Raw genomic sequence first — 72,089 nt, forward strand, 5'->3', positions numbered from 1 at the left:
AAAACATGTAGCAGGCCCACCACTAATCTTGATGTTTTAGCTTCGCCATTTCTAATGTTACCATAGCCAGCTGCTGCTAGTTAACGGGAGAATTGGCGAACCGCCGCTCCGGCGATAATGCGGCTTCTCTGTGTGAAAAGGGCTAGCGACAGCTACAGCATCCACCACAGTAGAGCCACCACAGCACTCGGTAGCTTTTATTTTGGTACTTCCGGTGACAGGCAGTGTGAATTTGCATATTAGCTAAATATTTAGTTTCACCCGTGACATTTAGATTTAACATTTAGCATTTAGATTTAACATTTATATTTACATTTAGATTTAACATTTAGATTTAGATTTAGATTTAACATTTAGATTTAGATTTAACATTTAACATTTAGATTTAAATTTAACATTTATATTTATATTTAACATTTAGATTTAACATTTAGATTTAGATTTAACATTTAGATTTAATATTTAACATTTAGATTTAGATTTAGCATTTAGATTTAACATTGACATTATATTTTTACAAGAGAAGTAAATATCACAAAGTTCACAAATATTGCTGTAAGTCTGGTCAAAAGTAATATTAAAAAATTCACATACGTTTTTTTAATGGTGTTTGGTGCTAAATGTGTCGAAAATTGCTGTATATTTTAGCATGCGCAACTTTACAATCGGCGCCCCATACGTGTGAACATTTTTGGGATGAATGAGGAAACTATCATTAGAACATATCGCCTATCCAGCCTTGCCATTTTGGAGGTGTTGGAGGAACTCAGAGGGGATTGCACCTGCTCCTCAACGCTGGTCAGAGGCATCTCATCCACGGTGCCCCCGCCTGTTTTATTTGCAGACCTTTTATTATACGCCGATTTTTCTTTTGTCCTTCTTCTGACGTCTTGGTATCTCCTTTTCACTTCATCCACTGTTCGCCTGTTTTTTCCAACAGCATTAACTTTTTTACCGATTTTCTCCCACACGGCGTTCCTTTGCGCGACCGTCAGATTCCTTTGCTGCAGCTCATTGAAATGTTTATTTGCTTCCTCTACCAACACTTCTAATTCCAAAGGGTCGAATTTCACTTTGCGCTTTCGCTCTCTCAAACTTGCCATGCTGAAAACCATGAAACACGCTAAACCCTCATTTAAATAGGCGTCTCCAACACGTTTGCGCCTGTTTTCATTTACGCAATCACTCTTAGTAAATTGCCCGCAAACCGCGGTTCAACCCCACACGCAAATTTCTAGATTGCGCACGCAGATTAGTACAAGCAATTTGGGATATTAGTAGATCCGGCCCCAAGTCTATTTAATGTGTATTTTTCTCTTTATACTTTTTTCCAGGCCAGTGCTTTTTAAGCTGGTTCATAAGTTATCAGTTATTAATATTCTAATCCCCCATCTTCAAACATTGACTTTTGATCTGAGCTATACACCCAAGTTTGTGACTGCATCTTGCAGTTGTGATGCCATCGCGCTGACAAAAATCTATCCACAGACAGACAAACAGACGGACAGACAGACATATAAAAACCTGGCAAAGTACTAAAACTGCTTCTGTGGTAGGTTCTTCAACAATAGGTGTCTCCAGGACCACATTTTACCCTGATGACACACACACACACACACACACACACACACATCAAAATCAAATCAAATTTTATGTATACAGCCCAAAATCACAATCACATTGCCTCAATGGGCTTTACAGTCTGTACAGTGCACGACATCCTCTGCCCTTAGACCCTTGATTCGAGTGAGGAAAAACTTGCCATCTTGATGGAAAAAAGACCCTTTAACAGGGGAAAAAAAAAAGACGATGGAAGAAACCTCAGGAAGAGCCACAGAGGAGGGATCCCTCTTCCAGGACGGACAGTCATGCAATAGATGTCGCATGTACAGAAAGAACAGCAATCACAGTTTACAGGTTGCATTGACAGAAAATCTGATACAAATTATATATGTAAAGTATGTGTATCCGGGAGACGACTGAGCAGGACAAGGCATCGCCATGTGGTGCCCGAGCCACACGACCTCCTGTCCACCGCGGTGACCTGGAAGAGGGCAGGCCAAACAGGATAATTAGTAATAGATAGAGAGATCAGAATGAGGAGGCCTCAAAATTTACAGGAATACAGTTATAAGGAGATAGCGAAACAAAGAGAGGAATGATCCAACGGAGCCCGGGTGTGACAATCCAGATCCGACAGGATGTGGGGCTGTAGGAGCCAGGAGAGGTAGATGGTCCCTTGGGCCCGAGGTCATCAGAAGGGAGCCTGAATGAAAAGAGAGTAGGAGGAGGAGGGGGAGGAAGAGGGGGAGGAAGCTATAGAGAGTGAAAGTGACACAGCTTGCAGCTTGTGGGAACAGAAAGCAAAACAAAGTTATAGAAATGCAATGTTAATCAGAATAAGCAGATTATTACTCGTCGGCAGGACAATGTGGAGTCTAATACTATAGCTTACTCATTGAGACTGAGACCGACCCACCGAGGAAGCTAGCAGTCAATGTCAAGGACTAATTAAAGGCTAAGTCAAAAAAGTGAGTTTTGAGTTTAGATTTAAAGGCGTCAATAGAGCCAGATTGTCTAATATCAGCTGGGAGGTTATTCCAGAGGAAGGGGGCCCGATAGGAGAAAGCCCTGCAGCCAGCTGACTTCTTCTTAACCCTGGGAACCATCAGGAGCCCTGAATTTTGAGAGCGTAATGCACGAGTTGGAGTATATGGTATAATAAGATCTGATATGTATGACCGGGCAAGGCCGTATACAGTTTTGTATGTCATCAGCAGCACCTTAAAGTCTGATCTTATATGTATTGGGAGCCAGTGCAGTGAGGCTAGGATTGGTGTAATATGATCAAATTTCTTGTACATGTTAAGACTCTAGCTGCAGCATTTTGAACCATCTGAAGACTTTTAGTGCTTCCATGTGGAAGACCCAAAAATGAGGCATTGCAGTAATCCAGCCTAGACGAAACAAAGGCATGAATCAGGATCTCTGCGTCAGCCGTGGACAGGAAGGACCTAATTTTGGCTATATTGCGCAGGTGGTAAAAAGCGATCTTGGTAATTTCTTTTATGTGCTGATTGAAAGAGAGGCTAGAGTCAAAAGTAACACCTAAATTCTTAACAGTTGAACTTTGAGAAATAACACAATTGTCGAGAGTTACTGTCACATGATCAAAGTGGTGTCTCTGTCGAGGGGGAGCAATGACCAGCATCTCAGTTTTATCCAAATTTAGGAGCAGGAAGTTTTCTGACATCCAGTTCTTCACTGCACACAGGCAGGTCTCCAATTTCGTGATTTGAGATTTATCATCAGCTTTGATGGGCACATACAACTGAGTGTCGTCCACATAGCAGTGGAAATGTATTCCATAACTCTGAATAATTTGGCCGAGAGGTGAAATATATAAAGAGAAGCGCAAAGGGCCCAGAAAAGAGCCCTGGGGAATCAGTAAATATTGATGTAGTACTATTATAAGAAACACACTGTGTTCTTTCGGACAGGTAAGATTTTAGCCAGGCTAGAGCCAGAGATGCCAAATTGACTCAAGTCGGTCTAACAATATGCCATGATCTATGGTGTCAAATGCAGCGCTGAGATCTAGTAACAGAAGCACTGAGGTAGAGTTTGAGTCTAAAGTAAGTAGGATGTCATTTACCACTTTAGTAAGGGCAGTTTTGGTGGAGTGACAGGCTCTGAAAGCTGATTGAAAAGGTTCCAGGAGATTGTTATTAGTTAGGTAGCCTGAAAGTTGCTGGGACACAACTCTTTCTAAGATTTTGGAGAAGAAGGGAAGGTTGGATACTGGCCTATAATTATTTAGAGATCCTGGGTCAAGGTGTGGTTTCTTAAGTAGAGGCTTAACCACAGCAGACTTAAAACTAGCAGGGACAACACCTGTCATGAGTGATAAGTTAACAATATTTAACATTGTAGGTAGGGATGTCCCGATCAGGTTTTTTTGCCCCCGAGTCCGAGTCCGAGTCCTTTGATTTTGAGGACTTGCCGATACCGAGTCCCGATCCGATACTTTTATAAAACAATAAAAAATGAAGAAGAGAAAAGAAAATTGTGCAGGATGTCCCTTTTATTATATTTTAACACGTGTACTGTTGTAAACTGAGCACATAGGAGGTAGGCAGCTTGAACATTCTTAAGTCAGTACAAAAAAATATTCTTCACATTAGAAGTAGAACAACTACTAGTGCAACATTAGAACTTAGTGCAATCACAGACTCAATAGTCTAGTATATCACAGACTCAATATAGTCTAGTACAAATATAGCAGCTTAACTTAAAATGCCCACACAACAGACATGATAGCAGAGGGCTGCTTCAGCTTCAAAACAAACAGGCGTGCTCTGCGCGCATGCGGTGTTTCTGCGAGCTGTCTGTCTCTTGCAGAAAGGGCTCTGGCTGTGTGTCATGTGACACACACAGACAAGGTCTGATTCGGTGCGGTGCGGTGGTAGTAAATACTAATTTTATTCGAATTTATGTTTAATCACCAATAGCCAATATATTAAAAACTGATAAAAATAATGACTTTCAATTAGGGCTGAACGATTTTAGGAAAAGATCTAATTGCGATTTTTTTTGGCAGATATTGCGATTTCAATTTGATTCACGATTTCCTTCAAATCAAGCTTTCAGTGCAATATTCACATTGTACAGTAACATTAAAACATTAAATGCTATTACTCTAATGCAAGGATGAAAACTAAAGTTAAAAATTGCTTCCAAATGTATTTATTAACAAGAAACATGCACGGCTGATGGCTGCAGTTACCCTAACGGCCGCAACGGCCGTCGTGTCACTATTGAGTCTTATTTCTTGATCCTGCCCCAAGTTCCCAAGTTGGCAAAAGATGCTGTAATTGTAGTCTGTTTGCTACAGTGGGCCTGAGTATCATTTTCACCGGACTTTTTCGTTATGCACTCGTCATGCAAATGCCTGTGGTGATTTTTCAATTGCCGGTATAAATTGGTTGTGTTTCCGCTGGATGTTGCAACTTTAGTGCGACAGGTTTTGCACAGTACCTGGTGCACGTCTGCAGGCTCAAACCCGAAATACTCCCAAATGACCAACGTGCTGTTTTTCTTGGGGATTAAATCCCCTAACTCCGCTTCTGGTCCAGCTGGAGCCATTTCAGATAACGTTAAGGAGCAGGTTAATACTGATTGGTTAGCGTGACCTGTCCACGAGTAGGATGCCGCTTCTGATCGGTGAGCTTGGCAGGATGGTAGGGAGACGGCATGTATGTGTAAAATAGTTGACACAACAGATCCTGGGTCAGTCAGGAGCGCTGCAAAAACCGCAGCTTTGGCGATCACATGATCGCGTTGTCTGAAATCGCAATTTCGATCAGAAAACGATCAATCGTTCAGCCCTACTTTCAATATATATATGTATATATATATATCCGATCCCTGATCGGCTCATAACGTCCGAGTCCGGATCGAGTCTGCAATCACGTGATCGGCCCCGATTTCCGATCACGTGATCGGATCGGGACAACTCTAATTGTAGGTCCCAGTGCTGGCCATAGATCCTTAAACAGTTTTGCCGGAAGGGGGTCCAGGATGCAGGTAGTTGGCTTTGAGGATGAGACAATTTTAGACAATATCTCAAGGGAGATATTTTCAAATTTGTTAAGAGCTGAGGCTAACTGAGAATCAGCAGAAGGCTGTTTTATAATCAACTTTGACGAGGAAGCCAGAGATGATGAATTAATTTTGGCTCTAATATCATCAATTTTATTGCAAAAGAAATCTAAGAAATCATTTGCATTAAAGGATGTACAGCTCACAGACTGTGGTTTCTGAGTAAGTTTAGCCACAGTGTCGAAGAGAAATCTAGGATTGTGTTTATTATTGTTTATTAGGCCAGAGAAATATGCTGTTCTAGTAGCATTAAGAGCACGCTTGTAATTAAGTACACTATCACGCCATGCAAGATGAAAAACGACTAATTTAGATTTTCGCCATGCACGTTCCATTTTCCTGCAGGCCTGCTTGAGATCTCGGGTTTCATCAGTAAACCAGGAAGAAGATTTCTTTGGTCGTCTTGTCTTGTTAGAGACCGGTGCCACAGAATCGAGGAGAGAAACGAGTACTGAGTTAACTTCATTGGTGAATTTTTCCACAGGCTGTCACAATCGCAAAAGGGGCCAGGACCCGAGGCAATTTATCACTAAGTGTCGCTATGATTGCCGGGCTGATATGAAGAGAGGTAGAAACATTTGTGTCATTGATACAGGGACAGGCTAATGACGCTTCAAATGTAATAAGTCAGTGGTCTGACACAGCAGAGGAGACGGAAGCAACATTCAGGGCTGACACATCTAATCCATGGGAAAGGATCAAATCCAGAGTGTTACCATTGGAATGAGTAGGTTCATGAACGAGCTGAGTAAAGCTAGAAATATCGAGCAGACCCAAAAAAGCTTTACTTAGAGGGTCAGAAGGCTTATTTAAGTGGATATTGAAATCCCCAATAATTAGGATCTTATCTGAATGAGTTACAAGATCTGCAATAAATTCACCGAATTCTTCTAGGAATTGGGAGTAAGGCCCTGGAGGTCTGTAGATTACCACCAGGTGAAAACCTGCTCCCTGGACAAGGCCGTTACTACTTGATGGAGATGGTTTTAACCCTCTAGGCGCCAAAGTCGCATTATTGCGACAGGCAACATTGCTGAATAAAACAGCCCATATCTTTAAATCTACTGCCTTGTGCTGTTACTGCTTGCTACCACTAGATGGCCACTAGATTCAGCTTCAATCCTGACGTCATTTGTGGGTGTGTTTCTATGCAAAATATCTGAGAAAAAAAAGTTTGAAACCCGACACCAGCTGTCAGAGCGGCAGCGGCTGAGCGGCAGATTGGGAGAGGAGAGAGCATAGCGATTTTTGTAATAAAAAACAAAATGCCCAGAGGACTTTACAGTGCGGATGAGGTGCTTGCACAGATCTTTGCTGATCGCGATTCAGAAGGGGACGATTTGCCCTCTGATGATGAGCGCTCGTCAGAGACGAGTGACTCTGACGATGCTGCAGCTGCACACACTGTCACACAAGCAACACACACTGATCACGGCGAGAGTTTACTCCTATCAGATTCCTGTTAATTTACTCTGAGGATGAGAGGATGAAAAAAATCTATGAAAAAATGAAATGAAATGAAAAAAAATCTACTGTGTAAATATGTTCAGAATTCCGTTTTACTGAATTTTACCTGGTGATATACGAATCAGATTAGTAAATTTACTCCAATCAAACTCCTGTTCCTTTATTTTGAGGATGAGATGACAATATAAATATTTTTTTTTTCTGTGTAAATATGTTCAAAAATCAGTTTTACTGAAAGTTACGTAATCCAATATAGCTGCCACCTGGTGACGTCACAATATGCAAATTAGATGAGTAAATTTACTCCCATCACAAAATTTAGGTGATTATGAATATTTTTCTCATTTACACTATGGATTTATCTCTCACCACTTCCAAGCTACAGCCTTTTGAAATCTTAAAATCCAAACGGAATATTTTCCTAAATAAACTCTGGCGCCTAGAGGGTTAACACCAGAGCCTCAAAAGAAGTAAATTTAATTTCCTGGTTGGAGCTTAAACTGAAAATAGATTTGTAGATTAGAGCAACGCCTCCCCCTTGTTTAGAGGCCCGAGCAACATGGGTGTAGTTATAATCAGGAGGGGAGGCTTCATTTAATGGCAGAAAAGTATTAGGTTTCAGCCATGTTTCACATAAGCCAATCATATCCAGCTTATGATCAGTAATCAAATCATTAATCAGTAAGGCTTTGGTTGACAGTGATCTAATATTAATAAAGCCAACTTTGAGGGTTTTGTGCTCATTTGAGCTGCAGTTTTCAGTGATAGGCCTTTTAGTGGAGCTCATGGTAGATAATTTAGGAATTGGAACAAGGTACCTTTTAGTAGTTAGATTTGGCTGCCTATGCAGGTAGGGATGACGGGATGCCATTGTGATTAGCTTTGGTATTTTATTATGCAAGACTGTGTAAGGTGCTTGCTGAGACATTTCCCTACTGTCAGAGGTGGAGATCAAGATTAAGTTATCGCGGTTTACATATTTAGAGCATGATTCAATGAGAGAGTGGCGAGGGAAGGTGACAGTCTCAATGTTGCAAACTAGGGTATCAGTCTGGTACTCTGCACTATGTCCCTGACTAACCATGTTAACTAGGCCAGTAGACTCCACACCAGCATTGACTGTATCACTAGCAGGCTCTCTAGTCACCTGCGACCTGCCGAGTGCTACATCCCTGATGTCAAACCTGCTTTAAACACCTGTCTATATTGCTAGACAAAACAGCAGCGCCGACTCCAGTAGGATGAAGGCCGCCTGCTCTCAGCAGGTGGGGGCGACCCCAGAAAGAGGGCCAGTTATCTACGAACCTGTATCCCTGCTCCCTACAGTGACGCGCCAGCCAGCGGTTCATAGCTGTAAGCCTACTGTACGTCTCATCATTACCCCGCTGGGGTAAGGGACCAGAGACAATTAGTCGATGCCGACACATCTTTCTAGCAGCCTGAAAAGTCCTAGCTAGGCTATCTTTTGTGATCTCAGACTGTTTCTGACGAATATTGTTGGCGCCAGCATGAATTACAATGTTGCTGTAGCTTGTGGTGCTGTGTGCCTGAGTTCCCTGTTTCTCCCTGCGTGATGCCAGCACCCTAAGATTAGCCTCTATGTCGGAAGCTCTGGCCCCAGGTAAACAGTAAACAGTGGCTGACGTCGCTAACTTAACGTTGCGGGTAATAGAGTCTCCTATTACTAGCGTGTGGAGTTTAGGGCTGGGCTAGTGAGGACAGAAAACTGGTTAGCAGTCGGGAGGGGCGACTGCTGACCAGACCACACAACCGGTGGCTTGCTCCTGCGCCTTCCACGCCGCGACCGAGCAGGGACAAACTCCACAGCAGCTGCCGACGAGACTGAGCTAGTGCTAAGGCTAGCAGGCCTGCTATCAGGCCCGGGGCAAACACTATCTGCAGTGCCCGTGTTTCTAACTGAGAGAAGCTGCTCTAGCTCATGGACATGTCTCTCTAAGAGAGACACCCTATCTGCAACTGCAGAACAGTCAGCACAAGCCATCGTAACACTTGTTTATCGAGGCTGTGTTGACTGTGGTGAAAGGCAAAAAGCAGTGAGCTTGGCGGTTACATGCTGCCATTCCGACAGACCGCCATTCTGACATTGTACTAGTCAGACATGTCACCATTCCGACATACCACTATTCCGACATGCAAACGTCCCGCCATTCCGACAAAGTTTCGTCCTGGCATTCCGACAAGGCTAACCCTAACCCGCAACCCGTAACCCTAACCCTAACCCTTTTAAAAGATTTGTCGGAATGGCAACACGTTTAAAAAAGAAATAAATACCACCATTCTGACCTTAGGAGGCAAAAAATGTCGGAATGATGGGACGTTTAATTAAAGGTTTAAGTGTTGCCATTCCGACAATTAGGCGGTATGTCAGAATGGCGGTTGCCTCCCGAGCTAGGCTAAGTTGAGGAAGCTAACCGAGCAGTGACAGACTACCCAGTAACAGAAAAGCGGTTCGACAAAGTACGTACAAGTTATAAAGTCTAACGTTAGCTGCAATACAAAACCAGTGTGACTATGAAATACTCAGAAATCGAAGAAAAACAGCTAAGATGGATAGAGAAAGAGAGAGACACAGTAAACAACAGCTTTCGATCTCACGGAAGTCCCGGTATGCGTCACAGGCAGCGTCACACACACACGGTGAAAACGTTACCAGCCAACACTGTCACAACAGCACCTCTATTTGTTGATCAGAATGTACATTATAGGTTTTACAGAGTGTATTTTAGTTACAGTATAAAACGGTAAAGTAAGGCAACTGTTTTATTGTATTGTATTATGTTAAAGATTTTGCTGTTTTATATTCATGTTTTTTATGTCTTTTATTGAAACAGCAGCAATTCTGTGACTACATAATAAGGTCAGTATTATTTACATTCTCAGTTATGTGTGTGCTAGAGTTAACTGAACTTGATTGAAGCCATGTGTGTGCGTGTGTGTGTCTCTGTGTGTGTGTGTTTGAGGGCCTTGTTAACACACATGTTCATCAGGGCACTGTTTGTAATAATAGTGCTTTTTATCATTTTTGCCTTGTCTGTAGAGCAGCTCTCAGTGTTTCCCTGTGTTGATTGGAAAGCCTCCCCTGCAGTAAGCCCCGGGGCTGTATCCACAAAACCTTGTTAAAGCCTCTACAGAGACCCAGCTAGGGAAATATTAGCCTCTAAAAAATAGACTAATGCCAGTATCTATCACTCAGCCATAGAAGAACAGCCACACTGTTGTTACACACACAGCTAGTTTCTTTCTTTGTAATATTTCTGTGATTTGACACTAAAGATATTAGTTTTGTTGAGTTAAAATTTTGAGATGACCTTGATACTGTCGGAAATATACACAGGTGACAAATTAAAGAATAAAACCTGAATAAATAAGTTGAGAACACATCACAAATGCAGTTGATTTTATCCTGGTGCATTGCATTTAGCAATTAATATCCAGCCAGGCTCTGTGGCATGTATAAAAATGTTGAGCAGGCCCAGTTGACTCTGATTTTCCATCAAGATGGCAAGAGGAAAAGATTTAAGTGACTTTGAAAAAAGAGTTTATCATTGGGACACTGAAAGCAGATCAGATCAGTCATAGTATTAAAATGATGTGAATCATCAACATGCATGATCATATGCATAACAAATTGCAGTAGAGATTACAGCAATTTGCACATTTTCACTTTCGTATAATAATTTGACATGTTAACGTTAATGTATACATATGAACATACACACTCTTCAACATGTATATATTACTTCCACTTTCACTTTGATGAAAGTGGTCAAAACTGAGTCTCGCAAAAAGACCTGGCCGGATGTGTCCAACTTTAGTACACAAGCATACGGTGTGTGAGCAGGGAAACAGTTCCGCTAAATCATAATCTAACTCATAAAGTTAATTCTATGTAGCAACGTATGTTTTTATATGACTCTGAAAGAAACTCTTTTCACTTCGGCTGATGTTAAATATCAACAGCCCTTCTGTGAACAAAATTAAAACACCTAAAGTGAGATACATAACAATACTGTTTGACATTCATCAGTCAGTGAGTCGTGCAGTTTTTCATAATGTGTATTTGTTCAATCAGAGTCCTGCTTTGTGAGACATGACGCTGACTAAAATAAGTTTATTTACATTTTAAAGAACTAACGAAAAGACAAACGTAGTCTTTAACTGTTTCCATCTGTTGGAGGTGACATATTCATTTAGCTGCTGCAGAGCAGAACCAAGTAGTGAGAGCCTCTGCTGAAGGCACAATGTTCACACAAATGTGCAAATGATTAATCTTAAATTTTGACAGATATTCAGCTGAACATATGCATGAGGCAGTGTTACAACATCCATCCCAGAAAACACAGTTTGAACACCTGGCCCAACCTGTGAGTCAGCCCTCCACCTCTCACAATGAGAATGAGGAACAGCCAGAGTCAAGTAAACTATATGATAGTGTTGATGCGTACCTCTTTTTGAAGAACTTGTCTTTGTTTTATTTGAAGCTTCAGACTAGCCTTCTTTTAGCAGCATCAGTAATTCGGACTATCATTGAAGAGGTCTCTAGAAGTTCAAGATGTTCAATCTCATCTCTTTTTAAAACATAAAGAGAAAGTGTCCATGCTTGAGGTGCCTGACATGACTACAAATTAAATTGAGAAGCTCGCAAAGATGAAACATTTAAAAAGGGCAACATCTTACATACAGATCAGTGTCGCAAGTCAGTGTTTTCAACAGCTTGAATTATGTTGAATGTCTGCCTTTGTATTGAGGTACAAATGACTCAGGAAAAGAGTGCTTTGCACAGTTTCTACCAAGGAAACTCTAACTTCTCTCTTTGAATCTGAATCTGCTTCCAAAGAACAGTACGAAAAGACCCATTCTTGCCTCACCAGCCATGATGTGTTTGAGGATGTGTGGGATGGAGAAAATACTACTGACAATATCTTACTTTATACTGACACATCATCGTTATCCTCGATTCTTTATCAAGATGTTTTTGAGGTCATCAATCTGCTAGGATCAGGCTGAAAAAGCACAAGGTTCTGGCAGTGTGTGTGAGGCTTCAGGACATTAAGCCCTACAACAGATCAAATATTGAGCACATGCAGCTTGTTCTTCTCTGTAGAGAACAATACTTCATTTTTTTGGACAGAAAATGGTTTTTAGTCCCCTGATAACAACTTATCCCCTGATAAGATTTTTAATCTTGACTCTCATGGTATTGATGGCTTTGTGGAAAATTTCAGCATCAGTTACTTTTTTGTAGGTTTTGGGAGTTCATTGTCCTCTGGTTCAAAGATAATTAAACAGTCATATCAGCAGCATGTACATGAACTAAGAGCAAGAGACACAGATATAAAGTTTGGCTCCATATTCGACCAACTACATTACTTTCATGCCAACCTGGGCTTCTGCAATGTCTTGGACGTGACCTCTTAGAGGGCATTGTTTCTGTTGACTTGACATTGTGCATTAACCACTTGGTAAACCAGAAAAAAAATGTAGATTTGAATTTGAAGATTTGACGTATAAGCCAGTTTACCAACCTTGGACATGAAGCAGATGACAAACCTCCTGAGTTCAGCCCTGGTAGTGAGAAGTTGTCATGCCACACAGAACTGGTGCCTGTTAAGAGTAATGCTGCTAGGGGACAGGATCAAGAATCACGGTGAAAATTTTCCCAGCCACTGGTAGTCTCCCCCTCCTGGGTTTGTTTAAAATGTTTTCATCCTTTACCTGCTGCAGCCCTACAGTAATGAACACATTAATGCATCAATAGTTATAATTTGAGAATATACTATACGGATATTATTCTGAATAAATGAAGACCGTGTGGTGTCTGCTGTTAGATGCAGCATACTTATACCGTGTGTTTATTTACCGTATTTACGCACATAAAATCAGTCAATGAAGAACTTTCTCTTCTAACTGAAATGTCTTCTCCCATGGCACCCCAATGGCAGAACGTGTGACCCAGGTACAGAGACCCTGCAGAGGCCCTGAGACTCTGATCATGGACCGAGCATATTTAAAGATTATCTACCTTATCATGGGGTCATCAATATTATGCTTCAGCTTTTTGTTTTTCAACAGTACTGCATGGAAATGAAAGTAATATGGCTGGGGAATTAATGATTTAACAACACCTTATAGAATAAGAGCGGAAAAAAGTTGTTTTTTTCTTGTTTGTTATTGTAGTTATAAATGTAATTTCTCATGATGTTAGATTACCGTTAGACCACGGTGTCAGATGCGTGCAGAAATCCGAGAGCAAACTTTGTTTTGCCACAGTGAAAATGTTGTTTCTGTGATTAAACACATATTGAAGCAGAATATTTTGTTAGGTAAAAACATGTTGTGGATTTTGGAAATGATTACATCGATATTTTTTCCATACATTTCAGCTTTTGTAATTTTGAACACTATGAAGTTACTTCACATCAAGTCTGCAGATAGGTAGTAGCCTACCTAAATCTGTCTGTTTTTTTGTCTTTGTTTTGTTTTGCGTAGGATTGCTTCTGACTCATGTCATCCGAACATTTCTAATCATTTCGAGGCACTTGAAAACTCCAAAAGTCAAAATATATTGGAAAAAGGTCAATGTAATAATTTCAAAAATCCACAACATGTTTTTACCTAATGAAATATTCTGCTTCAATCCATATTTATTTGTGTTTAGCCTTTAAAAAATAATGTTTTCCCTGTGGCAAAAAAACATTTCCGCACGCACCTGATGGCGTGGTCTAGCAGTAATCTAACAGTATGATAAATTACATTTAATAACTACATTAACAAACAAGAAAATGGCTCTTATACTCTCGGTACTCCCGGTACCACTGCAGATAAAGTTAGCCGCTCAGACGAGTGCCGCACACGCAGTTTTTTCTTCCTGTGAAATCATACAGGGATAAATTAGGTATAGAGACCAAAATGTATTTTGCACCAAGCTGTAAACATATTTATTTCTGCTGTAAAGTTGGGCTTTTTAGAGCCAGCCTCAATTGGCCATCTGAAAAACTGCAGGTTTTGGTACTTCCACATTTGCCACAGTTTTCAAAAAATAGCAAGGATCCAAATGCAAAGGCATGCAGGTTGAAAACAAAAAACAAGCTTTAATAAGCAAATTCTTGAATCCAAAAAGCAAGCAACAAAACCAACAAAAACAGGCAGGGGTGAATCAACAAAAAAGAGAGAAATATAAAAACAAACAAACAAATGAAGTACAAATCACAGAAGCACTGGGAATATAGGCAGGAACACAAGGAATACAAGAGACACAGGACTGACGTGGAGAAACAGAACAGACAAACTGACAAAGGGAGATGGGAAGGCAAGGACTATTTGAACACAGGTGAGCATGGAAAAAGGATGAAAAAACAAATAGAGGGGGAAATCACACGTACTAAATACATAGGAGGCTAATCAGGACAATCACAAGGGAGGAAAAACAAGACAGAGGGTAGGAGGTACGGCAACATGACACATATTCACATGGATCACATAAGGATGAACCTTACAAAATAAAACAGGAAACAACTAACTCAAAAACTCAAACCATGACAGCATTGAGTCAGCTTGATGTGCACCAGCAATTACTGCCAATCAGTATGCCAATTTAAGTGTCCTCATTGAGCAATACATCCAATCCAGAGTGGAACTGTTTCAATAACATCCCCTTAAGCCAAAGCACCATTATCTCTGTCACTATCCTTAAATTAAGCATACTTTCTTCAAACATTGTGCCAGAAAATTGCATACAAACCTTTAAAAACCTCAACCAGAGCGACACCAGCTCCTTCAAGCATACTTAGACAGTGTTTTCCCTCCTGTCAACCAGGATGAAAAATGAAGTGAATTCTATGTTAGTGACTATAATGACAGCATTAAGGTAGCAAAAGCACCATTTAACTTCACACATGAAACTACTGATTTGTTCACCTACTGAAGGTACGTGTCCACAGTGGCATAATTTGACCCCTCCCAACGTTGCATGTCTGACCAAAACAGGCTACACCCTCCAACAACCCAGAAAACACTCACTAGCTGCAACTGATTGGACTAACGGCACTCATGGGCATTTCAAACCAGACCAACATGGCGGCTAATTTTGAAACTCTCATATATTACAAAAACAGCTCAGCAAAGTTGTTCAGCGAAATTGCCAGAATCAACCTAATTCAAACCCATCTCTCAAAACCAAACATGGCGACACCAGAATGTATTAGACAACTCTGTACGTGACAATAAATGGAAACGCGAAAACAACAAATCCTGTGGAGGGGTAGTGGGGTACAGGCTGAATGGCACAACAGTGATTATACAGTTATGGTCAAACTTTTACATACCTTGTAAAGAACGTGTATATCATGACAGTCTTGCGTTCCAATAATTTCTACAGCTCTCATTTTTCTGTGATGGAATGAGTGGATCATACATACTACTTTGTCACAAAAAACATTCATGAAATTTGTCTCAATAATGAATTTATTATAGGTCTTCTGAAAATGTGACCAAATCTGCTGGCTCAAAAATATACATACAACTTGAACGATCTATTTTGATGATTATAGAAAGTTGGTGAATCTGAATTTAGAGTTGTAGCCTCTTAATTTCTTCTGAGTGATTATGATTGATAACAGCTGGTGACCCGGCAGTGATAAACTAATTTACATACCACAAACACTCACACATGTATACGTAAATATATAAATAAGTACATATACACACACATATATATTAGGGGTGGAACGGTTCAAAAAAGTCACGGTTCGGTGTGTATCACGGTATGAGGTCTACGGTTTACGGTTTTGTACGTTTTTTTTTTTTTTTTTTTTTAACTTTTTATCTTGGGCCCATAATACACACCATTACACCAGTGGAACACTGTAATAATCACTGAAAAGATTTTACTACCACAGTACTACACAACTATGAAATTACAGTGCCTTGCCCTTTAGTAATATCCTTGGTCCTTGCCATTCTGGTAACAGCCAATTTATAACAGGGGTAAAGTCTCAAGTTAATTGCCATTTACCTTAACTAACCATATTTTAGGATACAGCAAAAGGGTATAAAATTATAGTTATAATGTAATAATAATGCAGAGGTTCAATTGCCTCTAAGCACACTCTTTTATTTCAGAAACTTAGTATTTTGATAGACCAAGAAGGAAGACATGGATGATTTCAACATGTTTTACATTTATTACTCAAAAAAGTGTCAGGAATGTTTGCTGCATCTGGTGGCATCTACAGGAACAGACGAAGTCTTTTGAACAGAAGAACACACAATTGCCTGAGAACATGAGGCTGTAAACATAATGAGCCCACCATCCAACCAGCTCAACAGAAAACAAAATCAACAACTCTAATCCCTGAGAGAGAATATGTGTATTGTTTCACTTGAAATTAAAGTGCAGTGCTTTGAAACATATGGCTTAAAAAAGAAACATATGGATTAAAAACAATAAAAAATCTAAACATAAAGTGCCACTCTTATATTTAAAAAAAATCTCAACTTAAATTGCCACTCTTATATTAAAACAATACAAAAAATACAGAAAGGTTCAATTAAATATTGCAATAAACCTTAACACTGCACTGTTAATAACAGCCCTCCCCCTTTCACTTAATTCTCATATTTTTTTGCAAGAAAATCAGTTTGTCTACATTTTCTGGCAAGAGACGAGACCTACTTGCCGTGACAATGTCCCCTGCTGTAGAAAAAACCCGCTCACTTGGCACAGATGTGCCTGGGACAGCCAGGTCACGTTGTGCCAACTTCGCCACATGGGGATACTTGTGTGCATTGCTCCTCCACCATGCGAGGGGATCTTCATCTACAGAGATGCAGCCAGCTTGCTTGTAGGATGTGACCCCCTCATTTATGACATCTGACAAAGGTTTTGCACTTGTTGTTGCCTCTGTTGTAAAAAAGTCTGCAAAAACTGTTGCCATGGCCGATTTTTTGGAGGGAGGAGAGGTCTCTGGCGGGCCGGATTCTGCTCCTGAGGATGAAGTGCTTGCCTGGGCCTCAATGGCTTGTTGAGCCTAACAAGAATCAGACGATAGACATTTGGGAAATGTTAATGGCATGAAGCAGGTGACAGTAACAGTTACAGTAACTCCCACAGGGCAGTGGGAATATACATCTATTATATATCTATTATAATAGCAAAAAAAAGATTAAATGCAGTTTATAAATGATGAATAACATTTAAGCTAGGCCTATTTTATATGTACAGAACATCAGAATAGCCTACCTGCTTTTCGAGGTTCACAAGTTCTATTGTGAGGTCACCCCAGATTTTGTCAACACAGGCTTCATCTAGATGAGGCAGGGACTTGAACCTTGGGTCTAGTGCTGTGGCTCTGTGTAGATAGTCCTGAAGGCTAGGATCACTGTATCTGCTTTGGATATCCTTGCTGATGGCTGCCTTGGCGTCTTTGATGGCAGAACTGTCATCTGCACTTTGTTGTGCCATTGCTTTCAGCACCATGCGCTGCAGTGGCATGATCATTGAGACGGAGGGGGATGTTTCTGTACTCATGAGGGTGGTGACATTCTTCAGCGGTTTAAGCACTTCTATGAGGCCTTCTGCCAGCTTTGTCTCACCGTCATTCAACAGGATAATGTCCTTGTTTTTTTTTTTCATGTCTTTGTCAGTCACGGCGGAATATATGGCCGCCTGTTGCTCCACATAGCGCTCCAACATGTCGTATGTCGAGTTCCAGCGAGTTTGCACGTCGTGAATTAACTTGTGATCTGGCAATGTCAGCAAGTCCTGTTTCGTTTTCAAGACGAATGCGGCAGTAGTGCTACGGTGGAAAAAAGTAACCACCTTTCTGACTCTCGCCAACAGTCGTGCGATTTGGGCATTGGATATTGCGCTTTTGGCTGCCAGGTTGACGGTGTGCGCAAAGCAGGAAATCTGTGGCCCAAGTCCCTCCGTCAAACCTACGGCATTCACAATGTTTTTGGCATTGTCCGTTGTAACAGGAATACTGCCGCTGCCCCTCTCCAACTTCCACTCCTCCACCACCTCTCTCAGCTTTTGGGACAGAAATTCGCTGGTATGGCTCTCGTATATCGGGCGCGTTTGTAACACGCAGCTTCTTAACTCCCACTGGGGCGTAATGTGATGGGCTGTCACTGTCAGGTAACTTTCCGTGGACCTGGAAGTCCATCCATCCGTCGTCAGCGCTACCTGGCATGCCTCCGATAGCTCTTTAACTATGTCCTGTCTTGTGTCTTCATATAAGTTTGGAATGACATTCGTGCCAAAGTATCTCCGAGTGGGTATGACATATCGCGGCTCCAACACCTTCACCATGTTTCTGAAGCCTTCACCTTCCATCACGCTATAGGGCTGCATGTCCTTCGCAATGAATAAACCAATGGCTTTTGAAATTGATTTGGCCTTGGCGGTGTCCGCAGCCAGAGGTTGTTTAAATGCCGCGCTGATGGTAAAGGGCTTTTTGGCAGGCGCTCCTCTCCTCCCCTCCACTAACACACTTGGGTGATATCTGCGCAAATGGCTGGCCATGTTCGAAGTGTTTCCATCAGCGTACGGAACATGCATTCTGCAATGCTTGCATATCGTGGCCGTTCGATCCACGCTTTTTTTGCCAGCATCATCATAAGTGACGCGGAATCCGAAATGGTCCCACACACCTGACTTAAATGACGATGGTGCATCCTCTATGTCCGGCCTAGGCGGCCCGCCTTCCTCACTTCCACTTGCCATGTTTGTACACGCCGCTCCTCCTTGCTTTGGTTGATAACCACGTGGTAACATACGGGCTACAATGCGCACGTCGAACGTCTGGTCACCAAAAAAACTTAAACCATGGACACCGTACGGTCTACACATGCCCCGTGCCGTGAGAAGCAAACCGTACGGTTCGGTTTGCCCACATAAACCGTACCATGCCTAATATATATATATATGTATATACACACAGTATATACACCGATCAGCCACAACATTAAAACCACTGACAGGTGACGTGAATAAGGAAGGAAGGAAGGAAGGAAGGAAGAAAACTTTATTTATCCCCAAAGGGCAATTCAGTTTCTACAGTGGTTGACACCGTCATAAAAAACATTCATACGACATAAATCATACATACATAGACATATTATAATAAATGAAACAGAACACTATTTCATTGCCCAAATTCCCGGCTCAGTTCTCTGCATTTAGCAGCCGAATAGATGAAGGAACAAATGACTTGGAATACCGACAGGTCTTCCCAAGAGGCTGCTTATATCACCGTCCTGATGGCATCAGCGCAAATTCTTTATGAAGAGCGTGTTCCTGGTTAATAATGCCTTTTGCCTTTTTACGGACACATCTCTCCCAGAGAGAGTTTAGATCTGTCATTTGTATACCTATAATTTTAGAGCAGACATTTACAATTTTATTTAGACAGTTCCTGTCCTTCACTGTCAGGCTGTTAAACCAGCAGATGAAGGAAAAAGTAAGGAGGCTCTCAATGTAGGACAGATACACAGAACACAGAATGGGTTTTGAGACGCCAAAGGAGCTGATCCTCCGCAACAAGTGGATTCTCTGTTGGGACCGTCTGACTACTGACTCAGTATTGTAGTCAAACTTAAGCTGGGAGTCAAACACGGTGCCCAGGTATTTATAAGAGTTCACAATCTCAACATCCTCATCATGAATCCTACTGACTGTGGTGTTTGCCTTGTTTTTCCTAAAATCTATGACGAGTTCCTTCATTTTAGAGACGTTTAGGTCCAGGAAGCTATCGTCACACCACTTGACAAAGTCAGGGAGTGCCTGTCCGTGGTCTGACTCTGTGCCCTGAAGGAGTGAGAGCAAAGCTGTATCGTCTGAAAATTTAACAAAGTAACTGTCCTCTTTAAGAGACCTACAGCTGTCGGTGTATAAAATAAAAAGCAATGGAGAAAGAACACACCCTTGTGGAGAACCTGTGTTCGAGACCAGGGTTTTAGACAAGACACCATTGACTAAAACCTGCTGTGTCCTGTCCGTTAGGAAGTTTAAAAACAACATAAGAAGCTGATCAGGCAAATTAAAATAAGAGGCTAACCTCTCAATTAAAATGTGAGGTTGCATTTTATTAAAAGCTGAAGAAAAATCGGCAAATAAGAGTCTGATGTGGGATTTGGGTTTCTCTAGGTGTTTGTAAATATTATCAAGAATAAAAAGTTTGGCATCATCCACTCATTTGTGGCTTTGATAGGCAAACTGGAGTGGATCAAGTTTGCCCTCGACCAGAGTGAGAACCTCGTCCTTCAGGATTTTCTCGAGGTTTTTCACGACTATAGAAGTTAGTACCACGGGTCTAAAATCTTGTAGCTCCCTCTGGTTTTTAGCCTTAGGAATGGGAATAATAATGGAAGATTTCCAAATAGTAGGGAGCTTACAGCTGTCAACACACATTTGAAAAAGATGGGTAAAAACACCACTGAGTTGCTCAGCACAGGACACCTCCTCCGCGACTCTTCCCCGTCACGTCACGAGAGCGGTCCAGCCTGATGGGGCAGCCGAATCCTGTGAGCGCCATCTCGTCGTCCAGGTCACTCTCTGTCAGCCATGTCTCGGTTATTCCAAGCAGGCAGCATTCCTTAATTTCGCGTCTGTATTTTGCCAGGCTCTCCAGCTCATCTATTTTGCGCCTCAGGGACTGCGTGTTTGACAGAAAGACTGAAGGCAGGGGGGGCAACCGGCGTCGGTCGTCAAGGCAAAACTTTTTCACTCTGCGCTTAATGCCTCCTCTCCTGCCTCTTTTCCTCTGCGGGGGTAGCCTTGGGAGATTTGAGTCCTGGTGGAAGGGGACAAAAATCTCCGCAGTTATAGAGGTCGGAATCTCCCCCTCCGTGGAGGATCGTAATGAAAGGAGAAGCTTCCTGTTGACAACAATGCAGTCCCCATATCGAGGAGCACTCCTCTCCCCTTGGCAGAAGCTACAGACAAGCTCCAAGATAAAAACAAGTGCAAAAAATTGCATAATCCATCCCGAGGTCCACATCTTGATCCCCGAAAGTAGTTGCACACTAACCCGACGCTGACAGACAACTTCACAACATATACGTGACGTAAAAACGGATAAAAACACTTAAAAGACGGTGCACGCTGTAGAGGGTCGCACGCAATGGAGCGCCCCGGAAGTAGGAAGAAGAGCATTGATAACATTGATCATCTCATCACAATGCGATGTTCTGCTGGGAAACCTTGGGTGCTGGCATTCATGTGAATGCCACTTGACACGCACCACCCATCCAAACACTGTTGTGGACCAAGTACACCCCCTCATCACAACAACAGCACCCGATGGCAGTGGCCCCCCAGCAGGACAATGTGCCCTGATACACCGCAAACACTGCTCAGGAACAGCTTGAGGAACACAGTAAAGGGCCCAAGGTGTTGACCGGGCCTCCAAATTCCCCAGATCCCAATCTGATCGAGCATCTGTAAGACGTGCTGGAGCAGGTCTGATCCATGGAGACCCCACCTCCCAACATACAGGACCCAGAGGATCCACTATAAAACGCCCTGGTGCCAGACACCACAGGACACCCTCAGAGGTCTTAAGTCCATGTCTTGACAGGTCAGAGCTGTTTGGGCTGCACAAGGGGAACCTTCACAATATTAGGCAGGTGGTCATAATGTTATGCCTGATCGGTGTATATATATATATACAGCTCTGGAAAAAATTAAGAGACCACCGCAAAATTATCAGTTTCTCTGATTTTACTATTTATAGGTATGTGTTTGAGTAAAATGAACAGTTTTGTTTTATTCCATCAACTACTGACAACATTTCTCCCAAATTCCAAATAAAAATATTGTCATTTGGAGCATTTATTTGCAGAAAATGACAAATGGTCAAAATAACAGAAAAGATGCAGTGTTTTCAGAACTCAAATATTCATTTATAAACAACACAATACTAATGTTTTAACTTGGGAAGAGTTCAGAAATCAATATTTGGTGGAATAACCCTGATTGTCAATCACAGCTTTCATGCGTCTTGGCATGCTCTCCATCAGTCGTTCACACCGCTGTTGGGTGACTTTATGCCACTCCGGGCGCAAAAATTCAAGCAGCTCAGCTTTGTTTGATGGCTTGTGACCATCCATCTTCCTCTTGATCACATTCCAGAGGTTTTCAATGGGGTTCAGGTCTGGAGATTGGGCTGGCCATGACAGGGTCTCGATCTGGTGGTCCTTCACTCACACCTTGATTGACTTAGCTGTGTGGCATGGAGCATTGTCCTGCTGGAAAAACCAATCCTCAGAGTTGGGGAACATTGTCAGAGCAGAAAGAAGCAGATTTTCTTCCAGGATAACCTTGTACGTGGCTTGATTCACGCATCCTTCGCAAACACAAATCTGCCTGATTCCAGCCTTGCTGAAGCTGAAGCACCCCAGATCATCACTGATCCTCCACCAAATTTCACAGTGGGTGCAAGACACTGTGGCTTGTAGGCCTCTCCAGGTCTCCGTCTAACCATTAGACGACCAGGTGTTGGGCAAAGCTGAAAATTGGACTCATCAGAGAAGATGACCTTACTCCAGTCCTCTATGGTCCAATCCTTATGGTCTTCTGCAAACCTCAGCCTGGCTCTTTGCTTCTCATTGATGAAGGGCTTATTTCTAGCTTTACATGACTTTAGCCCCTCGGAGCCTGTTTCGAACCGTTCTCGCCGTGCACTTCACCCAAGCTGCCATTTGCCATTCTTTTTGTAGGTCACTTGATGTCATCCTACGGTTGCTGAGTGACATTCGAATGAGTTGACGGTCATCCTGGTCAGTGGAGGGTCGTTTTCGCCCTCTGCCGGTCTGTAGCTTTGTTGTCCCCAATGTCTGCTGCTTGACCTTGTTCTTATGAACCACCGTCTTAGAAATTTTAAGGATGGACGCAACCTGACGCTCACTGTATCCCTCTGCCAGTAAAGCCAGAATTGAACCCTTCTTTTCCTCACTCAAAACTTTTCTTTTCAACTCGTTTGGCATGGTCAATAAGTAGAATGAGGTATGCTTGTGTTGGAATTCAACACTGGAATGGAATGGCTGTCATACATGTAGAGATGCTGATTTCAGAAAAATTTGCAGTGGTCTCTTAATGTTTTCCAGAGCTGTACATACATATATTTATATATATATATATATATATATATATATTTTTATATATATATATATATATATATATATATATATATATATATATACACAGAAACAAATACACACACATGTGTGCATGTGCACCCATGCCCACAGACAGACTACAGGAAATTGAAAATGTGTTTGCTGATGACTGAACTCATACGCATCTCCCTCCCAGGACCTCACATGTGACTGAAGTTCACAGACAAAACTAGAGACCATTTTGCAATGGGATCACACCAATCGGGGCCTGTCAACATGTTGCCGTTCCGACTCATCACTACTCACTACCCAAATCAAAGCAAAATTGAAGATGAGATCTCCTTTATGTCACATTCACACTCTCCCGCAGCAAAGCTCAGGGAGAGAGACAGTCCACCGTCCACTGCTCCGCAGCTTGAAGCAGCCTGAAGCGGCTTAGGGCGTCGGGCCCGCTCCGTCTACTGCTCCGCGGCTTGAAGCAGCCTGGGGCTGCTCGGGGCCTACTCCATCCACAGCGCTGCAGCCTGAAGCGGCCTGAAGCGGCCTCCATCCGCGGCCTCCATCCACAGCGCTGCAGCCTGAAGCAGCCTGAAGCGGCCTGAAGCGGCTTAGGGCGTCGGGCCCGCTCCGTCTACTGCTCCGCGGCTTGAAGCAGCCTGGGGCTGCTCGGGGCCTACTCCATCCACAGCGCTGCAGCCTGAAGCGGCTTGGGGCGTCGGGCCCGCTCCGTCCACTGCTCCGCGGCTTGAAGCAGCCTGGGGCTGCTCGGGGCCTACTCCATCAACTGCTCTGCGCACTGCGTTGCTGTTTGAAATGCCAAATAAGACCAGTGACCAGGCAGCCTCAGTTAAGCCTCCATCTGAAAATCTGAGGTCTCGTAAGCCTTTAACAGCTAATGCAGGTATGGCTACTTTGGAAGTAAATGCAGCAATATTTGAATCAATTAATGCCAGATTAAGCAAATTGGATATTCTTGAGTCTTTACAAATGGAGATCCGTGATCTGAAAATAAGCTTGGAATTTAGCCAAAATCAGATTGAAGAGTTGAGGAAGGAAAACATCGCTCTCAAAGAAGCAATGAATAAGGTCCAACAATCTTCAAGCTCTCTCATGCAGGACAATAAGCGCACGAAAGAGACATTGTTGGATATTCAGTGCAGAAATATGAGAGACGATCTAATCATTGCTGGCATTCAAGAGGACAATGCTGAGCCTGAAACTACGGTGAGAGAATTCATGTCCAAACACCTCAAATTTTCTTCTGAGGTTGTTAAGGACATTGCACTTTCCAGAGTTCATAGACTGGGCAAACCAAGTGAGGGTAAGAACCGGCCAATTATACTTCGTTTTGAACACTACAAGCAGAAAGAAATGGTCAAGAGTCATGGAAGGGAACTGAGGGGGACCTCCTTCTGGCTAAATGACCACTTCCCTGCAGAGATCAATGCCAGGAGAAAAGTTCTGTTGCCTATCATGAAAGAAAAAAGGGCTCAAAAATGTAAAGTGGCACTGACTGTTGACAAGCTTTATATTAATGGTCAGCTATTTCGAGACTCAAAAATAACTCCCTGGCTCTTTTAACATGGTTTAGCATGGTTTTTTCTTGTTTTTACTAGTCCATATGACTCATTCTTTCAATGTTATTCCTGACACTAAACTGGGTCTTGAAAAGGGGCTAGTCTTAGCTCATGTTAATGTATGCAGCTTGCGTAATAAGGTTGAGGAATTACAAGGTATTGTTAGCAGTAATAGCATTAATATTCTTGCCATCTCTGAGACACATCTGTATGATTCTTTGACTGACATAGATGTAAATATTGAGGGGTTCTCTATTTTTAGGAAAGATAGGAATCAATTTGGAGGAGGTGTGGCCATTTATGTACAGAATATTTTTCCTGCCAAAGTACGTGATGATTTAATGAAAGATGGAATTGAAGCTCTTTGTGTACAAGTCTATCTACCTCATCTTAAGCCCATTTTAGTATGCGGCTTCTATCGTCCTCCTAGTGCTGATGCTCTATATCTTAATGATCTGTGTAATATATTTGATACGTTATCTGACATGAATAATAAAATCTACTTACTAGGTGATATGAACATAGATTGGTTGGGTAGACCTGGCACAAACAAGAACAAGGTCCTTTCTATTTTGAATGCTTGTAACCTGTATCAGATTGTCACTCTACCCACAAGAAATAGTATGGATAGTGATGGTATCACCTTGAATACATGTATCAATCACATTTATACTAATGTTCCTAACCTATGTTCTAAAGTTGTCTCTGTGCCATTTGGTTTTAGTGACCATAACATAATTGCTGTTACCAGAAAGACTAAGCTTCAGAAAGTCAGAGCAAATGTTATTTACACTCGTTCATATAAAAAATTTCATACAGAATGCTTTATCGAAGATATATCAAGTATAAATTGGAGTGATGTATATAGCGAGGAGGACCCGGAGGCTGCACTTAGTTTATTTATGTCCAAATACATGAAGGTTGTAGACGAGCATGCTCCTTTAAAAAAGTTTACAGTCAAGCACAAAAGAGCCCTATGGATTGATAACACTTTATTGAATTTAATGACAGAGAGAAACGCTGCTAAAAAGGTTGCTATAATGTCTGGATTAATTGAAGACAGACGCAAGTATTGCTCTTTGCGTAATCAAGTTACAAAATTAAACAAATTGAAAAAGAAGGATTACTATAAACAAAGATTAAATACTGCTAAACATGATGGAAAAAATCTCTGGAGTGTTTTTAATGAAATGATGGGTCGCAAAACTACGGTTTGTCCTCCCTTTGTTGAATCAAATGGTTTTGCTCTCACTAAGCCGAACGATATTACTAACCATTTCAACAATTTTTTTTATAAAAAAGGTATCTCAACTCAGAGAAAGCATGAATACCCCAGACAACCATAAATCAAAAGATATAATCACGAATATTATAATGAGTGACAAAGTATGTACTTTTGAATTTCACCAGGTTGAAGTCAAAGAGGTGGAAAGGCTTCTCTGTGCTCTTCCTGACAATAAATTAGCTGGTGTAGATAATCTGGACAGTAAACTGTTAAGGATTACTGCCAGCTGTATTTCATCTCCAGTTAGTTATATTATTAATAGATGTTTATGTCTCAGCAAAACTCCCTTGTTGTGGAAGACAGCTAAAATTGTCCCCATACCCAAAGATAAGAAAATAATCTTTAATGCGAGCAACTCCAGACCAATTAGCATTATTCCAGTCTTGAGTAAAATAATGGAAAAAGTTGTATATATACAAATTTATGATTATTTTTTCTCGAATAATTTGATAACTATGAGTCAGCATGCCTATAGAACAAGCCAGTCCACGTCCACCGCCTTGATAAAAATGACTGACGACTGGTTTAGAGCTATTGACAATTCTTTAATGGTGGGGGCTGTGCTGTTAGATTTAACTGCTGCTTTTGATTTGCTTGATCACTCTCTCTTGATAAAAAAACTTGAATGTTATGGTTTTGGTCCACTGGCATTAACATGGATTACTAACTATCTGTCCTCCAGATCACAACAGGTGCATTTAAATGGTGGTATATCAAATAGAGGGGATCTAGTATGTGGTGTGCCTCAGGGCAGTTGCCTTGGACCGTTACTGTTCACTGTGTTTATTAATGATCTTGCTTGGGCTACTGAAAGAGCAAAAATTTTGTTTTATGCCGATGACTCTACCTTGTATTATGCTGCGCCTTCATACAGTGAGTTGAATGATGTCCTTAATAAGGAACTGCAAACTCTACATGACTGGATTTCTTGTAATAAGTTAGTCCTTAATGTTCTTAAAACAAAAAGTATTTTAATAGGTTCAAGACATAAGTTATCTGGTAGACCAAGGTTAGAATTAAAGTTAAATAATGTAACTGTGGAACAAGTAGAAACTGTTAAACTTCTGGGTGTAATGTTGGATTCCAGGCTTTCCTTCAGTAATCACATTAATCAAATTATCTTAAAAATGGGAAGAGCTGTTGGTATCTCAAGGAAATGTGCTTCCTTTGTTGCGCGACCCTTAATGTGTCAGATTGTACAGAGTTTGGTGTTGTGCCACCTAGATTATTGTTCTGTGGTCTGGGCATCTGCTGCCAAAACTGATCTCAAAAAGCTGCAGATTGCCCAAAATAAAGCTGCACGGTTGGTATTGGGCTGCTCTACTCGATCAAATGTTAACCGCATGCATGATTCTCTCTCATGGATGACGGTTGATAATAGGTTAGCATCAAGCACTGCCGCAATGTTTCAGTCAGTCTTGATCAGTAAAGCGCCTGACTTTTTATTTACTCAAATTGTTTTTAGAAACACTGTGCACAATTATAGCACTAGAGGGTCCAGAAATGGTCAGCTAGAAGTGCCTCACTCGAGAACTAAGGCCTCATCACAATCTTTTATATATAGAGCAATAACTTTGTGGAACAATTTGCCTCATTACCTATGTTGTACCGAGAGTAAACAGGTATTTAAAAAGAAATTGAAATCTTATTTTTCACGAGCTGTACATGAGTATGAGTGACTCCATTTTGCTGTCTAAGATAAATTCTGTTTAAGACTTGCAAATATCTTCAAACTTCTTCTTTCTTCTATCTTTCTATCTATCTTCTATCTTCTATCTTCTTTAACTTTTTAACATTAGATATATTATAACAGATTGTACTTGTAAATGTATGATATGTTGAGTATGTGACGTTTTTGTGTATATTCTGTGTTGTTCCCTGTGGACCCCAGGAAGACTAGCTGGTTACTAAGGTACCAGCTAATGGGGATCCTTAATAAACAATAAACAATAAACATTTACATCTCCTAGATATAAATGAGCACTAATCGAGACCAAAGTGGTTTTCTCATTCTTTTCAAATGTCTCTCCTGAGAAATAAGTCTCACTGAGCACTGTGCGAGTTCTCTAAATTCTCTCACAGCTGTCTCTTTTCCTGATCTCAGCTAAGAGAAAAATGAGACATATTGTGCCGCTTTCAAATATGTCTCAATTTGATATCCTTACTTGGAAGCACTATCTCAGTTATCTCTCAGTGAGAAATATACATGGTTCTGTCTCTCACTGCTCACTATTTGAGTTCTCAGATTCTCTTACAGTTGTCTCTTTTCTAGCGTCTCAGCAAAAAGAAAAATGAGAATAGTGCAAGCTCTCAAATGAGTCTCAATATGACACATGATTTAATATTATACCTCAATCATATCTCAGTTTATCTCATGCCAAAATTTGAGAAAATGAGTAATCAATTCAGAGATTATGAGATATATGGTTTATTTACATAAGACACCTTTTTGAGACTTTTTAAAATGTGTGAACTTTCTAAATGTTAACACTGTGCTCAATTTAATTAACTTGTTTTCTGACAGTAGTGTAGATGATATGTAGATGAATACACAGTTGTTTTTTTGACAGAATTCAGAGCAAAGCTGTATAGAGCAGTAAAAGAGAGTCTTGGGAAGTGTATGACATAATAGAGCACATACTGTTTTAATAATCATTCGAGTCACCCTGATAATACAGTAGAGGCAATTCATCTTGCCACCACACACTGTAGGCCCTTTGTTGCATCCAATATAGGTTCATGATAAATCGAGGCTGATTCTAAAGACGCTTTCTAATTCTACAAAGCATTCATGACAAGTGGTCAGATGGGTGGGCTGTGTGCATTTTCAGAGCATGTTATTTCAATGATCAATCATTCGATTTATGGCTTCTTAGGCCAGTTCAGGTCTTAATGGGTTAAAACTTTTCAAGTGTGTTTGGGAAATGAGCTGCAAACACAATGCTAGGCATAGATGTCAAGTCAAGGAAAACAACTTTACCCAATATATGATCCAAGGAAACTACTGTATTGGCAGAGGTTTCCAATAGGGGAACAACATGATTGCATGTACCATTTGTTACACTATCTTGCAGCAAAGAAAAACCTGCACCTGTGAATTCATGAACAAGGGCCCATTTGGCACATGATTGTTCTGAGGTAAAGAAGAACTCAATCTGTCCATACTTTGTTTGTCCTTCACTAGAAAAAACAACTGTAAAATTGTTTCTTCTATTGCCTTTCCCATAGTGTTTTGATGTGAGATAATTTCTCTTAACATGTGCCCTGTGAAAGATCCTTACTGTTTTAGAATTGATGCAGCATGTCTTTCCAATGTAGAGAGGTGAACTGTGTCCAGTTGAAGTTCACTAGAGGCTCCATATAGTTTAGTCCTAGACAAATCATTGTTTTCCTGACAGAAACTATCATCTTTAGTCATCCGTGTGTAAAATTCAGCTATGGCATTCCCTGGCTTTATGGTTTGTGAAATAACAGGAATAGACTGCACAAGTTTGACTGCATGGACCATCTGCATAGGTATATTTTGAGTGCCATGTATGAGCCTTAACAAATAGCCATTCTTGTCTTCAAAATGGAAACACAGTCACAGTGGACACTGTCTGCTAGGTGCACAAGAAGGTGTACATTTGCAGTTTCGTACCGCTCACCATAGAGATTAGCCATTTGAGAGGAAAAGTTCCACAGTAGTTTGTCTGCATGATCAATCTGTTCAACTGATATGGATTCCATCAACAAAATGAAAATGGCTCCACTAGTAGAAGGAAGTGATTGTAGTACAGTGTTGCAAGAATTCCACAAAAAACAACAGGTCCATAGAAGATCAAAAGATCCTGATATTCTGATGCTTTAAAAAACATTCTGTGAGATGCCACTGATCGAGGATATCGAATTGAGGATGGAGGAGAGATAAACTGAAATTGCCTGTCAATTTCTTGGGCATTTTTTGTCATGCTGAAGGGCTGACGAGAAAACTGTAGAAAACCACAGAACCATCAAAAGGCGCATTACTCCAAGAAGGACTGAGTGCATGTAATCTATGGCAGTGCCTTTGATAAGGTTATAACTTTAAGTTTGCTAAGCCAACAGGGACCCTTCGCCCCTTTAACAGTGGTTTTGGTCTCATTTGCGATTTTCATATCAAGAGCAAACTTTTCATTTGTGTGCAGTGGCCCTCTTGGATCTCTATGTTGGTATAGAAATGCATGGACATGTCCCCTTTCCCCTGTCCTCACAGTCTCTCCTGGCTGCTCACATTTATGACATCCAAATTTCCCATTGTATTGCACTGAATTAAGGACTAATGCTTTAGCAGGCAAGTTGCATGTTCCAGCAATGGTGAGCACTTTACACACAAAAGATTCAGATGTCAACTCTGCAGGTTGCACAAGAATTCCATTGTCTGCAAATATCATATTCTCTCTTTTTGTGCATTCCATGAAGCCCAATTCATTGATGATACAATAAAAAGGCCACAATGAAAATTTGGACGATTTGAAAATAGGTACCCCATCTGTGCTCCAAGTAGGTGAGATGTTTTTAGGGTCACTAAGAGGACCACCCCGATCTACAAGCTGTTTGTAAACTTCGGCATTATATATCTTCAGTGTTAGGATCTGTCTTCATCCTGCTTAATCTAAAGTTAAGCTTCTCCTGAAAACCTGGCTTGAGAAACAATGACCTTATTTGAGCCTCAATTGGAACCTCTATGAAGGATGAGGATCTTTCTTCTGACACACTGGTCCCACAAGACAGACATTCTAATTGTTCACCTTCTAATGACCCAAAACAATTACTGCAATATTTATGCAATACAATAGGGGATGATGCAGAGTGGGAGAAAAAAAGTCTTTGAACTTCTGTACACTGTTTAAGCAGTCTGTATTCAGACTATCGGGACAAAGCAACTTGAACATTTTAAGCAAATCACTAAGAACCTTATCAGTTACTTTATGACAGTTTACGTAAGCCTTGATGATCAAAAGGCACTCTGCCACAGTTATTGATGCATTGTCATATAATGGTTTGTCTGTTGTGTCCTTGAAATTTGACTCTTCTCTTCTGCACACTCCGCACTCAAACCCTCTTCAAATCCCTCACTGAACATATGTCCATCATCATACGTCCAATCCCCCACATCAGGGAGAGCTTCCTCAAATGATTGAAATGGATCATACTCAGCATTGCCATGTAGTTCAGTTGTTAGGCCATCAGGAGGATCTCTGAAGGCTGATCTGGAAGATGGTTCTTCATTGTCTTCAATAGAGTCAACAGTTAAAATACTCTCTTGTGCCACGCATCCTTGTGCTGGTAATAAAATAGAATATAAATCATTAAGGGTAAAAAAACATCTTGTCACAATGCAAAACCTATATTGTCTCAGCCTGTATATTACTTTCTTACACTCAAATGATTTAGTCATATTTTAGCAGCATCTGCTCAGTGACAAAATATACTGTAAATCATTAGACAGACAGAGGGTGTGTGTACCTGGCAGGTGGTGGGAGGCTTGATGTTCCAGAGTGAGTGTGGTACATCCTGCATGGACACCCGGAGGTTGGACGTGTTCCCCTTGAAGTGCAGCGTTTTGGGCTCCTACAGGAGGCACCCGCCGCTGTGTTCCCCTACTGCTACCTCCTGACACAGAGAAGAGGACACACATGGATCAGGACCCTCTTGAAAATACTGAAAGAGTCGCATTTTGCTTAAATTACATTTTTCATCAATTAGCAAAGAACAGATTTCTTGTGAGAAACTTTCTTGCAAGAAACTCTAGAGATAAAAAAAGAAAAAGGAAAAAGAGAAAACATGTAAAACACAAGAGGCAAGTTGACATAAATAGAACACATTATAAAAATACAGCTAATGGGATGCATATTCTTTTTTCCCCACATCTTGATCACATTGTAGCAGTTTATGTTTACAATTCTTTCTGTGTTTGTGATAACACGTAATCCACAGTATTGAATGTAACTCATCACAACACAACACACACATAACAATGAGAAGTTGTGGGACCTCAGGTGAATGAGTAGCTGGGCAGGGTTTGGAAGGATATATATGATACAGGCTGACAGTGACAGACAATGCCAATAATGAGCAGAATGCGACAGCAGCAAACCAAACATGAGGCTGCAGCCACATGGTGACCTATATGAAAGGATCATGGCCTTAACTTAAAGATGAAAGGTTCAAAGAACATTAATTATACATGCTGAGATAACTCACATTTCACGTTTCATTCTTCATACGTGCTACTGTAATAAGGATAAGAGAAAGCAATATTGCCATGCTTGGTTTGACTAACTATGGACTGCATTCTATCTATCAGTCTATCTATCTACAGGGCCTGTGATTCTCAATCAGAACTAATTGTGTTCAGGATATCTCTCTCCTCTGCACTTGGGACTGGGTGTGGCTAAAACAGGTCAGATAGCAGAGAAGAAGGCTTTTGAACATAAAACACACACACACACACTAGGGCTGCTCGATTATGGCAAAAATCATAATCACGATTATTTTGATTGATATTGTAATCACGATTATTAAAGACGATTATTCATTGATTTGAGAACAATCATTTATTGAACTTTTAACTCTGGTATTTCTTTTAACACGATAAGTTTGAACTGAAAAATGCAAATAAATAAGAAAAATATTTTAATAAAATGAATTAAATAATATGTAATGTAAAAATAAAAAAACACAGGTCCGTTGTGGTGGCAAAATATAATGCTGTTGACACTTCTCTTGCAACTTTTCCGCGACATTCGTCATAAAGGGCAGGCAGCGCAATTCTGCTGAAATGGTGACGTGATGGTAACACATACTACCGCTTGTTCAATGTGTTAATCAGTTAATTGAACCCCGGCTCGCTAACGGTGTTGATAGGGCTCATGTCTTTGGCAATCATGTATGTGACGGCATCCGTTATTTCTTCATGCCTGCGGGAGCCGGGTGGATATGCCTATCTTGCACAATATCTTCGTTTGTTCCGAGTCAGACTCCTCGAAACCGAAGTGTTTCCACACCACAGAATTCGCTTTATCTTTCTTCCCGACCAAAGGCTCCTTTCTGCCATCTTCTACCGTCTTCTTCTACACGTTTTTTCCAAATACGCACCGGCGTGGCTGAAAGCGAAACTGTTCAGGCGGGGGCGGGGCGGAGCGGAGTGCACAGGTGGAGATGGAAGGGTTCGCTGCATTTACCACACAAGACACGGCGTGCGGCAGAATGATCGTTTTATTACGATTATCTTGTTTTCATGATCGAGGGAAGCCAAAATCGAAATCGAAATTGAAATTCAATTAATCGCCCAGCCCTAACACACACACGCATACATACATACACGCATTTCATAACTTACCTAAATATTGCTGATCAGTCTCCACATGAACATTGGTGGCTGCAGGGAGGGATGACTGCAGGGAGGAAAATAAGGTATTAAATCATATCTGCTGCAAGTTTGCTAGAACACGGCTATGCCAGGCTACTCACCAATTGTGCAGTCCTTCTTGGTCGTTTATTTGGGTCTTCTTCATTACCAGTCCTTCTCCATCGTTTTCCGTCTGGTCATTTTGACACTCCAATACTATATAAATACAGACACAAGTTGCTGGAATATACAGTGGAACTTTTTGTAAAAGTAAAACTCTATATTATGATGAAGCATCAAGTGTTTGTTCAGTAATAGGGGTTTCCATCTAATCAGCTCTTTAGTAAACAGAAATACATTTTCTAGCAAGCGTCAAATTTTATATTGTTCCACTTCCAATTTTCTCTGTTCATTTCTTTGTACCATTTTGATTTCCCTCTGGGATAGATAAAGTGTCTCTTATCTTATCATTTCCAATTTCACTTGTTTATTCTTTATCCTGCACAAATTCTCTCTCCTAATTGGATAAAATTGATATCCCGACCTGAAAATGCATTTTCTGTTTACTAAAGAGCAGGGGGAAACAGGTCATTTAACAATTATAACAATGACTGGTATCAGAAATAATATACAGCCGTTAATTAATACTAGGCTACTGCACTGTTAAGTACCACAATTTTAAAATCTTAAGTCAAACTACAAAATAATTAACATCATATTCTTAAAGTAGCATAAGTATTGATCATTGATGATCAATTTGATCACTTTAATGTAAATGTAATGTAAGCTCATTTGTATTACTAACTCATAAAAATATCATGATGTATAATTTACATAAATAATCCAATAATTAACTATGTAGTAGCATGAAATATAAATTATCAAGAACAAATACAGCTAGGCTTAGGTGCTTAAATTTAATTTATCACCACTGAATAAATACCAGAGTTTCAATGTGGTTACAAAGACGTGTGTTTTGTGCCAAACAATTTCACAAAAATTCTTTGACACGCACATGTATTTCCCCAATGTTTTAAACCTTTCTGAAGAGTCAAAACATACGCTTCGCGTCGGGGTTCCATTCAACCTGTCGGGGTTTATTTCTCCATAACAACCTCCGAACTATACATTAACCCTTACATAGCAAGTTGTAATTATTTTAATAAAGAATAGACGTTCTGCCTCAGTAGACATACATGTATTAGCTAGGTGTAGCTAGGTATCATAGCTAGGTGGTCGCGCCGTTGAATGCGGCATTTATATCACTATGTTTCATAACACGGTGACATTACTGTAGTTGAAAGAATCCTACCTCATGTGTGTTAACAGAGTCCGTTAATTCGCAAAACACAAACAATTTACGCTATTACTTACTTTTAGTCGTTATTCTTTACAGAGACGCTGTGCTGTTTCTTCCAAACGTAATCAAGTCAGTTCTGCCCCCGAAATGAGCATGCGTGCAATGATAACGCATGTTTTCCAGGAAGACAGAATATCATTGGACAAATCTTCTTGAATGTTGCACCCAGAGATATTCGCGGGCGTTCACGGGAAGATAAGAGACGTGTCCGTTGGCCGCTGCTGCTGCAAGTTTTGCCCCGGCCACGCCGAGACTTGGAGAGGTAAGAATTGTAATCTATATTAGTTGGTCAACTACATAACATTGTGAAGAGCTGAATAAAGAAATTCTTTTGACATAAGGTGAAATATTTAATTGTTGTGACGACAGAGTGGTCCGTTGGAAGGTGGAATTAGGTAACGTTAATGGCGTCTGTTTTTATTTTAGTCTTAGCCAGGAAAATGCTTACAAAACACAAAAACACAGAAACATGATTAACTTCAGAAGCCATATGATTAACGCTGATGCTGTGTCATCATGAGTTTGTTAATGTCAACGTAATGTAATGTTTGCTAACTTAATGGAGAGTGTCTTATGCTAACGTTAACTTTATCCGATTATTAATGAATATTAAGATGTATGGCTTAGGTGTAGAGTTGTTCCGATTCCGATACCAGTATCGGAAATGCCTCCGAAAATGCAGGTGTTAGCGCCGTTAGCTCTGTTAGCGCCGTTAGCTCAGTTAGCTCCGTTAGTGCGGCTACAGTCGAAATGGAGTGGTCTGTTTATTAGATGAAATGAGCAGCGCTACAAATAACCAGCGCACCTGTGTACAGCGTACGTGTGTCTCTGTTGTTAAAGATTAGCATTACTTTAGAGACTCATTTGTACAATCTGGACTCATGTAAACATGACGTCACACGCGTCTTGTTCCAGTCAGTCGTCATGGAAACATGACGCTCTGTGTGTACGTGTGTAACAGGTGAAAAATGAAACCACGTGTCACTGTATACACCAGCATGTGTGGAAACACCCACTGTGGCTGCACTTAGGCAGTTTTTAAATCAATTATTTATTCCTAGATTTATATTTGTTGTTTTTCAGTTGTGTCTGACTGTCAAACTAGACAATAAAATAAAGTTAAATGTCTTTCTTTTGCTGTATTGCTGCATGTTTTACAAAGGGTTTAACCTGCAGGCCTGACAACAATAATAATCACATCACCATGCAGGTGTAGCAGTATATACTACACACACACACACACACACACACACACACACACAGTAGGCCTACATATATTTATAAATTGTATTTATATATTTATTTTTTACCACACTGTAATCGGTATTATACATAATGATCCAAAATGTATTTTTTCATTAACAGGATGGACAAAAAGAAAATACCGTTAAAAAAGAGAGTACAGGTTCCCACCCAGAAAATGAAGGAACTGCAGAGCTCCCCTCCCCCAAATGAGCAATCCTGTAAGTATTGAGGTAATAATAATAATAATAATAATAATAATACATTTATTTTGTATAGCGCTTTTCAAGGAACACAAAGACACTTTACAGGTTAAAAAGCAGAATAATAAAAACAACACAATAAAAATACAAAAAGAGATGAGTTATACATTAAAAACAGTTCTGAAAAGGTGAGTTTTGGTGAGTGTTTTGAAGGTAGTGAGGTCTGTACAGTCTCTGAGTTGTGTGGGGAGGGAGTTCCAAAGGGAGGGGGCAGCTACTGAGAAAGCTCTGTCGCCCCAGGTTCGGTGTGTGGTCCTGTGTGGTGGAGTGAGGAGAGCTGCGCCGGAGGAGCGGAGGGTGCGGGATGAGTTGTGGCGGTGGAGCAGGTCGGTGAGGTAGGATGGGGCCTGGTTGTGGAGGGCTTTGTGAGTGAGCAGGAGTATTTTGAATTGAATCCGTTGTGGGACAGGGAGCCGGTGGAGTTTCTGGAGGACAGGGGTGATGTGGTTACGGGTGCGGGGGTGGGTGAGCAGGCGAGCAGCAGAGTTCTGGACGTATTGGAGTTTATTTAGGAGTTTGGATGGTGTGCCATAGAGGATGCTATTGCAGTAGTCAAGTCTGGAGGTGATGAAGGCGTGAATCAGGGTTTCTGCCGCAGAGAAGGAGAGTGATGGGCGGAGACAGGCTTTGTTTTTGAGGTGGAAGAAGGCGGTTTTGGTGATTTGATTTATGTGCTTTTGAAAGGAGAGGTTGTTGTCAAAGATGACTCCAAGGTTGCGACTGTGTGGGGAGGGAGAGAGGGTGGAGTTGTCCAGGGTGAGGCAGAAGTTGTGAACGGTTTGATGATGATGATCATGTCCGATTTGACGAAATTTAGTTGGAGGAAGTTTGTTTGCATCCAGGATTTGATTTCAGTGAGGCAGTTGGTGAGTGTGGAGTGGGTGGCGGTGGTGATGGATTTTGTGGAGATGTAGATTTGGACGTCGTCAGCGTAGCAGTGGAAACGGAGACCATGATGGTGTATGATGTTGCCAAGGGGGAGCATGTATAGGATAAAGAGGAGTGGACTGAGCACTGAACCCTGGAGGACACCTTGGGACAGAGGAGCAGTGGAGGAGGTGCAGTTGTTGATGTGGATGAACTGTTGTCTGTTTGTGAGATATGATTTTAACCAGGAGAGGCCAGTGCCGTTGATGTTGAGGGAGGATTCGAGGCGGGAGAGAAGAATGGAGTGGTCGATGGTGTCAAAAGCTGCAGTGAGGTCCAGGAGGATGAGAATGCTGAGGTGGCCGGAGTCTGCAGAGAGGAGGAGGTCGTTAGTGACTTTAAGGAGGGCTGTCTCGGTACTGTGTTGAGAGCGGAAGCCAGATTGAAAAGGTTCAAAGAGGTCGGTGGAGATGAGGTGGGTTTTGAGTTGAATGGCGATGGTGCGTTCCAGTATTTTTGATAAAAAAGGGAGGTTGGAGATGGGCTGGAAATCTGTCATAATCTCTGGGTTGAGTCCAGGTTTTTTGAGAATGGGGGTGACAGCTGCCAGTTTGAGTGATTGAGGGACTGAGCCAGAACTGAGGGAGGAGTTGATTATTTTTGTGATGAGGGAGGAGATGGCTGGGAGACAGTTCTTGACCAGGGAGGATGGGATGGGGTCCAGGGCACAGGTGGAGCTTGTCATTTCTGCCATGATGGTGGACAGGTCCCTTGGAGACACAGGGGAAAACTGAGACAGGAGTTGAGAGGTGAGGGGGGGGAGGGGTGGGTGATGGAGTGGGCGGGGTAGGGGTAGAGGAGGTGGACAAGTTGCTATAGATGTTATCGATTTTTGTTTGGAAAAATGAAAGGAAGGAGTTGCATTTATCGGTTGTGAAGGAATTGAAGGTGTTGTCAATGGGTTTGAGAAGTTTGTTTATGGTGGAGAAGAGAGCTTTGGGGTTGGTGGAGCCAGAGTGAATGAGGTGGGAGTAGTAGGTAGAGCAGGTTTTGGTGAGAGCATCCTTGTATTGCTGCAGATAGTCAGTATGTGCTAGGAGATGGACAGTTAAACCAGTTTTCTTGGCAAGTCTTTCAAGCTGACGTTTGTGGGATTTCATCTGATGGAGTTCAGGAGTGTACCAGGGAGCAGAGTGAGTAAATAAGACTATTTTGGTTTTGATGGGAGCCAGTTGGTCAAGGTTGGAGGAGGGCATTTCATTGTAGTAGTTGACGAGGTCGGAGGGGTTGTTGGACAGCGGGGGGGAGAGGCAGATATTTGACTGTCAAGAGAGGCTGAGGGGGAGATGGATTTGAGGTTTCTGTAGGATATTTTGCGTTTGTCTTTTGGGGTGGGGAGAGGGATGACGATGTCCATGGTAATTGCCAGGTGGTCGGAGATGTTGAGGTTGAGACTGGAGAGTTTATGTATCGTGAGACCAGTGGAGCAGACCAGATCCAGGATGTGGCCATGGCTGTGGGTGGGAAAGTTGACGTGTTGGGTGAAGTCGAAGCAGTGTATTAAGTCCAGAAAGTCAGTGGCAGATTTGCAGTCTGTGTCCAAGTGGATGTTAAAATTGCCCAGGAGGAGAATTGAAGGAGAGATGGCAGACAGGTGGGTCAGAAAATCTGAGAAGTCGGAGATAAAGGAGGGATTTGACTTGGGTAGATGATGGCAGTGACCAGAGGAGTGGGACCAGAGAGTTTGAAGGCGATGTGTTCAAAAGAATGGGGGAAAGGAATGGGGCTTGTGGATGTTTTAATGTCCTTTCTGTGGATGGCAGCAATACCACCTCCCCGCCCCTCAGGTCGAGGTTTGTCAATGTAAGTGAAAGAGGTGGGTGTGGTCTGATTAAGGGAGAAGTAGTCCAGGGGTTTGTGCCAGGTTTCAGTCATGCCGAATATGTCTGGGTTTTTGTCAGTGATGAATTCATACAGAATGTGGCTTTTATTGCTGAGTGAGCGGGTGTTGAGCAAAGCCAGTTTCAGGTGACGTTGCTTTGCTTTGAGGTAATATTGTGAACTGGTATAGTTTCTGTTATGTACGCTTTATGTTGCAAATAGAGAGTGGGGGGGTTAATAATTATAACATTATGGTCCAAATGAGGTCTAAAAATACCTAAATATCTAAATTGTTGTGCCCAAATAGAAATTGTTAAACATTCTCTCTCTCTCTCTCAGGGTGTTTTGCATCCATCAGATGGGAGGATGGTTATACCGGCAAAATCTTTACAGGATCTGACATTTTGGCAAGAGATGAGGCTCCTGTGCAGCTGCAAGATCTTAGATCAGGAGATCCTGTTTTAGCAAAGTGGTCAGATGGTAAATGTTATAGGGCCACTGTTGAATATATTTCAGGGAAAGATTAGGCTAAGCCGCCAAAAGGCCGCCCAACTCCACAGGAGTCCTTTTTAAATATGTTAAAAGGCGATGAGCCATCAGACTCAACGTCAGGGTCTGACACCATTATAATAGATAGGAGCCCACTGTCTGAACATGGCAAGAAAATCCCAGCGTTGAATCCATCACCTGACGGGGGACATGCAACAGGCCACAATGCCGCTGGCCCACCACCCTATGGGTAGGCTTGTCATAATTATTACATAATCGCCTGGGCCCACGAGTTCAAAACTTTTAATCATTATCCAATCAGATTTGGCGAAGTTCAAAACCAAAAAAACAGCATTAGGATAACTTTGTTATCCAATCTGTGATCATGGAATTATTTCAGTAAATAGTATATGAATGACAAATACAAGTTTTACTTAAAACATATTTTTATGACCTAAAATCAACATCTGTATCCACTTGGATTTAGGGATTAAAAGTTTTGAACTCGTGGGTCCTGATGAAAATTTTTTGCCGTTATTTTGTCATTATTTTTGCATAATGGTCAGAATCGTTTACATTCATCTGTTTATATTAATCTGTTGAAAAATGTTTATAGATTTTCAAATCTTTTCACAAAGAATGGAAATAGCCACTCTACAAGCTCTCCACTATTGAAATGTTTTATGTTTTAAAGTATAAAATGATTATAAATATGGCAGATTTTGGTCATAGTACATTTATTTTCATTATTGGTACCGGCCATCATATATATAAAAAGATTAGACGCCGCTTTGGCCGCTGTAGTTAATTGGAGCGATGCGTTAATCACGGCCGCCAACATATTTTGGAGATTAGTGATGCACAGATCGATCAACCAGAAATCGGAATCGGCCGTATCGGCCCTTTCACTCGCAATCGGAATCGGCCATGCAAATTTGAGATCGGTGCATCCCTATTGGAGATACCACGCCTCCATGCGTGAGTCAGCCAATGGGAGCGGTCAGGCTGCGGCCATATTGTGGAGGTAGCCGTGCGTGAGTGAGTCAGCCAGTGGAAATGGTTGGGGCACTCGGGTCGGTGTTTTGATTCCAGGGGCAGGGTTTGTCTTTACCTCCAGGCTTCACCTCCAAAACATTGTGGCCCTCATAGGTGACGTACAGCCCCAGCTGTCAAGGCAGCGTCTACCCTTCTCTTATGTCTATGCCAGTCATTTCAGTCAGTTCTTTGTAGTTATTTGTCATATATATTCTGGGCAATTTGTGTTTACATTAATGTCATTTATGGTTCAATGTAATTTTATGATAGCTCTACCAAAGGGGGCACCATTGGTCCATCACCCTACGGAGGCAATACAGCCAGCCCATCACCGTATGGCCTCAGCACCTCTGGTCCATCTCCCTACGGAGGCCATACACTCAGTCCTTCACCGTATGGCCTCAACACCTCTGGTCCTTCACCCAGCGAAGGCCATGCAGCTGGCCCGCCAGCTAGTGGGGTCAATCCACCTGACAGCGGAAAAGCAGCTCACCTGACGGACCTGACAGGAGAGATGCAGGCAGCTCATCTGACGAGGGCAACATCCCATATGGACAGCAGGCGGAAAATGCATGGACACCATGCGATGGATGTAAGGGGGAGGTCAAAAGAACCCTACGCGAAAAGAGAAGGATCGATGAAGTCATCTCGAGAATAGGCAAGTAATTTCTGCTAATTCATTCATGATGTAATTGTTTTGTTTACCTATATTAGTGATTGGGCCTTGAACACATAAATATACTGTTTGAACTATCCTAGATAAGACAATAAATATAAATAACACTTAACATGTAAAATTATAGTATGAACATAATTTAACAGCACAACAAGTCATTATATTAGTTATTATTGTGATATTTTAATGATAAAGTGTATGGGCTAAAGGTGATTAAATTAATCTGAACTAGTACAATTAAGTAAAATCCATTTTCACTCCTTTTTCCTCAACTATATGAATGTTTTAATAGAAAAAATTAAGTGCAGCAGTGATAGGACTATAACACAATGGCTCAGACTGTAAACTTAGTTACATGTCCAGTTATACATTTAACAGAAGTGCAACAAAGATTATTTGTGTAGCTACAAATTACAGATGTTCCCTAATTTAAACTTACACTAGTTCTACTTAAGCACTAGCACATAGCTCTCTCCGTCTTTTAGCGACTTCTACTCACTGCAGTTTTTTTTAGCTGCTTATTGTGCCACGTTAATTGGCATCTAAGTTACTGTTAGCTAGCGGGTTAGCCGCTAATGTTCATATTAGCGTTACACACATTTACCGGAATAAGAGAAACCTGGCACTACTGTGTTTGTCCAGCGTGATGATGGAGACACTGTGAAATGTGAGTTTGTTTATCTGCTGTGTCGCATGTAGTTTTGAATGAGGAAATCATCAGCTCCACTGCCGTTACTGGAACGGAAACGGACTGCCATAATTCCACCTGTTCGGTCCATCTCTGCTCCGGCAGCGGAGCCGATATGTTTCTAGTCAGTGTTCCGTAGCACCCTGTCGCAGATCATGGATGTATAAAGAGAATATGTCGCAGATATGCAAGGCTTTGCCGGATCGAGCAGGATAGGAAGTTGGACACAGAAACAACAATAAACATCCGGTTAATTTTCAGAATAAAACACTTTGTGTCGACACCACTGTATTTCACATCCAAACAGAGTTTTTTTTTTTTTTCATTTGAGTTTCATCTTCTTGGGCGGGCCGCCCAAGTTAAGCCTATGTAGGGGAAACACTGGTTAATGGTAGGCTACTTAGTCTTGGGACATATTAAAACATGCCAACATGTTTGGCCTCACATAGGCATTCCTCAGGCCAAGTAGAAAGACATGACACCACACGAACAAGCTATATGCATCTATTGGTCCCATAAGTACAGTAACCATCAGCTCTGGAAAAGGGGAAGACTCGGGTATACATCTTTGGGAGATAGATGTATAGAATGAACACATGAGGTCAGCTGTAATTAATATAATCAAGGCTTGACAAAAAATGACAAGAACAAAAATAGAAATGTTTTCTTGTGACAATAAAAAAAATTTTTGTCTTTTATTTGTCAAGCCTTGATTTTATTAATGATCAATGACGTCAAGTGTTCATTCTATATACCTCCCACAGACGTATACCTAAGCATTCCCCTTTTATACAGCTAATGAGATATCTATCTATCTATATCTGTGGATGTGTATATATATACATATATATACATATATATATATACAGTGGTGGCTAAAATTATTAGAACACGTGGCATATTTAAGAGGTTTCAGTTGTTTTTGTTGAATTGGCCATTAAAATACCCATAAAACGAATTAAATATCTACAAAGTCATCATTATGCTCTATAAACCATAGAATAGTGCCATCATAAGGTGATTTAGGTCATTTTCCTTACAAAAAACAAGCTAGGCCTATTTCACTGTCAATGTCACACAATCATGTTCCTTCACAGAAGAAGCCAAATTGCTTGTGTAATCATTGTTAGGTGTGATTGTGGTTAAATTGATGGTGATGCAAGAGTCTTAGGACACAGCTGTGTGATTCTTTTGAATGTACAAGGCCTATCCTGCTCATTAAGTGATTGGTAACATCAGGGTTTTGTCACTGAGGCCACACCACCAATTGGTATATATTCAAAGCCTCTAGAAGTAGTCTTGAAGCACATGTTGCTCTTTGAACATGGCTAAGGTGAAGAAGGAGCTAACGAGTGAGCAACGGGTTCGAAAAAAGGCCCTTTTTGATGCTGGCTGGAGTTACCAACACATAGCCAAGGACTTGAGATGCAGTCCAAGCACTGTAAAGTACACTTTAGACCGTCATGATGCCACCGATTCACACCAGAACCGAAAGGGGAGAGGTAGAAAAAAAAAAAATTCAGACAGACAAGTGAAGCATCTCAAAATTCTCAGTCTTAAGGACCAAGAAAGACCTCACAAGAACTGCTTGATGAGATCAACACCACAATGACTAATGGTGCAACAGTGTCTTCAAGAACTGTGCATCGAAAACTGGGAGAAGAAGGACTTGATGGCAGAATAGCAGCAAAGAAGCCATTATTGAAAGAGAAAAATAGAGTGAAACGCCTGAAATTTGCAAAAGAACACAAGAAATGGACAAAGGAAGATTGTTATAAAGTGTTGTGGACTGATGAGTCCAAGTTTGAACAGTTTGGCAAGAGTGTATGTTCGACGGAGGGAGGGGGAGAGGTATAAAATGAATGTTTCTTGCCAACAGTTACACCACTGTGTATATATATATATATATATATATGTATATATATATATATATATATATATATATATATATATGTATATATATATATATATATATGTATATATTATTTATTTTTTATTATTTTTTTGTGGTGCAGAACGAGCAGAAACAAATCATGTCGACATGAAAAGTAATCTACAGCAATATGTATTCAGTAAAAACCCAGCACACACGGATTTCAGTAAGTTACTTCGATGTTTTTTTTATAACCGAAACTGTCGTGAATATTGCTAAATGGACAGTAAACCACGTAAGACAACATTTAGCTGTGAGAGCACAGAAACGTTAACATAATTATGAGGACAAAAACAAAACTGATAAGACTGCCAGGCCACTTCATAAAGGTATTTTCTGCTACTTTTTAATAAAACAAAGCCAACCAGTAACGTTAGCCCTAGCATCGGAAACAAGCTAACGTTAGCCCGACTACAACACTGCATATGCACTACACCGTAGAGAGGAAGAGGAAACGGCTTCCTCTTTTTACTAGTCTTTGCCGTGTATGCTGTTGTTGGTAACGGAGGTATCGGTAGTTTTTTCCTCGCTGGTGGTTGTTGCTGTGCCATTACTTTCTCTAAGTAGGCGGTGGGCCAAGGGGAGATTACGTGTATTTAGACGATCCCCACCGAGGGAGGACCTAATTTTTTGTGGACAACATCATAATTTTTCAACAAATTAACCCTCTAGGCGCCAAAGTCGCATTATTGCGACAGGCAACATTGCTGAATAAAACAGCCCATATCTTTAAATCTACTGCCTTGTGCTGTTACTGCTTGCTACCACTAGATGGCCAATAGATTCAGCTTCAATCCTGACGTCATTTGGGGGTGTGTTTCTATGCAAAATATCTGAGAAAAAAAAGTTTGAAACCCGACACCAGCTGTCGGAGCGGCAGCGGCTAAACAGCAGAGTGGGAGAGGAGAGAGCCGCGGAGCGGTGGCAGAAGTGTGCTGGACAGATCGAGAGACAGATAGCGATTTTTGTAATAAAAAACAAAATGCCCAAAAGACTTTACAGTGCGGATGAGGTGCTTGCACAGATCTTTGCTGATCGCGATTCAGAAGGAGACGATTTGCCCTCTGATGATGATCGCTCGTCAGAGACGAGTGACTGACGATGCTGCAGCTGCACACACTGTCACTCAAGCAACACACACTGATCACTGAGAGTTTTCTTTTCTGTTTACAAGTTAGATTAGGAAATTTACTCCTATCAGATTCCTGTTCATTTACTCTGAGGATGAGAGGATGAAAAAAATCTATGAAAAAATGAAATGAAATAAAAAAAAATCTACTGTGTAAATATGTTCAGAATTCCGTTTTACTGAATTTTACCTGGTGATATACAAATCAGATTAGTAAATTTACTCCAATCAAACTCCTGTTCCTTTATTTTGAGGATGAGATGACAATATATATATTTTTTTCTGTGTAAATATGTTCAAAAATCAGTTTCACTGAAAGTTACTTTCAGTTACCTGGTGACGTCACGATATGCAAATTAGATGATTAAATTTACTCCCATCACAAACTTTAGGTCATTATGAATATTTTTCTCATTTACACTATGGATTTATCTCTCACCACTTCCAAGCTACAGCCTTTTGAAATCTTAAAATCCAAACGGAATATTTTCCTAAATAAACTCTGGCGCCTAGAGGGTTAAACAAAAATTGTTGGCACTCTTACCTCTTGCAAATTTTTTGTTTATCGGTAACTTTGTCTGTGTTACTGGTTCCAGCAAACCGAGCGGGCAGCTATGCTCGGGGTCCGACATGTATGACGTCATTGTAGTTATTGTCCAATGACACGCCTCGAAATTTCCCGGGGTTTAACTTTTTTTTTCCTTTGTTTGCCGGTTACCATGGATCTATTGTTTAACTCTGCCGCTGCGGTTAAGCTACCGGCATCAGAGTACAGTACATCAACACTTCACACACACATTGCTAATATAACACAAATTTTGCGTATCAATCACTTTAAATTAAAAAAAATTAATCAAATTAACAGTCTATAAAGTTCGTTATTAAGCTTGATGAAAGGAGGAAAATGTATAATGTCCTGTCATCCCTTCTTTTGAAAACTTCAGTCTTCTGTAACATTAATGATGTCCTCAAAATGTCATTGTGAATTTTGCACATAATAAATATTACCAATTTCCAACATCTGAGGTCCAGTGAGTTGTTTTCTTTCCACCTGTCAATCCTCTGACAAAAATGATGAGCATAATGTCACAAAAATTAGCCACATACACTACACCTCTCTTGTTGAAACTACGTTTGCGAGCAAACACCACAACAATGGAGTGCTGTATGCATGTTTTTGAAAAAGATGGTCCTGTAACCCCGTTTACAGACACAGGATGGAAGAAATTTATTACTGCTGTGTTTCTGTGGAAAGACCTTGGTACCAGAGAGAGTACTGTGGCAAAAGAGGCAGTGCTGAGATTTAACCTTACAACCCAGGTTTGCTGTCATACTATATAGTGGTTGTGTTATGTGGATGGCTTTAGCTTGCCAAGATTCTGAAAATGGAAATTAGCTTTGACTATATATATATATATATGTATGTGTGTGTGCGTTCATTAATTGTCCTTTTAAATAAGTTAACTGTGAACCTCAAACTTCAGGAACCTGCTGCTATTCCAGCTAACTGTGGCTACCACAGAGACTGCTACAGCCACTTCACCAACGTCACAAACATAAAACGAGCCCAGAGAAGATTTGAAAAGGCACCATTATTTCAGAAAGAGGCTGAAAAAGAGGGTAGGTGTCAAATAAGAAAAGAATACTCATGTCAATGTGAATCTTGAACTTCAGCTGTGAATCTGTGAAGAAAAAGAATAGAAATTAGCATGAAAACACAATGACATTATGCACATTACATTTGAGAACCAAACTTTGTCTTTAACTCATATGCCATAAGTTTATTACATTGATTCTTAGAATTATGTGGGGGAAAAAAAATCAGATATAACAACTTTCTCGCTGGATGTTCCTGGTGTTTCCCCCTGAGCCCCCTGCAGCACATAAATGCACTAGCCCCATGACAATATGAATGAGATTCCTTCAGTTTAAGTTACAATGTCTGGTGCCACACACACACACACACACACACACACACAGGAAATCAATGGGACAAAAATGTCCACTAACTATAAATTAAGGAGATAAAGTGAAAATCTGACACTACAAAATAACTAATGCATCAAAATAAGTTTTGTTACCAATCTTTGACATATCCAAGGCTGTGATAACACATACAAAAGACTTCCCACCTCAGATCATTTACTATATTGAAAATCGGTCATTTTGTGTCTTTTTTTTTTTTTTTTGCCAAAATCTACGGTGGCCCAGAGGTGTCAGGCCAAATACAAAAGCCACAACACAAATACAAAAGCCACAACACAAATGCAAAAGTCACAACACAAATACAAAAGCCACAACACAAATACAAAAGCCACAACGGAAGTGAACTACAACGGAAGTGACCCACAACGGAAGTGACCTAAAACGGGTCCGTGCATGAAGTATAATGAATCTGCATTGTTTACGTTGTATAATGAAACATCCCATTTTGGGGGTATTTCCTATTTCATTCCTTCTCTGCAGGTGGATTAAGGACTTCCTCACCAACAGAACCCAGTGCGTCAGGATCAGCCACCACACCTCCTCCAGCATCACTCAGCATACACCGGCCTCCCCCAGGGCTACGTCCTTAGTCCAGCAGGACACCTCACACCCCGGACACTCCCTGTTCCCCATCCTCCCCTCAGGCAATAACTATGTGCAATAACGGCTGTGTTTTTATCTGTTTTTAGTCATTTATTACTGAGTAATCTATCTATCTATCTATCTATCTATCTATCTATCTATCTATCTATCTAGCTATCTATGTGGCAGGAGTGTCGCTCACCTCAGGAGGAGTGAAGGAGTTTCAACACTGATTCAGTGTTGTATTTAAACACTGTCCTTTGATTAGAAGAGATGGTTAATCTTTGTACAGTACCCACATGAAACATGTAGTAGCTCATACTGGTCCCAGAAAATGAAGTCATTATAAATCACTGTGGTATTGTATTTGTTGTTTGTATTCATCAATGAAGGTATACACATGGTCTAATTATGTCAGTAAAAAATGCAACAATTCATGAAATAAAGTTATTTTTACTGGTGTATTTGTATCCTCTCTTGCCATAGTTATAAGCCTATTAAAATGCAAAATGTCTTAAAGAAGTGGAGGGAGTTATAAAATGCCCGCTAAAGGAAATGGTGTGTTGTAGGATGTGTAGGTTGAGAAAATGTCAGAACAGTGCAGTTAACAAACACATCAGTCAGGTTCTGAGTTCCAACTTAACATTTAATTGATGAACACAATGTCACAACAATATAACTTAACACATTTATAAAAACAACAACAACAACATTTTTAGAAAGTGCCTCTAATTACTTGCATGGCCTCGGACAGGCCAGCCACAGCCACCATACTCTCCTGAGATATTGGTGCAGTGCCAACACAGGACCTTCCATTTCAGCTGTAATGACAATAACAACAAAGATGTCAAGTTTATTTCAAATTGATGAAAGAAACCATACACTAGAGAGTGTAGTGCTATTACACTCATTTAACATTATATATATTATAATTATTATTATACATATTTTGTTAGGTTTAAAAAGAGATGTCTTACATAAAGACTGCATAAAGAAAATATATGGCCGAGGTTCATCTTTCCTCTTTATTTTGATGGTATCAACTGTACATCCACAGATGAACAGTGTATTACAGTTTTTTTTTGATTGCTTAAGCACGATTTTCAAAACAGGGCCCGTGTTTTCAAAACACTACACACAATTAGCACAACCACACACCCAATTAGCAAAACACTACAGATCCTTTGCAAAATTAAACACTCTTGTAAAAACTATACACTTCTTTTTAAAAACCACACTTTGTTACCATATGAAACACACACGTTTCACATTACTATACTCTGTTTGCACGAGTTACACTCTGCTGTGATAAACCTAAAACACTTTTAGCACTTCTACATCCCTATGATTAGAGTAGGCTACTATCAACAAAGTACAAATATAATGTAAATTCACCAAACACTACACAAGACCAATGTTGCAGACTGAAGAAACTCATTTATTTCTCAACACGCCCAAAATGTTGACATGGAGATTCATAATACTGTAACAAAACGTCACTTTACGTATTGTAAGTTAAAAAAAAAACAAAAAAACTAGACATTGTCTCTTCGCCTAGCTGGATCTGGCCAGAGAATTTCATCAACATCGCAGGCAATGTTGTCATTAGCAAGACACCTTGGAAAGAAACGTCTTGAATGACGAATCCATCCTTGCATTGCTGCTACCTCCATCTGGTCACAGGCCTCCTCCATGGCTTGGATGAGGGGTACCTCAGCCTGGAGACGGAGATCATATACCTTCCACCGCCATGCCGAGAAAAACTTTTCTATAGGGTTGAGGAATGGAGAGTATGGTGGAAGATATAGGACGGTGAAATGTGGATGTTGCTGAAACCAGTTCTGAACCAGAGCAGAGCGGTGGAAAGACACATTGTCCCAGACAACAATGTATTGCATGTGATCGATTTGATTTGCTGCTGTTATGTTGTGCAATTGGTCCAAGAATGTAAGTATGAGTGCTGTGTTGTAAGGGCCCATATGGGCATGGCGGTGGAGGACCCCATTCTGTGTAATGGCTGCACAGAGTGTTATATTACCCCCACGTTGCCCTGGGACATTGACTATAGCCCTGTGGCCAATGATGTTTCTTCCCCTCCTTCGTGTTCTAGTCAGGTTGAACCCAGCCTCATCTACGTAAATGAACTGATGCTCGATCTCCTCTCCATCCATTCGTAAAACCCCCTGAAAAACAGTGTCAGGCAAAATTGTGTAGTTCAGTGTAGATCTAGTATACATATTACAGTACAGTAAAAGATTATGAGACAGTATGCAAGATCACACTGCTAAAGTGAATACATACCTCTGCATAGCATAGCAACAGATCTCTAGCATAGCAGTCGTTTCACCCTTTCGGAATTGCGCTCGAAAGGCACTCGATAAATTTGCTTCATTTGAATATGTTTTTTTTTTAGGATGCGTGCCAGTGTTGATGTTGAGACCTGATGGATATCATTGAAAATGGCGTGGTTATTGACAATGTTAGCTTGGAGCTGATTGAGTGTTATAGCATTGTTGGCCAAAACCATGTTTACTATCTCCCTCTCTTGCTGTTCTGTGAACATAGGAGGCCTTCCCCCTTGTCGTTCCTGACCCTCAATCCTATGTAGAAAAAAAAACAGTATACAATAGTACAGTAATTTCACAGGAAAAGGTAACAGAAGTGCTGATAGTGCATAGAATACAGTACTGTAAGCAGTTACTGAAACCGTGCAGATGTTTTTGATATGATGATATTTTTACAATACCTATTTTCCAGTCGAAATGTTCTTATAACACTTGCCACTGTATATCGGCTTAGATTTGGCTGTACTCGCAGTCCAGCCTCCCTCAGCGTCAGGCCGTGGTTGACAACATGGTCAACCAGTGTTGCGCGGATCTCACTTGTCAGATTCGGTCCTCTTTGAGCACCTTCTTGTCTTCCTCTTCCTCTTCCTCTACCTCTACCTCCAGCATGGCCTCCATCTCTTCCTCTTCCTCTGTTGATTCCTCCTCTGTTGATTCCTCTTCCTCCCCTTCCTCCTCCTCCTCGTCCTCCTCATTCTCCTTGTTCTCCTCGTTCTCCTCCTCATCTTACTCTTTCTCTGACTCTTTCCATTGTGCTTGAAGACCGATGAACTCACCTGCTGCTTTTTATAGTGCTTATACACCTGTTTGGTGTGTCTACAATTAAGCAAACGAGTGTTTGCACACCTGATGACTGTGTTGAACCAATTGGTTGGACGGTGTGGTAATTTGACAGTCAGTGCTTTGGTATTGCAAGGAAGTGACTTCATGATAGATTTTTGTGTGTAATGTATGTTAAGTGTGTTTAGTGTTTTGCAAATCACTGTGTGTAGAGTTTTGCAACAAGTGTGAGGTTGACAATGTGCTTATAGTTGTGCAAATATGGGCTGATGTTTTGCTTCTTGAGTGTAAGGTTTTGCTAATAGTGTACTACTTTTAATTTTAGTGTGTAAGCAATCAAAAAAAACTGTAATTGTAGCTTTAGTTTTTACTCACTAATTATAGGGATACATGACATTAATTATATTATTTAGAATATTTCTTTACTTTGCAGTCTGTCTGCATGCACAAACACTGCTGGTAACATACATTTGTGAACACAGACCACACTACAGTTTAATACATCAAAATTAATATCAAAACACTCCTACGCCTTACTTATATGACAGGGTCCAGTTAACTCACTTCTAGCATAACTGTAGGCATTTCACACAGACTTAGATGGACAAATATTAAAATGACGTGCAAAACAGCTGATAATAACAAACGAGTGACGTTAGCATAACGTTACAACAGCTGTTTAGCTACAACAGCTAGCAACTTTACCTGCAAACAAAATAGCATTGTTAGCATTGGCTATGTTCTGAAGTTAACAGCTAACTATGTTCCTGGCAGGTCAACAGATTTAAACAGTGTTTGGTTGGAGACGTTTGGTGGATAAGGTGAACAAAAAAAAAGTTTCATGACGACTGCAGTCCAGCGGCTCAGTCTCCGTCTCAAACACGGTGTGTTTACTTTGAAAATCCCGGTGATTATTTCTCTCAGTTGTGGGAAAGTGGCGGAAATATCACTGTATAACAGTTATGAATTATCTAAATTATTTAGGCTATTTGTTGTTAGGTTGTATTTATTTCATTTCGCTCTCCTTAAACTGACAGCTGCGGCCAACACGCTTCAAAACGCCCAACTTTTACTTTGAAGGCTGTTTCCGGCACTCGACTTCCTTTTTCAATGTTCATTGTACAAGTTGGATAAAGAAACAAAGTGCATTACGCGTCTTATGACAATGAAATAGGAAATACCCCCAAAATGGGATGTTTCATTATACAACGTAAACAATGCAGATTCATTATACTTCATGCATGGACCCGTTTTAGGTCACTTCCGTTGTGGGTCACTTCCGTTGTAGTTCACTTCCGTTGTGGCTTTTGTATTTGTGTTGTGGCTTTTGTATTTGGCCTGACACCTCTGGGCCACCGTAAAAATCAGTTGCACCCCATAATTAAATTGCCAAGAAAAATGGTAAACAATAAAAAATTAGTATTTAGTATTTTTGATAAGGACTGAGGTTGATTGAAAGATTTGCAGAAGAAGATTTGAAAAAAGTTGATATACCAGTACACACACATATACATATGGCCTATTTTTAGAGTAGCTGATGTTTTGTCCCCAGCTGTAAATTAAAGAGTTTTTTGGAAGTGTACCTGAGGGTTAAAATAATAATTGTGGTGTCACTAACCTGATATCTTTAATCTGTTATAATGTAATGGAAGAGAAGCGCCTAAATGTGTTGTCTGCGTCTTGCTTTTTAATGCCAGGGGTAGAAAGAGAAGTAGAGGATGGTGAGGGAACTGCAGCAAAGACACGGGCTCTGAGATCACACACCTCTGACCTCTGCACATCCAAGCGGGCACCACACCTTCTGCCAGTACAATGCATCATTTGCAAACATGAAAAATACAAACATAAATCATACACCTGGAAAAGAATTAAAGAAAAACTGATTCAGTGTGAAACACTCACAGCCGGGAAATTGTTTCTTGCAGCTAAAGGAAGGAAAGATGAGAATCTGCTTCTGCACATTCGGGACAGGGACTTGGTGGCCAATGAAGCAAGATACCACTTCACCTGCTTCAGAGACTATACTCGGTATCTTTCTAAAAAGATAAATGAGACAGAGAGCAACTTGTATGAAAATGGGTACAAGTATTTCTGTGAGACTGTGATTGAGGAGAGGCTTTTAAGAAGACGAGAGGTGCTACGACTTTGTAGGTTGAATATGCTTTTTAAAGACATTGTAAGACAAAGGGAGGGACTTACCATATCATCTTACAAGGCACATTCTCTGAAGGCCAGACTTCAGAAGTCGCATCCTTTCTTAAAATTTCAGAAAGCATCAACAACATACTTTGTATATGTTGATGATCTGACAGCTGAGGAGATCCTTCAGGAAGTTGCTGCCTCCTCCTCTTCCACCTCATCCCCCTCATCTGACAGTGAAGCTGAGGGCAATGATGCAGACACACCAGGGTCAAGTCACACACAACATAATACAGGCATCATCACAAAAGATAGTTCTCAGCTATTATATCATGCAGCTCTCACACTCAAAGATATCATTTGGAACACAGCAAAAAGTTCACCTAAGCTCCCTTGGCCTCCAACAGCAAAAGACCTGACACTTGAGAGTGCCCTAAATATGGTACCAGATCAAATTTTTAACTTTGTCGCATGGACATGTGGAATTTCAATGGAACCGTCAGACAATGAGCGTGTTGAGGTCACGTTGGAAGACAGAAGGAAGATAGTCTCGACCTGTCAGGACATCATAACCTTGAACACCAAAGGACGGTGGCTCATGCCAAAACAGTGCTCTCTGGCAATGGCAGTCCGGCACATGACTGGCTCAGCACAGCTCATAGGCCTGCTGAATGGTCTTGGCCACAGCTCGTCCAATTCCCAGGTCCTTGAGCATGACACAGCTCTTGCTCACCTACAAATTGAAAGAGGAGAAATATACATCCCACAAAACGTAAGTGCTGAAGTACCTGCCACACTTGTCTGGGACAATAATGACTTTGGAAAGGAGACACTTTCAGGTAAAGGGACAACACACAACACAAATGGTATAATTATTCAGCAGGCCAGGGCTGGTGATTCAGCATCTTTACCTGGGACATCAAGACAGAGAACAAGAGAGCGATCTGTTAATCCTCCTCCACTTAATCTTGTGACATACACAAGAGGACAGAGGTCTGGTCCACAGAATTCTGCATTTAAAGTAGATCTACAGCAGAACAAATACAGAGATGCTCAAACAACTGCAAGAATAGTCGATGCTGCATTCTATCTTATGAAAATGCCTGAGCCCCAGGAGAAAATCCCTCCTGGGTGGACAGGTTTTAACATTATGTTAAAGAAAGACACAATCCTACCCTCTACAAATGTAGGTTACTTACCGGTCATTGATGCCAGCCCAACAGATCTCAGCACTGTCCACACTATCCTGACTCACTCCATTGCTGTCGCTGACAGCCTGAAACAAAAAGAAATAGTGATAGTCATGGATCAAGCCATATATGCCAAAGCCCAAGAGATCCGCTGGCAGACCAGTTATTACATGGAGAGACTTGTCATAAGGATGGGAGAGTTTCACACAGCCATGGCATTCCTCTCCTGCATTGGGAAGATGTTCGCTGATGCCGGCTTTCAGGATATAATGATTGAATCTGAAGTTGTAGCTGCTGGGTCCATTGATGGAGTCATCACAGGCCATCAGTACAACAGGACCATAAGAGCGCACAAACTCCTGATGGAAGCATTCCAGAGACTGCGCTGGCAGGCATACCTTGACACCCTCACACAAGAGAATCATGCTGCAGCTCTGAAAATTGCAACAGATTTGCAACAGAAGTTTCCAAGCGAGGATTTCAATGCCATGCTTACATCTGATGCATTTCTGCAGTTACTGAAAGCATATGAAGGATTTGTCAAAAAAAGCTCAACCAACCAGACATTCACATTTTGGAGCATTTACATTGAAATGGTGGAAGATCTGCTTCTATTCATCAGGGCAACCAGAGAGGGGAACTGGACTCTTCATTTGTCAACAGTGCAATCTATGCTGCCCTGTTTTTTTGCATGTGACAAGGTGAATTACGCCAGGTATGTCCTGAGAAGATATGTCCAATGTGTCCAATCTGGAAGATACACATCTCACAACACATCAGCAGCTTCTTTCAGATGACTTTGTGGCACAAAGACATCAACAGCATGGTTTTGCTGGCACTGCATGTGATCAAGTCATTGAACAAACAGCCAATCGCGATTCAAAGACAAAAGGAGGCATCAGTGGGTTCTCTTTAAACAAAGGTGCAGTTCACAGATGGACCCTGACACAACATGAACGGGCAGCCATCACACATGAATGTAAAGCAATGGCTGGACAGTGCCCAGTATCACATCTACATTCTGAGCTGGACAGCGCCAGAACGCAGAGGGATCATGCTGATGTGATGAACATTACAGCCACTGTCCAAAATATGGTCAATCCTTTCGACCCTTCGCTGGATGGAGAGTCTCTTCATCAAATCTCCTCTGGCCAACAAGCACCAGACAGTGTTGCCAGAGATTTACTGGGGGCGAAAGAAAGAGGTATGAAAGCTCTCACTGAGTTCTGTGAGACAAGGATTGCCACGGCAAAGACATCATTCCATGACCCTATAAAGAAAATGAAAACGTTCAAAGATACTGGCCACAGTACAAGCACAAAAATCAAAGGAAAAGAAATCACACCTAAACCTGTTTGCCAGATTAATTGTTGTGGGAAATGTCAGACAAATAAACATAAATGAAATGTTCTCCTACAGTCTGGGTCCTTTGCCACAATCACTTGCCAACTTTGACGGCTCTCTGGTAAAGACGAACAAAGCAAAGCTGATGCACACACTGGAGGAGGACATCAGCCCACCACCAACAGTGAGGGACATTCCAGATGGCTCCGTTTGGATATGGGATGCTATGGCTCTGGTGCAGCAGCTAAAGCCACAGCCAACATTTGGCCTATATGCTGACCATGTACTGAGGACACTGATCAACTCAGCCAAGAAAACCAAGTCAACAGAGTTCCATTTTGTGTGTGGCACATACAAACACCATAGCATCAAAAATGCTGAGCGAAACAGGCGAGCAGAACAAGGCTGTCAAAAAATTAAAATATATGGTGATGATCAAAAAACACCAAAACAGTGGAGAAAATTCCTGGTATGAGGGCAAAATAAAGAAAACTTGTTGGAGTATTTCTTCCATCACTGGAGCACATCTGCAAAAAACATAATTGGAAACACGACAGTCATTATTGGGCATGGGGACAAATGTCATGCTATAAAGATGAATGGAAGCAACAACGACCTTGAAATACTGCGGGTTCAAGACCTGGAGACAACCCAGGAGGAAGCAGACACCAGACTTATGTTGCATGCAGCTTATGCAGCAAAATACAGCAGTGACCTGGTAATCAAGACACCGATGTCTTTGTGCTGGCTCTTGGGCTCTGCAGCAAAATTGATGGTCACCTGTACTTTCACACAGTCAAAGGCAGAAATCCACATATTATTGACATCAATAGGCTTCATGCCCACCTGGGGGAAGACAAATGTGATGCCCTTGTGGGTCTGCATGCATTCTCTGGATGTGACACTGTGAGTGCTATACATGGGGTGGGGAAAACCAAAGCTTATAAAAAGCTCATTTCCCAGAGACAATACATCACCCTGTTTAGAGAACTAGGAACAAGTTTCTCTCCATCCCCGGAGTTCTGCAAGGCAGTGGAGGCTTCCACATGTGACCTGTATGATCAGGAGTGTATGGATGTTAACAAGGCAAGAGTTAAGCTGTTCAAGTCAGGAAAGTGCTCTGAGAGAGACTTGCCTCCAAACAAAGACTGCTTGCACAAGCACATCCAGCGTGCTAACTATCAGGCTGCAGTCCACAGAAGGAGCCTTGAGTGTAGGCCTGATATTCCCACCCCTGAATGCTCCAGAGGCAATCCTTGAACTGGTGCACTGCTCTTGTAAAAAAAAACAAACTGTGTTAAGGGGAGATGCACCTGCAAAATACATGAGCTGCCATGTACAAACCTGTGCCAATGCACAAACTGTGGCAATAGGTCATTTGAAGATGACTGTTCCAGGGCCAGCATGAGAGGCTAACACCTTTCATCAACCAGTTCTGTGTTCAAGAACACATGGAGAAAACAAGAGTACTGTTCATGTTAATGTTATTTGTTTCTGTAAATATGTTACTAAGCATTCTGATTTATTAACAGTTAGATATTAGAATAAAGTTAACTCACCAACAGTGTATGGTTTGAGCACCATTTCTCATTGTCCGGCATGGGAGTATTACCTAGTGGGAAAATTGATATGGCACGAAGCTGGTTTAAATACAACTTAAACTTAGACAGCAAGGTCCATTTTGTATCTAACGAATCAATACGTTATTAGCCTAACTACTAAAATATACAATTATGCTCAACAACATTTCAGGGTAGTTTACTTCACTGTTTGAAATTTGCTGACTGGGGTATACCACAGAGAACCATGTTTTTAGATCATTTAAATTCCTTCTGTTATCCCTCTCTCTGGGTATAACGGTAACACCAATAAAATAACCAGTAACGTTAATTATACTCACACACCGTGAGTGCGTGGCTTAACAAGCTCTTAATGACTGAGGCTGGCCAGCTGCCAAATTGCCACACGCTTAACTTCCAACAATTTGGGTTATTCACATCGTGTGAAGTGAATAATGTAATATTAATTCGATAAGAATAGTGAGCGATATTGAAATATAGATTCAGGTCTCCTGCGCTTCACACGTGAAGCTCAAGCTTAATTGACTGATTGATTAAGCGAGCACGAGTTGTTAACAAGAGCTAGAATTAGGCTAACGGTTAGCGCTACGTTTACACGTAATAAACGTCGCCTCGCCAAAGGTTATACATCAAATACATAGCATAGCTAGCATTCACGTGTGAAGCTCAAGCTTAATTGACTGATTGATTAAGCGAGCACAAGTTTAACAAGAGCTAGGATTAGGCTAACAGTTAGCGCTACCTTTACACGTAATAAACGTCGCCTCGCCAAAGGTTATACATCAAATAAATAGCATAGCTAGCATTTTCCAACAACATTAATACTTACCTACACACGTGGAAGCTTCTTATTTAGCTCATAATATTTCATGTGGTTTTCCATGGATGTATCACTGTCTTCACCTCTCCATCCCGTGTCCACCAGGTGAATATTGAGAGCAGCAGCTGTTCTTCGCATATCTACGTTTGATTGGCTGAATAACATCACGTTATTTGTAGCGCTGCGTGCCATTGGTTCAACTGACATAGTAGGCTGCGGCGTTTGCCTGCAAATTTAATGAACTTTAAACTATGATTATGAAAAAGAAAAGAAAAAAAAAGAAAATCTGATTGAGAAAAAAATAAACTATGTAACATGTGGGACGCTAGGACCCAGGTCACCAGGTGGGTAACCTAGCAACAGCAGCCGCATAGTGCAGGAGATTAGGATCTCGCGGGACTTTATAAGTCCACGTTTGTTCTCGTTGCTCACCCTCGTTCATGCTCCTGTTGCCGGCGCTGTGTGGCTGAGAAGATTGAGAAAGAAAAGAGTTTTTAGAGTGTCTGGTGGTGCCATGGTGGTTAAGCTGTACTAAACACAGTTCATCTCGTAGCAGCCTAGTACGGTAGGAATCATTAATAGCGTGTCCACCTAATATGGTGTTTTATATTATCAGTTGACTTCTAGATCTTGCTGGTTTATTTAACCTTGTGTTTCTTTCATTATATTTGTAGACACCAGCATTTTATCTTCTTCAGCCTATCCGCTGCACTATTCCTGCATGTGCTTCACCTCAGCTCTAAAAGGTATGAGATTGGGCATATCGGTATTATCTGATCTTGTTTTAATTATGCGGTGGCAGTCCTAGTAACATATTGATTTTGTTTTTAGGCTGAACTGGTGACACACGTCCGCAGGGCAGCCACTGTTCTCTCCTCCCAAACTATTAGAGTAATTAGTCAGTTTGCTTCATGTGGGTGTAGGACGCTTGTACCTTGATGTGTTATGACCATTCACCTTCCCATTTGTGTTTTAGTGTGATGTGTCTCGTTGCAGTGCTTACTAATATTCCACGAGTTCAAGTTGCAGTGTTCTCTAACCTTTAAGCGTGCAGTGTTCTCTGACCTTTAAGTGTACAATGTTACTCACCTAGGGTCATGTTTTGGTCGAGCTCCTGGTACTAGTTGATATCTGCCGCAGATACAAATGTGTTCATTTTATTTCATGTGAGGTACTGGTGAATAAAATTGTTATTTTTGTAATTACACTAAGAAGTCTCTGCTGTTTCCTTGCCTAATAAGCATTAACCTGAGTGGGGAGCTTTTGCTGTGAGTTCAGAGTAAGGTCACGCTGTATGTGGTTCAGGGTCTCTCCCCTTTAAAGAGAGTGGCGTTGTCACACACTATGAAAAGGTATTGTTAGTACGGGTTACATTTGGCGTTGTCCAGGAGGAGATTCAGAGGACATCCACCGCCCTCTAGCTGCAACACCGCACCACCTGAGTGTATAAAAGCGGTGGGCAAGGACATTATTCCTGGGGGGTTTGCTCACCCATACCCGGGTATTGACTGTTGGGTTTTGTTTTTTTGGAAAAGCCAATTAAAATGTCTGAATCAGAAGAACAAATCAGAGCCTTGACCGAACTTGTTCAACAACTACAAGCAGAAAATAATAGACTAAAAGACAGGGGTAACGAAACAGTAAATGTAGAGGCCCCTTGGCCAGCTGGCCGTGTAGCAGCTAACAATGTCAGTAGTGATTTAGCTGGGCGGGTGTACATGTATGCGCCAAGAGAGAGGAAATGTCCACGGTTCTCAGGAGACATGGCTCAGGATGGGTTGACTGTAGAAGATTGGGTAGAGGAAGCAAAAAAGTCACTGTCTGTGCAGCACACATCCCTCATCGAACAAGCAACATTTCTTTGTGATCTGCTAGATGGGGAAGCTAAGCGGGAGGTGAAATTTAGCTCTCCAATTGATAGAGCCACTCCAGAGTTTATTTTCACTATACTGCTTGATAATTTTGGGTGTGATCAAACATATGTGGGCTTACAGTGACAATTTTTTCAACGCCGGCAACAGGATAATGAGTCCATACGTGAATTTTCCCATGCTTTGTTGCATTTGATGGAACTGCTTAAAAGTAAAGATCCAAGGGAGGCAAGGGTGAACACAGTGGAGCAGCAGGAAAACTAGTGCCCTCTGGTGTTGGGAACCCGGCACCAGAAGGGGGATTTGTGGGTTTAAAACAGGCAAATCTGGCATCCCGGCTAATTGGACGCTGCCTAGTAGTGAAGATCAGAGTATGGGGGGTGGAGGTGCCGTCCTTGCTTGATACTGGGTCAATGGTAACCACTGTAACACAGGCTTTTTTTGAACAGTACCTGATGGTCCAAACAAATCTTGTACTTGTCTCCAATTAACAGCAGCTAATGGTTTAGATATTCCATACTTAGGATATGTGGAGCTAGATGTTGAAGTCCTTGGCACCGTCCTCTCACAGATGGGCATCCTGGTGGTAAAAGACCCTCCCGACCCAGTTTCCCAGCGACGGAAAACTGCAGTGCCTGGACTGCTGGGAATTAACATGATTAGTGGCTGCTACTCTGTATTATTCAGGGAGCATGGTGACAACCTTTTTTCTTCTCCTCTAGTTAAACAAGCTGAGAGGGAATGGGGGCGTGAGTTGTCAGAGTGCCAACAGATGGAACGCCTCTTGCTGACCGGCCATGTGGGGGAAGCTGTGACACCACCAGGACCGGCACTCCAGATACCAGCGGGCTCCCTACAGTTCGTCCAGGCCACTCGCAACCAAGGTCCAGGCCCAGCCCTTGGCACCGTACTGCTGGAGACTCTGCCCTATGGAAAAGGTTGGTTACCCATGAACCTGCTAATATCTAGTGCCCTCCTCACGGTTTCCAGAGGGACTGTCAATGTCCCTGTTGTTAATGTTGGCGAGGAAGACCAGTGGCTGAGATCAAAAACAGTGTTGGGGACGTTACATCTGGCCGATTTACATTCCTCTTCCCAGGCTGTACAGGTGGATGGGCAGACACAGGACCAAGGCCGGCAGGTGGTATTTATCCAGTCCACGGCAGTAGAGACCTCTCCCCACCCCCCCTTCCCTGGCCTCAGTGAACTGGATTGGCCTGACCTCCCTCCTAATGAGGTACAATCAGCCAAGAGCTTGTTGACAAAGTACAGAGATGCATTCAGCCTGGATGATGGAGACCTGGGCTGTACTGATCTGATCCATCATGAGATCCCACTGGTGGACGACGCCCCTGTCCGTCAGTGGTACCGCCGTCTCCCCCCATCTCAATTTTCACTTATCAAGGCCCACATACAAGAACTGTTACAGCGGGGGATTGTGAGAGTGAGCTCTAGCCCCTACTCCTCTCCCATCGTAGTCGTCCAGAAAAAGTGTGGTGACATCCGGCTGTGTGTCGATTATCGACAACTCAACGCCAAGACGAGGAAAGACGCATACCCCCTGCCACGCATTGAAGAGTCTTTGCATGCCCTTACTGGTGCCAAATGGTTCTCAACTCTCGACTTGCCAAGTGGATACAACCAGGTGCCTATGTCAGACAGGGACAAAGAGAAGACAGCATTCTGTACCCAGTTTGGCCTCTTCAAGTTCAACCGAATGCCATTTGGACTTTGTAATGCGCCTGGAACTTTCCAGTGCCTGATGGAACGTATCTTCGGGGACCAGAGCTTTCAGTCATTGCAACTGTATTTGGACGATATCATCATTTTCTCCACATCCTTCAATCAACACCTGCAGCGGTTGGAGATGGTCCTGAGTCGGCTCCAGCAGCACAACCTGAAACTGAAGATGTCTAAATGCCACTTCTTTCAGCGGGAGGTGCGATATCTGGGCCATATCATCTCCCCTGACGGGGTGGCAACCGACCCGGAGAAGACCAGGGCAGTGGCAGAATGGAAGCGCCCATCCACCGTCACTGAGCTACGTGGCTTCTTGGGTTTTGCCTCCTTCTATAGGCATTTCGTGGAGGGTTTCGCAAAACATGCAGCTCCGCTTCATCGACTGGTTGGAGAGCTAGAAGGAAGCAAGAAGAAACCAAGGTCAAAGGTCAGTGCCAAGTTAGAAGGACAGTGGAGTGAGTTATGTGAAAAAGCCTTTGCATTTAAAATGTAAAAGATCCAGGTTCTCCCTCCATGGGGATCATTATTTTCAAAAACTAAAGCTGATACGGGGCCTCGGCCCACCGTCTAAAGCTCCTGAAGCCACTCTCGGAGATATGAGCTTGACCGAGCGCTAGCATGAGCTGAGGAGGAAGGGGGAGGGGGCTGTCCGCAGTGTGTGCGTGAGCAGTGATTGACAGCTGTCAGACACTCCATCAGACACCATCCTGGCTCTGATTGGTTCTTTTTGTTCGGTCGCGGTGGATTCTGGCCACTCACACTCACTCTTGTATTGTTTTTACTGTTTCTCCCTTTCAGATCCAGGCCAGGTCAGAGAGCTTCAGAGTCTTTGCGACCTCATTGGAGAGAGACATTGTGACAGCCCATCTTCACTATCGGGCCAGCAGGAGCTCTTTCCTGGGAGCGGCGTGTTCATCTCATCGTTCTGCCTTGCTGCCATTAATCACGCATCAAACCACATTGCATGTGTCTGTTTCATGCACTTTTTGATAATTTCTTCACTGTTGAGGAGTGTCGAAATGCAGTCTACTTTGGTCGACCTGGCAACAACCCCTCAGGAAAGGAAGGAAAGTGGGTCCTTGACCATAAAAAAGTTGACGGAATCCTAAGTAAGTGTGATAGGTAGAGCTCCCCCTCCCTCCACTGGCAGCTCGGCTACGCCCCTCCAATCAGTAATAATTCCTAACAGCCGAGGCTAGATCACTTCCTGGTCATCTTTAAATGTAGCTGCAGACAGCCAGCGGTAGGTTCTCCTTGCTCTCTCCCAACCCCGCACTGCCATGAATGGCGATGTCTAGTTAAGGTATGCTTTTTCTCTTTCTGTTAAATATAGTTTTTGCACATGCACTTAGCACCCTCCTTGCTTTTGTACAGGTGCAGGACTGAGCACTTAAGCTGTTAGTCACTGTGCTCCCTTCCCCATTGGTGCAGCGCTCATCATGTGTGGATGTGTGGATGTGTGGCTGTATCATGTGAAGTACCCAGATATGCCTGTTTTTGGTGCTTTGAGTAATTTTCTGTATTTCTGGTTGGATATGTTCCTTAAGGTGCTCAGATATTCAGTGCATACTAGTTATTTTACATCTTGTGTATGATATGTGCCTTTCATACTAGGAACGGGGAAGTGACGTTGGCTCCTGGTGCTGTAGCTGAGCTCTAGGCACTGCTGTTTTTGCCCCTTGTTAAATATATTTTGTGTACTTAGGATTACCCTGTTTTATTAAGCGTTTTCATTATAAATTGTTGTAGTTATTTTGTTTTCTTCCCAGTTGACTTTTCTTTGGTAAACCAACCTTGAGTTTCTATTCTATTCTGGAATCCTCTCAATGCCAGTACAGGCGGGCTGGTCATAGGCTTACAGGTGGTGGCTCACTAGGTGGAGGATTTCCCCACTCTTTGAGTTTTATTTGCATGTTTAATATTTTGTTGTGTTCTAATCTGTGTGTCTTTTTGCTTTGCAGTGTGTGTGTGCAACTCCCCCTTCTGTTACCTGGTGGTGGTGGCCCCTCTCCCCTTCACTCCCCCACTCCTGTTGGCCTCCCTGATACAGTTGCCTTGTGCTGGTAAATGCTTCAGTATAGCGACACCTTTTTTTTAGCAGAGAGTATATTTTTGTAGTGAAATAGTCAGAATTTTAAGCCAAGTCGGCATATTATCTGAGTGTGAAATTTACCTGTCTAAATAAAACTTGAATATTGTTGAAAACTAGAAATTCACCTCCCTGCTCCTTTTTTACTTCAAACCAAAGAACCTGTATTCAGTGTGGTATTCTCTGGGTGAAAGTCCCAGAGTGGCGTTGTCGCATTGTCAGGGGTATACCCCGGTCACATAAGTTTTCTCAAAATTAGGCTCTGTGTGTTTTCATTCCAGGATAGTGGAGATAATGATTATATCCAATCAGGACAGTGTAGCAATGATTACTGTCAGAATAGAAGTTTAACACCAGAAATGAAGTTTTATCCAGTATCACTTACAGCAGTATCACTTACAGCACCCAGGATAACAGACTGTTGTATACATTTATGTTTATGATTGGTTTTGGTTTTATGATTGATTTGCAATTCTTTGAACTGAAATGGACGTCTCATGGTGTTATGTCCTTTTAACCTGAAGTGCAGTTGTGTATGGTCTATGTGGTAAGTCTTTTTGTCAAATAACTCATGCGCTTGTCTTACAGCTTATGTCCTGAGAAATGTAGGGCCAGAGCAGGTTCTAAGGAGTAGGCCACTGCTATAGCCTACAGTATGTGGACTGCTTTCTTTCCCTTTCATTTTCATGGACCAGAGGCGTTAAAACCCCTTAACGCCTATTGTCGCGAATTCGCCTCAAACTGCTTCTATTCAGAATGCAGCTGAGATAGTGCATGTGTTTCCCCAATGTTGGTTCATTCCTCTTCGATACGGACCTAGGAACGTTTTGCAATCACTGGTTTCTCGTAGGACCAGTCAAAGTGGGAGCCACATCCGGGTGACGATCGTGATCACTTCTGGTTTTGGCGCTAGCGAGTCGAAGCCGCAAACGCGGATGGATTGTCTTATTTGAGGTAAGGTATAGTAAAATAAAAAATACATGTCTGCTTATTGTTTGTCTATGTAGCTAGCAAAAGCAAAATAGAGTACTTTTGACCGATATTTTTGAAGATATTTGAAGTTTTCCATTTGTCGCGAATTCGCAACGTTCGGCCATATTGGCTAAATTAGCCATAGCGGCTACATGTAAACAATACTATATTTAGATGGCTTTCAGCAGTCACACACAATTTCTATAGCAAATACAATTCTTGTAACTCTCTTTAATCATTATAGAATTAGCATGTTGTTATATGAATGCAATTTTTGCCCTTTATTTTTACTCAGGATTGCATGCATGCAGGATGCATTCAGGAGAATATGAATGCATCCATGTTCTATGGAAAGCGATCTCCTGGAGTACAAACCAGGGTTCCACCAGCAGATAGTGATGACAGCTGTCTTAGTGAGAGTGGAGACAGTGATGACGAGTACCTGCACAAGGTGATGAAAATAGCAGTAATAATGCTATAATATTGTACAGACTTTCAGCTTTTGTGTTGTTAGCCACATATTTGTGGATGTCACCGTGACAGCATGTTGTGTATATGTAAATAAAAATGTCTGCACTTTTCAATAGTGTTTTTTTTTTTTTTTAAACACCAGGTGACCACAGCAGCAGGGTAGAGTGGAAGTCAGTGAAACCAAACCCTGCAAAAGAAGTCCCAGTGTGGAAAGCTGCTCTTCCTGAGGCAGATGCAATAAAACTGCCCATTCAGTACTTTAGAGATTTCTTCGACATCAAGCTTCTAAACAGTATTGTGGAACAGAGCAATCTATACTGCATACAAAAAAATCCAAACTGTGCGCCAAAATTGGGTCATAATGAACTGGAACAGTTCATTGACACAGTAATTTACATGAGTGTTTTGCACTTACCTCGCTCACGAATGTACTGGTCCAGTGCATGCCGACTACCACATGTGGCTGATGTGATGCCCCGTGACAGATGGGAGGAAATTAAAAATTACATCCATTTCAATGACAACATGGCACCAAACAACAATGACAGACTTTTCAAAATCAGGCCACTGATTGATGCACTTCTCCCCAAATTCCAGGCTCTTCTGCAAGATCAAAAGCTCTGTGTCGACGAGCAAATGGTGCCTTTCAAAGGCAAATCAAGTTTGAAACAATATATCCCCAAGAAGCCACACAAATGGGGATACAAAATCTTTGTGCTTTGTGACACAAAAGGGCTGGTGCATTCCTTTGACATCTTTGCAGGGAAAACTGACCCTGCACCAGGAGGGTCAGACATTGGAGCAAGCAGGAACATCGTACTGAAGCTTGCACAAGTCATTCCGGGTGCACTCAATCACCTGCTATATTTTGACAACTGGTTTTCCTCATTGCAGCTGTTCGTTACCCTCGCAAACAATGGGATACCTGCTCTTGGTACAGTGCAGCAAAACCGCCTGCAAGGCTGCAGTTTCAGTGCGGACGGAGAAATGAAGAAGAAGGGCAGAGGTACATTTGAAGAGAAACAGACTGTTGTGGACAATGTGGAAATTAGAGCTGTGAAATGGTTTGACATAAGAGGGGTGATCGTCGCCAGCACTTTTGCCAGTGCCCAGCCTGTTTCCACTGTGAAAAGATGGGACAGAAAGCTGAAAAAGAAAATAGCTGTGGAGTGCCCAAGCATCATCAGCCTGTACAACAAATTCATGGGCGGCGTTGATGCTCTTGATGCACTGATTGCCTATTATCGCATCCACATTAGGTCCAAAAAGTACTACCACAGGTTCTTTTTTCACTTTGTGGATATGGTCATTGCAAACTGCTGGCTGTTGTATCGGCGTGATTGTGAATCACTGAATATCCCGAAGAAGAAGCAGAGGGATTTGCTGTCCTTCAGAACACCTCATGCCATCAGGCTGTACAACTCCTCACTTGGGGGGAGGAGGAAATAGATAGCCGGCAATACTGCAATACTGTGTCACTGTGCAATAACTTATTTATCTATTTACCTATTTATTCACATACATACCTGGACACTCTTACTTTCGTGCAATAATTTCTGTACAATAACACATATACAGTCCTCTACATTTATATTTATTTTATTTTATTTATCCTATTTTATTTTATTTTATTTTATTTTATTTTATTTTATTGTTATTGTATTCTATTGTATTTTGTTCTATTCCTATCTTTATTTTCTATTTTTAGCTAAGAGTTTATTGTGAACTGTATGCTGCTGGAAATTCAATTTCCCTGAGGGAGTCATCCCAACGGGATCAATAAAGTGAAGTCTAAGTCTAAGTCTAAGTCTATCTGTTGCACAAGCCCTCTGCATGCAGGGCAAGGACTTGTTCAAGAAGAAGAGGGGACGTCCTTCAGCAGATATGGAAAGAGAGTTCGAGAAGAAAAGACACCGAGGCCCAGCCAAGGCCATACCACCACAGGAAGTCCGTGGAGATGCTGTGGGTCACTGGCCAGTGGTTGAAAGTTCACGGCAGCGCTGCAACACTCACACACACTCACTCACACACACACACTCACTCACACTCACTCACACACTCACACACACACTCACTCACACTCTCACACTCTCACACACACTCACTCACTCACACACACTCACACACTCACTCTCACACACACACTCACTCATACACTCACACACACACTCACTCACTCACTCACTCTATTAGACACAGTCCTACACACTTTTCTCAGACAAGGTTCATGTGGTTTTGAGGTGATTTCATAGTTGCTGTTTTGTTGATGGTTCCCGTCAAACATGAAATGTTTCTTTTTGCATCTAGCCACACACACATACTGTATGCTGCATCTGGGCTGTCATTGAGGACATACACAGACAGTCAGAAACAAGTGGTTGACGTCGGCTCAACCAGGCCTGCAAGTCATGTCAGGTCCTGCACTGAACTACACACACATACACGCACATATTTTTTTTTTATTGTTGTTTTCTTATCATTGTCATGATGAAGTTTTGAATGTCTGTCATGAAACCAGATTACAATTTAAATTTAAATAGTATGTTGGCATTAATAAAACACTGATGGCAGAGGTTGCCATGCAAGGCGCCAACTGCTCATCAGGAACATTTTGACATGCAGCTGGGGGGAGCAGGGATTCGAACCAGTGACCTTCCGATTACTCGATGACCCGCTTTACCTCCTGAGCTACAACCACCCACAAGTATGTGAGTTACTGGTAGTATGTTCTCAGGTCCTTTTCACATGGTTTCATGTGCTTGATCCAAAGTGTGATTGTTCCACGTACCTCAGCAGTGCTGGTACAATCTGGAAGTGTTCATTTTCTGTATGTAGGCCGGATTGCTTTATAGAATGCACCACAGTTCACATGGTGCTTATTCCAGTTCCATAAACAAAGCTTTCGCACTGTTCTAAATGGATCTCTGGGTGTAAACGGCACGGTTCCAATTTTGTAAATGTATTTCTGTTTTACTTAAAAGAATAGTTCACCAAAAATGAAAATTCAGTCATCATCTACTCACCCCCTTGCTGAGAAGAAGTAAGGTGTAGTTTTTTAACTACATAATTTTTCCAAACAATGGATTTCTACGGTAACCATGGACAAAACCAAATAAAAGTATCCCCAAAAAACATAATTCTGCATCCCACTGCTTGGAGGATTTTGAAGGTTTTTTGGGGATACTTTTATTCGGTTTTGTCTGTGATTACCGTAGAAATCTTTTTTTTTTTTAGTTTTAGGTTTTGAGGATTAAAAAACTACACCTGACTTCTTAAAGGGGACATATTACGTAAAACTCACTTTTTCCTTGCTTTAGTATGTATATTTGCGTATCGGGAGTGCCTCCCCACCCCTTAAGCATGATTTTTCGACAACTAAGTCAATATTTAGTACCTGCCGGAGTCAGGAATTGAGCCTCTAAACGAGCCGTTTGGATTACGACCGGATTGTGACGTCACAATCCGGTCTTTTGCATACTCCAGCCCTCGCGCTGAGCTATCTCCTCCCACACTTCGCCAGCTACCTGGACGAGGATCCGCCATTTTCTCGTTCTCGCTTCACTTGTACGCGACAGCCTGACCGCTACCATGTACAAGCCGAAAGCCAAGCACTGCTGCTCTGTCGTCGGATGCACGGATCGTCATGTGTCGCTACATTGCCTCCCTACCACAGAGGATATCAAAGCGAAGTGGCTAAATTTTATTTACCAGGGAAACGTCCCAGCTTCATTGAGCAAAAACCTTATGGTCTGTGCGAATCACTTCACGTCGGACTGTTTCATCAACCAGGGTCAGTATAACGCTGGACTGGCAACAAGACTGCTCCTAAAAGATGGATCCATACCCACTGTCCGTGGCAACGCCACAGATGAAGGAACTGTAAATTTTTAAAAAACAGTGTAGTTTGTGTTACTTTGGCCGTTTAGCACATGAGCTAACGCTAACGCTAACCGTCAATGTAAATATGAGGCTGAACTAACGTGAAGTTATCAACGTTGGGCTTACTGGCCGTAGGATTCACGATAATGTTAATGTTACCAAACGTTAATTTGTCATATCAGCACTCTTTTAAAACATGACAGTGAATTGAGAAAATGAATTAGGTTAATGAGATTTTATCGCTTCTAACCGGCGGTGAACCACTGCTCGGCCATGAACATGGGGAGGAGACGGGGTGAAATGTCTCAGTTGTTTGCGGACAGTGAGCAACTGTTCCGCCGTGAACACGCAGAGGAGACGGTATAAAATGGTCTGTTATTCACGACCAGTGAGCTACGTTAATTACTTAGCATGTTGTGCTAAAGGACAGTGTGTTGGCAGTCGAACGACTTCCTGTGTGTTGGTATACATGTAATACGTCTGTAGCGTTAGCTGCTGGCATGAGAGACCAGACCTGAGAGTACCAACACGTTATCTGCAGTAAAGCAATCACTACTTTGTTTTGGAGCCGGAGACAGGGGTTAGCTGCTACATGTCTGCTGTGCTACTATCAGTTATATGCAGGCATGGACACAGAAAAGTTGCTTCGCAAATGTGTATAGCTCACTTACTAAATCTAATGTGAAATAAGGGATTTGCATGGGTGTGCTCGGATTATGATTTGCCAGAGTTTGCCTTTATCAAATTGATTTTTTAATCATCATTTCTGTCTACATAGTTTTATTGTTTCATGTAACATGAGAAAACAGACACATAACTTATTACTTCCTTTTGTGTTTAGACAAGTACATCTGTACAGCAGCCTGTGGTGCATCATGTTGCTTGCCAGACAGACCAACCAGTGACATGCACAGTTGGAACACAGCCTTCCATGAGAACTCTCCAGCCTCACTTCAGAAGCACAACTTTGTTGACCAAAAGCATATCATGTGATGTTAGTCACTATGTTTCTATATAATGTAATTTTTGTTTTACTCTGTTATGAATATGGAGTGGCTAATGGAAATTATGTTTTCATCTATCAAAGGCACACAGAAATCAGTGTCAACCATTGCCTTCTCAACTTCTCAACCATTCTTTACATCAACGCCAATAAAGAGACCACGTAAAAGGGCTCGCTTGGAACTGGAGGAGGAGGAAGAGGAGAATCCATTGGAGGGCAGTTCATCCATGGACATTCCCGACCCCAAGGATTCTACGTATGATCCTGAGGACTCTGCCACAGTTTTGTCTGAGTCAGCAGATGTGACGTGAGTTAATAACCTCAGAATTTACTTTTAAAAAAAAACATTTTTTTTACATTATTTGTCTCAAGCAGTATGGGAGTTACTAATTTATCTTTGAAATTTTTGTTTTTCTACTAGACTGGAGCCTTCCTGCCCTGTTCATAAGACACCAACGTACATTGTCTATGAAAAGTGTCTGCTGGAGCTGTTTGAGGTGTGCCCTGTCTGTCGGCGTGTTTCAGACGTGCAGACAAGAAGGATCGGCACATTCCTCTCTGTAGAACAGACATGCCCACATTGTCAGTTCTTCAGAAAATGGAACAGCCAGCCAATTCTGGGAAGCATACCTGCAGGAAACCTCCAGCTTTCAGCTGCAGTATACACCACAGGTACATCTTTCTTCAAACTTGAAAAGGTAATGGATTAAGACTTCGCTATGTAATTTTATTAGTTTTGCATATCATATTGCTAAATGTTGTATAGAGCGGTACTTATGACACATCTTGTCTGTCTGTCTATCCTCAGATCTTCCGGGCAATGCAGCTGAAGATGTTTCAGTATGTCACTTTTCGGCGTCATGCACGGACGTACATAGAGCCTGCCATCATACACACGTGGAAGACTGTGCAGGACGGCATGATGGAGCAGCTTAGTCAGCAGGAGAGTGTTATCCTAGCTGGCGACTTAAGGGCTGACTCACCAGGTATACAAGACTCTGATACATTTTACTCTAATGTTTTTGTTTAGAGAAGTGGTTACTATGAAGTTCAATAAAGTGATATGTAAAATGTAATTTTTGTGAAATGATACATTTATTTTTGAAGGCCACTCTGCCAAGTTTGGCAGTTACTCAATGATGGACCTGAGGAGCAACACTATTGTTGACATACAGCTGGTTCAGGTGAGTTAAAAGGTGTGATCTGTATTCAAGTTAACTAATCTGTGTTTAATGAGTGCTTTTAAAAATCATATTGTTTAATAGACTTTTATGTTCTGTTTTTCTGATCAGAGCAACGAAGTCGGTGGAAGTTACCACATGGAAAAAGAAGGTCTGAAGAGGAGCCTTGCTCTCTTGGAGGCATGTGGTGTTACATTGGATAGCATTGTCACAGACCGTCACCCTCAGATCCAGAAGTTCCTGAGGGAGGCCAAAGTGACACAGTACTACGATGTCTAGCACATGGAAAAAGGTATTTGTTACTGTGTTTGTGTGTTAGAGGGGGAAAATCAGGAAAAAAAATGCCCTTGCTCACAGGTCCACACAGTATATTTTCCTATTATCATAATTACTAATGTGTTACATGGGTTAGGGTTAGAGTTATTTTGTATTCAACATATACTGTTTATCTGAACGTGACAAATATTGTTTTATTAGGACTGTCCAAGAAACTGGTCAAGATAGCCCAGAACAAAGATTGCGAGAAGCTGAAGAAGTGGCTTCGCAGCATAAAAAACCATGTGTACTGGACAGCAGCCTCCTCTACGTCAGGGCCAGAGAGAGTGGCTAAGTGGACCTCCATTCTTAACCATGTCCAAGACGTCCACAAACATCAAGATCCTGCTTTCCCCCAGTGCTTGCATCCACAGCGCACCTCAAGGGATAAGAGCAAATGGTTGACAGCAGGTAGATACACAAACAAAATTGTGTATAAAATGTGTTTTTTTTTAATATCTAAAAGATGTTTAAACAGTTTGAATTCATGTGATTTTTTTTTTCAGGAACACCAGCTTTCTGCAGGCTAGAAAAGGCGTTGACAAATAAGAGAATTCTGAGAGATGTGAAAAAGCTCAGCCCTCACTATCGGACCTCATCGCTGGAGGTATTTCACAGCATCATTCTGCGGTTTGCACCCAAGAATGTTGTCTTCCCATACCTTGGAATGTTATGCAGGTAATAAAACCATCAGTATCTGTTTATTTCATTATAATTTAGTGTGCTTACTATCATTT

The 72,089-nt window shown here is 41.6% G+C and overlaps 1 protein-coding gene and 1 pseudogene across 1 annotated transcript; both read right to left on the reverse strand.

The window, feature by feature from the left end:
- Positions 1-8,306: 8,306 nt before the first annotated feature.
- LOC141003493 (E3 SUMO-protein ligase ZBED1-like) lies at positions 8,307-19,000 on the reverse strand. Its single transcript, XM_073474886.1, is given in 4 exon segments — positions 8,307-8,828; positions 8,831-9,105; positions 16,865-17,177; positions 17,390-19,000. Coding segments are annotated over 4 exon segments (2,721 nt in total).
- A 4,876-nt stretch (positions 19,001-23,876) lies between these two features.
- LOC141003579 (uncharacterized) lies at positions 23,877-39,169 on the reverse strand (annotated as a pseudogene).
- Between the last annotated feature and the right edge of the window lie 32,920 nt (positions 39,170-72,089).

The sequence above is a fragment of the Pagrus major genome, chromosome 1 (genome assembly GCF_040436345.1).
Source record: "Pagrus major chromosome 1, Pma_NU_1.0".
Lineage (NCBI taxonomy): Eukaryota > Metazoa > Chordata > Actinopteri > Spariformes > Sparidae > Pagrus > Pagrus major.